The following is a 71,069-nucleotide window of genomic DNA, read 5'->3' as shown; positions in this document are numbered from 1 at the left end:
TGCATCTATTTTAGGTCTGGTTCATTACACAAGATACTGCAGGTGTCTCTTGTACTTTCTGCTGAAAAAACATTGAGTAACTGCTTTAGACCTTGCACTCACCAGCAGTTTTGCTACAACAGAACTAAGGGCAGCCAGTGAAGTGTTTCTTGGTCGTCTATGCTTGTAGCTGCCATAAGTTTTGACACCCCATGGTAGGTGAAGATGTAGCACAGAGCTCATGCGGGAAGACAGGTAGACTAACATACAGCAGCACTGGTAGGTCAGGTTTCATGGAGACGTTCCTGGTGAGTACTAAGGTCACCAGGTTTTATTTTTAGTGTCTCCATCTCTCCAAATTAAAAAAGAAACTCTTGAGCTGGGCTCCACCATTCTTCAAACATGAGATTAGCTTTACAGTCACATGCTTTTTTTTTAAACTTGTTTTCACATGTCTCAGTTTTTGATGTATGTTTACTTCAAGCTTTCAAGCTATTGTAAACAAACTCGAGGACTAAGAACTTTGATCATTATAGAAAACCAAGATTCCTCTGCCTTCCCTTGGTTCCAGCAACGAGGGGCTTACTGTGTCATGACATATTTGATCGACAGGATGATAGGAGCTGCCAGCGTTATTTTGATGGTTTGAGTTGTTTATGGAGTATTTTGTTTCTTTCCTAATGAGGAGTCTCCAAGAACAGGCAGAGAAAGTCTGTACTGCTGGAGTGATGGGATCCAGGTTTTATTGTGCCTACAACAGTGACATTCTGTATGAAATGGTGTGTTGTCTAGTGACAAGTATAGAGTCTTCACTGCTTATGGGTTTGCTACAGTGTGTTGGCTTAAAAAAACAAACACAAAATACCTTAAATCCTTTACTACGGAAGCACCTGTATTATGTGATAGGTTTCTTTCTCCAGTATAGGTGTATTTAGAAATAACTAAAAGTCTGTTTAAAACTGCCTTGAGCTGTTCTTTAAGTTAATTATCACTTCTTTTGGTGCTATGAATGGCTGTTCAATGACACTGTCAGCAAGTGGAATGAACCAAATTACTTTAATTATGGAGTAATTGCACAGAGTGATGGTAATTAAATCTTGATCAGTTTAAGTGAGTGAATTAATTGCTCCAACTTGGAATGCACACTGCAGCAAGAGGAGTTGTTTTGTAGTTTAATTAACACCAGCCACTAAATTCTTATCATATCTAAAAGGCAGACAATTAATGAGTTTGATTCTGCTCTCACCTTGATAGCAACTAAGACAGAATGCATGCTGAGAAAGGTAGCTGTGGTAGCAAAATGACAGAAAACTTAATATTCCTGTCAGTTGTGGAGATATATTAGTTGCACTCTCTGCTTTGCCTTCCAGTGAAATGTGCAAATAGAAATATTTCCATATAATTATCTTTTGGCCCCATTTCATTTCAATATTCACAGATCTGCTGAAGAGGAGACATTTCCAAATTTGTTAATGTTTTAAACTTCAGCTGCCTGGGCTTTCAGGTGATTTTTAGCCTCTTCTTCCCATCATATTGTCCAGCCTGCTGTTCCTGGTAGCACCTATGCTTGGTAAAAGAGCTTATGGCTAACTCCTTCCCAATGTCATGTGCAAACGAGTTGCTACAATTCTGTTGTGTGATGAGTGCACAGACTGCTCCCTCTATTGCTAGCCAAAAACTTAATGAAATGTCCACCTACCTCTGTACCATCTGACACCCTTACAAAATCACCTCATCTCATGAGTAATGTGTTTGCTTCTCCTCTTTTCCCTTCTAGCATCGTAGGGGCAAATGGGCAAGACCTTCCCAATGAGAAAGTTAAGTCAAAGAGTCGGGTTGTGAAAGGTGGGAGAACACTGGTGTCTTGTGGAAAAGGGTTTGACACCACCAGGGGAGCCATGGAGAACACCAAGTGTCCTGTCCCTCCTGAGAAATGCAAGAACTGGAGGGGAACACAGTCATGGAAGGAGAACAACATGGTGAAGACTCTTAGGCAGGCTCTGAAGGATGGAGAGAAAAGGGCGAATTGGCCCCTGGGTCAGCACAGTGCTGGGAACACTGCAATACTCCCTAGGTGCTGAAGTGCAGCGTTGGAAGAGAGCAGATGCTGTGCCCACGGGCTGTTTCTTTGGAGCGGATCTGCTGAGTCTTCCACTCAGAGACCTCAGGGCTGGTGAACTTGCTGTCTGGAGAGGCCAGTGCAATTCCTGTCTCCAAAATAACCACTGCAGGCTTGGTGGGGTGGCAGCAGCTTAACCAGGCTCGTTATTTACAAGGCCTGGCCCTGACATGTTCATGATCCACTAGACAAGGTGTTAACATGCGTATGCCCCGGCACAACGGCATGCAAGTCCTGCTCGGTCAGTACAAAGCTTACATGGTTTGTGACTTTCCCTTCACAAAGTGGTCAAAACAAAGATGTATTACATTGCACTCACCTCCTTAGCCTCCACATTGCCCAGGGCATCGGGTCAGCCTGCCCTCGGCAGAGGCATCTCCCTTCCTCCCCTTCCCTTGGGCTCTGTTTGTCCTGTATCCACTGCCTTGGCCTTGTTAGCATGTTCTTGTATAGAAGGTTCATCTATTGGTCACAGTTTGCATCAGGCCTACTCTAATTAATGCTTTAGCTAAGTTGTGACGGGATTATACACATTAATCAATGCTCCAGGAAGGCCTACACATGGCGGTCACAGTCTTTCAATCAGTGTATTTGGTGAGAGTGACACTAACCTGAATCTCATTCTCCAAGAAGGCCTTTGGCTGGTATTCTTGTATTTGGGTCCAGAAATCCACTCCAGCCCTCAGGCAAGCCACGCAAGCAGCCGGCTGGGGTTTGCTTTGAAGGTCCTTAGAGCCATGCTTAGCTCTTCTGTTGCTGAGTCCCTACTGCTTGTGCCACTGCCAGAGGTGGAGAAGCTCTCTGCAGGAACAGAAGCCAGCAACCATCCCTGGGTCCGCTCAGTCGCCTTCTTTTCTCAGGCCTTTCCCAGAAACAGCCAGGAAACCAAACTGAACCAGATGGCAAGCAAAGAAAGGCTAAAGAGATGCTAACTAAGGAATTCTGGAGCTGGTGCTTGAGCAAGAGGGTGATATTTCAATGAACTTACGTACACTGCTAGTTCCAGTCCTCGCTGCAATGAAACCATATTTTAATTAGTTTTTCTTTATGGCTTGTAAATTAAAATGCATGTTAATTTAATTGCTACAGGCTGCTTGAGTATATAGATAGCGCTACATATCTAAGCATTTTGGCTTGTGTTCTGGCCTATCCTAATCTAATTTCCACGTTCATCGATGCTGCTCATGCTTCCCACAGTGACTCCTGGCTGATCTGCCTGGCCCTCTGCCAGCTCTGGGTACCCACCCAGTGCAGGTGCCATCCTTTTTGTGACTCCACTGAGATTTGGCTACTGAGAAATGCTGTTGTGGGTTACAAGGTCTGTTTCTGGCCCTTCTGAAACTGCAAGATGCTGCCCGCTCCCTCCTGTGCCCCTGGCTGCCCAGAAGCAACACTTTGTTTTACCAGTCATTATTTAACCCTCTATTTCTTTTCCAGGCTGCTTAAATGTAAAGAAGAAGGGAGTTCCCCCAGCAGATGATGTGGCCACAGGTTCAACAGAGCATATTTTAGCCGATGTCATGGAGGAGAGATGAGGGGGGGAACATTATTTGAATGATACCAAATAATGCAGTTGATTTAAAGGTGCTTTTAAAAAATAAAACATCTGTTATGAACACCTGTCTGATCCACACACACACACAGAGGCACAGACACAGACACACAGACACACAGACACACACACAATTACGTCTTTCCCAGCTGACAAGGTGAGGTGCTAATTCATTCCGCAGAGAAACTGGGGGACGTGTGATCCAGAGTTGCCACCTGTGAGTTCATCGCTGTCCTCTCTTGTTTTTATCTCACAGAGGTGTTTCCCCCTCACTAGTGCACTGCTAATGGGTACTGACAGATGTGTCGGAGCGGCAATGGCCACAGCTGCAGTGCAATGGTTTAAGTCACACCCAGATTCAAGAGGGTTTGAATTACTTAACTGGAAATTGCACTCGTGAAGTCACTGAATTTAGTTTTGGCCAAATGCGGTAACCTTTTAAACATGGAAAAAGCATGTGTCAGCGTGAGTCAAGCTGTTTGGCCTGACTGATATCAAGTGATTTTTATTGCTGAAAGACTTAGAGATATATTGGCAACAGCATCTAGCACCTTCTATTTAGTTTCTTTTTCTTATTGCTTTTCTTCACAACTTTTAGGGCTAATGAATTTTCTCTTATTCACCAGCAATATTTTGCCCAGTTGGCAATGTCAGACAAGCTATTGCCCCTTCATGAGCTCTGATTTGTGTTTTCTTTTCAACTAGCGTTAAGAGCCGGAACAGCTGCTGACCTCCTACCGCTGAAACATTGGTCTGCCCAAGGTGAGCTCCTCCTCTTCACTCATGGTCTTTCCCCAGGGGATTTCTCAGAGGTGCCACAGCAGCTGTCATGCCAACAGACTGCCTCACATCGCTCCTTCCCCATGACATTAATGAGTAGGTGGCAAGGCCCGCACTTCCCTGTTGGGCTGATAGGACTGAGGAGCTGTGCCCTGGAGACAGCAGACGGGAAAGATCCATGTCATTGCAATGTCAGGTTTGTCAACACTGATAAATTGCTCCCCAGCCGTCACCCACTGGGCAGAGTGGGTGCTCCGCGCAAGGCATGCACAAGGTGGCTTCACTTCCATATCTCTGCTGTGTGCACATGGCATGATCTCTACTGAAACCTGTGGGCTTGCTCTTGCTCCTTTTTAAATCAAGTTTTGACCTTGGTTGCATTTCCCCACTTTCCCACTTCCGCACTCAGCTGCATATCTCCCTGCTGGATCCAAGCTGCACGAGGCATAGTTGCAAGAGCTGAGCACTCGTTCCTTGCTGAGTGATATCCTCACTGATCTGAATTGCTGTCAGCTCATGACATGACGCGATCTCTTGGGAAAGAAAGAAAGAAAGAATTTGCTGAATTAGACATATTTTTCCATCCATTTGTAAGATTTCATGGAGTGAATTCAAATTCATGGCTTCTGTGACTGCCATGACAAAACTGTAGCCTTAAAGATGGCCAATGAATTCCCTTTTGCAGGGATTTTTGATCCCCTGAGGTGTGATCAGCTCCTGTTAAAGACAGAAGCCACATAAGGGGTTTAGACAGCAGCCTCCCTCCCTTTCTTTACTGCCTCCTCAGTACCACATCTCTCCGTGGCTGCCCTCTGAGCGGAGACAGAAAATACAGACTCAGGAACCAAGTTCTATTTGTTTCAAAGTGTTGTCTTATTGATTGCTTTACTGTAATAACATGGCCACATGCTGGCTGGGACTTATGATGTAACATCATAACTATTTTTTTTTTCATTCTTTTTTCTTCCTTTTTTAGTGACTTTGCTCATGAACTGTATAGCCTTGCAGGTGAACAGTATTTGATAGGGTTAAATGTGTCAGAAAACAGTCCTGTCCTGAGGGTATCTGAAAGTAAAAAGAAACTGAAATCGTTGACTGAAAGGTCATGCCATTTGATTTTGGTGGTACTTGACTAGTTGGCCAAAGACTCATAGCAGCCCATGGTTGCTGGGGTGCAAGCAGCACTGCTCTCCCTAGGCCTTCTGCATTGCTCTCGGGGGAGCCAGTGCTCCCCACTGCCTAGGCACTGGCACAGAGACAAGCATGACCCTAAGTGACTTGTAGTGACAGTGCAAGGATTTGAACACTTGTCTTCGCAGGCTTCTCGATGATCCAGCCTTCCTCCAGGGGCCTAACTATAAGGGACTACACGTGAATTGTGCTAATCCCATGCAGCCGTAGAGAGCTTTTCTTTCATTTGCTGAATGTATGAAATCCATATGTCATCAATCTCATTTTGGTGGCTGTAGCCTGTTTATGAAGCTTAAAGCTCTGGCATGTAGCTGGGAACACAAGGGCCAGCTCCCAGAGCCTGGCAGCACAAGCTCCTACCTCCTGCTGTGCTCGCTGCACCTCTTGTCTCCCTGCCTTGGCAGCTGACAACCCCTCCAGCCACTGTTATTTTCATTTTAGGGGAACCAAATAGTCCTGTTTTAAATAGGTCGCTGGTAGAGCAGCTCAGTAGAAGAGCTAGCGGCATGTGTTTGAGGGAAGATGAGGTAGAGCTGGACAGCTGGCTGCATGCCTTCCCTCCAAGGAAGAGCCGTCACCCCAGCTCTGTGGTCCAAGGCCTTGATTCGGAGTCGTCTGCCAGCCCCCGAAACCCCCAGTTAAGGAATTAAATGAGCTGCAATTGGGTCAGTCACCTGGTCTTTGCTGACTTCAGATAGTTGAGTGGCTGCTTGCAAATGACGTTTCAGCCAAACTTGCAGGTCCTGTGCAAAATCAGCCCTTCCTGGACATTGTCTTTGCTTCTGCATCTGGCTCTGGCTTTCCAAATTGTTCTCCAGTGGCCGGGCAAAGGAAGAGGGAGAATGGGATCACCTCTGGAAACGATGCATCCTGCCACGGTGGGAATGAGAAGAATACCTGGGGCTGAGGAGGCCCGGAGGTTGGCAAGCAGGAGGCTGGCAGAGTCTGAGCGTAATGGAGAGATGACAAACTCACTTGTGAGGACGAGGGTGCCAAGAACGCTGCCCCACGGCCCCTGCTGCCAAACCGTCCCTCAGACCTGGCACGCGCTGGGCAAGAAGCAGATGTAGGAGGTAGCCTTGAGGGAGAAGGGGAATGTCGCCACTTAGAGAGATGTGTGAGAAGGAAGAAAGGGAATGAAAAACAGAAACCGCACATTCAGGATGGGGGGACAATTCACCCAGGGTCAGAGCCCTTCTCCCTTTATCTTTGGGAGATTTGGGTAGCTTACTTTATTTTAGTCCCTTATGACACATTTACATAAAGCTGCTTTGGGCTGAGTGCTTCTTAGTGCTGGTCTCTGTTCTATTTAAACATAAATGTTTTAAAGTGCACAGATAGGCCTTTAATAGCAAAAATTGCATGTGAATTCATTTATTTCTTGTTTACCCATACAGCTCTAGCCAACACTTATCAACAGATTAACTTTCACTAAACTTTCTATGTAATATGCTAAAAAAAAACCCTCTTGAAGTACAGATTCTATTAGTTCATGACCTTATGTTTTAAGAGGAAGAAAGTAGCTTTACACTCCATGAAATGTGTTAATGCATGGATAGAAGTCCTCTTATCCTCCTGCTTACATTAGGTCCAATCAGGAGAATGGCTTATGTTTTTAATAATCTGACATTAGTACTAAAAGTAATATTTAAAGCATTAGTCTCCGTAACTAGTACAGTGTGTTCAGAGCTTTTTCTTTGTGTGTGTGTGTGTGCACATGGGGGCATTAAAACATATGTTTATGAAACAATGCATTAGCCCAAACTGCCCAAATATATGGGGATAAATTGGGGCAGCAGATTATTGCTGACATCACTTTTTCAGTTAGTGGCAGAGGGAAGATTTGATGGCCATTTTAAAACTGATTATGGAGGGTAGGGATTAGAGGCTGTTAGAAACAGGAGGTCTTATTCTCCTTCCAGTTAGGCTGGCGTTGGCCTCCTGGAGCTCTGCTGACTTCCAGGAGTGGATGTTGCTTTATGGAGTAGAATAAGGCTGATGCCAATGGGTGGTGGCACTGGTCATATATAGAGATCACCTGAAGGACACCTGTTACGTATGGGGCTGGACCACCTCCCTGTCTCAGTCCATCAGAAACATTGCATGGAACAGGGCAAGAAACCTGGAGTCCTCTTCCCGAAAAACAGGAGATGTTTTACCAGAAAGCGAAGCGTTGCACTGTTCCAGTTTCTCATTGAGAAATGTGTTCTAGAAGAATTAACTCTGTCCTTTCTTCATGTTGTGACGTGCCTGCTGCTGTGGGGCTGGTTCATTGTAGCAGGGGTATGGGAACCCGTTTCAGTGAAACGCAGAGCACCTTTAATTCTCCCTGATGGTGTGGGGCCAAATATCATAAGGGAGGTTGGTCTGGGAATGGGGGTATCCCAGCGGGTTAATGATGAACCCTGCTGGCCTGGACTTTCTTTGAGCCTGTTCATTACCGCCTCCGTCTCCACGCACAGTTCAGTGGTGTATATTTTAGTCATGGGGAGTTATCTCTAGCCCTAATATTCCCTACAGGATCTAGAAAAGACAAAAGGGAGCTGGAAGAGAAGCAGGGAATGTAGAGGGGAGGAAGTGATGTGTGTGGCCATCATCAGTGCACTGAGAAGCCAACTAGAAACCTCTAGAGCTTTGAGAGGAGATTCTACACTTTGTGCTCAGAAAATGGTGCTCTTTATCTAAGACCTGTCACAGTCCATCCCTTAGAGACAGAAGAGGCCTCCGATGCCTACAGCGGTGTGTTCCTATGGAGAAAGGGTTTGGCAGAAAGGACTAAATTAGATCTTTGAGTCTGGGAAGGATGAACCAGAAGGCTAGCAGCTGGTTGGCTATGGGGAGGGGAAGCCCAGCTAGGTAGGTGGTGGGGAGTTTTTTTTGTGAAATAATGAGGAAGTATCATGGAAGAGGACTGTGTCATGAAACACTGAGGAAGATCTGTCCCATTCTGCAATTGGGTTTTCATACTAGAATGTCTCATCGCTCTCCAGCAAATACAGAAACACAGTAAGCCCCAGCTCCTTCTGCCTTCACCAAGGGAGAATAATTAATTTCCTCTGGCCTCTGCTTGCTCCCTCCCCGAGAGGAGATGTTAACACTGTGGCAGATTTGGCAGAGGAGATGAGCCACAGCCTGCTCTTTAAGGAGGAAAATCCAGCCTTGATTGCAAGGCTACCAGCGGCACAATGAATCCACTGCAGCTCCAGGCAAATCCTTCCAGTGTTTAATTACCTTTGCTCAGGGCTGCTCACCTTATTTCTAGGTGTAGTTTATCTAATTGCAGCTTTTAGCACTTCAAGCTCATTATGCCTTTGTTTGCTAAAATAATCAGCGTTCCACTGTCAGAAATCTGCTCCTCATGTGGTACTTAAAGACCATGGTCAAGTTACCGCCTACCCTTCTCTCTGGTAAGCTAAGTAGATTGCTAAATGTAACTGTGAAGTGTGTTTTTTTTTTGTTTTTTTGGTTTTTTTTTTGCACCCCTACTGGTGCTTAAAGCAATTTTTAGAACTTGCCTATGTTTTAACAAGTCTTCTTGGGAAGTCTAACCTGAGCCTAATATTTCAGAAATGGTCCTGCTGATGCTGTATGCAGATGTAATCCCATACCCGCGCTCGCTGGGGAACGATGCACTCGTTTGCAGGATACTGAGGCCAAAATGTTTTGTCTTTTATTCTTCCACTAGAGAGAGAACACCCTCATTTATTCTCAAATGCACCTTTCACTCCTGAATCTCTTCAAGAACAACCTTCCCAAATTGCAGCGAGTCTCTGGCTGTTCCTGTACCAGTGGCAAACAACGCTATCTTTGCAACATATGTGCAGTAACTGCTGTTTCACAGCAGAAGGGAAATCCACAAGCTATCCAGCCGCCGCACCTGTCTGCTTGGACTGAATTCCACTAGTCTTGTTTGCTCACTGGAGTTAAGCAGGTCCTGGGATGGGAGACCAGCTGGGAAATCCAGCTACTGCAGGCACAAACAACTGAGTCTGGGGCGGAGATGGGCAGCCGTTTCTGTTTGACCACAACCGATGGAATTTGGCAGTACGTGGTCCGGACTCTTTATTTTAATTCCAACCTGTCCACGACAGGAGAAATTCAAGGGAGCCAAAGGAGGTGGGAGATAGGTTATCCCCCACCTCCCAATCTGGACTTCTGACATATCTCGTCTGGCGTGTCGGAGTAACACGCCAGTTCAAGGCAGCTACCCCGGGGTCTGCAGGCTGTTCTGCCTTCCTCCATGTCTGCTATGTCCTTTTACAAAACCGAGGGGCTGTCTGAACAGTGTCTCTTCTGTCTCTCCTGCCAGAGATCTGATTTTTGCCAAAGTAGGTCAAGAAAGTGCTAGGTGCAGGATGGGTTATGGAAGCTTTATGGTGCTTAGCAGAGAGCTACCATCCCCAGAAGTGCTGCAGAGCTGGGCCTCTCCCGAGAAGGTGAAAGATATGGCTCTGCAGATGCCTCCATCCTGCCCTTGATATCTCCCCAGAGATAACACGAGTGATTTCTTAACCAAAAGGCATTTGCTGATGAAAAAGTTAACTTCTGCGATAGACAGTTCTGCCACAGCGGAACAGATACATCCAAATATTGTTGACAATAAGCTCCTTCTGTTTCCAGAAAATAATGTCAATTCACCGTTAAAGTCATAACCTGAAGATTTTAATTAATATGTACAAAAGTTAAATGCATTTTTAAAGGTTTTTCTTGCAGTTTTTCTCATGTTTTTTCTAGTCAGTCAGCTGCAGTGGGGAAAAAAACAGCCTAGACAAGCTGATAACTATATTCGTGAACAACCAGTGGATTTTATATTGCCTTCTGCAAAAGATTTGTTTGGGGAGGTCAAGTTGCATGGCGTTGTCTCATATTTTTGAGTGAAAAAAACCCACAAGGTTCCTTTAAGGCGGAAAAATGAGTGTAATTATCTCATATATTGCAGAATGATCTGTGCTGATTAAGCTGTTGCTCATAATGCTTACCAAGTCACCAACCGGCAACACCTTTGACCCCAGTAGTAATGATAGCACAGAGTGGTTGGACCAGCTTGGATCATGACGCACCCACTTGGTCATTCTTCATTCTAATTTTGTGTGCAAATGTACACACAGCAGACCCTGACAGAAAATACCTCATTCCTTTGCAATAGGCTTTGGTTCCTCTGTATTTCCTTTTACAGTGTAAGTTTGGACAGATTTGTGGAAGGCAGGAGATTTTGTTTGTGGATAAATCTTTTGTAGGATTTCCTTTAAAGGCCTTAATGGCATCAAAAAACAGCAAGAGACAAATTCTGCTCTATGTTACATTGAATCTAGAGTAAATCAGCTGAAGCCAGCAAGTGACGCTGGATTTATCCCAGTGTAAGCAAGAGTAGAGTTCAGTCCCTAGCACTTACTTATTTTCTGCACCAGCAGTTCTCATCTTTGAAAAATGAGATTCATTTTGGCTTGAGAAGAGTCTGAAAATACCAGGCCACAAAAAGCAGAAGAGGTGAAGTCTGAGGCTTGTAAATTATAAGTGGTGGCAATGTAAGGTTCATTAGCATAAAAGCAGACTTTGTAGTGACTAATGGGTTGCGTACAACTGTAGTCACCCTCTCCTGGGCTCTCAGATGCAAGAGCGGGGAGGGGGAGGCTGTAGAAGCTGTTCCCTTTCAATTAATATAACATGAAATTTTTGCAGGTCTCAGAAACTGAGCTACCTACAGACAATCCAAAATGTTTTCTGTTTTTATCCACACTTGAAATAACAGTTCTAAGAAACTAATCTAATCTTCTGCAAAGATCGTGGTCTCCTGCTTATTGTTAAATGTTGTTTTGATGTGATTGCCAACGCTTACTTGGAGATGGAGAAGAGCCTTTGCACTGTGCTCAGGATGCTCAGGTCAAGATTGCTCTACCTCAAATCCAAGAAAAGGCAGTGCCATACTGGAAGTTTTCTGTCATGATGGGACCAGTCCACCTCTCCCAGTTCCCTCGCTGGAAAGCCTCATTCACATGACAATTTCCTAGGGCTCTGCCGCCGTCCCCCCCTTTCACTAGCACAGTCTGCAGCCTTTCATATCAGTCACTTCAACAGCCGCCAGCATCTTTGTCAGCACTCTTTGATTATGAAAGTGTTCCCTGATTTATTTTCAAATCATCATCCATCCTAGGCATGGAATGAGGCATGACTCTGCGGAAAAAAATAACAAAACCTGACCACAAGTATGACAAAGGTTGTTATAACACTCATGCCCGAGAAGGACAAATTGAAGTTGTGTAAGCATTTGTGCCAGCCTTTCCTAACTCTTGGGAGCCTGACATACAGGTGCGTCCCTCTGCTTTGGCCCCAGCAGGAAAAGCTCTGACAGTGTCTGTGGGGGAGCTCTAGGTTGTATTTGAACTTTGGCCCATACTCCAGCTCACCTCATGGCCATGCTATGGTATCACCAGCTCATGCTCAGGTTTCAGCTTAAAGCAAGCCTTGAGGCATGCCAGGAGAGAGAACCTGGGCTTGGGTTATGTTTTAACGTGTACTCAACTGTGCCTTTACTTGTGATGCAGAGAGCCTGGGCAAAGTGTGCTAGCTTAGTCTTTTGCTCTGTGGGCCATGGGCCTTTGTGGTGATGTCCCGCAGCTCCCGTGCAGCAGATAAATTGAATTTGGGGTCCTTCCTGCATCATCTTCCACAGGGCAGCTGGCATTTTCAGCTAGCTTGAACATGGACTGCTCACACAATGCTGTGGCCGCAAGGATGCCAAGCCACTGGCGACGCGAATTGGAAAAGTAGGTCTGGGTATATGCCTGGCTCTGCCTGTATTTAAGGCTTCTCATTGCCTTCCTATTAGGAGGCATATGCCTGCCAAAGGGATGAGAACCTCCTCTCTGTGGAGCACTCTTATGAGGAAAAGAAGGGTGTCCTTGGCTGAAGTGTATCCTAGATCACCTTTTCTCCTGTTGTAATACACTACCTGCTGTTGATCAGCATCTTCCGTGGAAACACATGTTAATTCTGGCCGTATAGCAACTCATCACCATCCCGGACAGGAACCTTGCCTTAGCAGAACAGCTTGGAGAAGAAAAGATTCCTACTATAATCTTACCACAGACTCATAATGACTTTGTGGAAGAACACAGAATTTTGAGCTGTCTCTGGAGCTCCATCAGTTTCCAACTAGATAAAAGAAAACTCATAGTAGCAATAGCAGCATCACAGATTTGTTCACTGCAAATACACAGTGAAGATATGGCAGGCTCGGGCAGAGAAAGGTATGACAGACACACCAGTAAACCCAAGTAAGGAGAATGATTTGGGGGAGAGTGCAATTCTTGTCCTCTTGACACTCATCTTTTGTACACAGTGTCAACATGTGGACCAGGTACCACTAAATCCTGTACTATCCCTCACCTTCTTGTGAGGGCACATGTGATCAACTGTATCTTTGCATAAGAGGAAATCTATCTTTGTAGTGAAATAGGGCTTGCTGGAAAAGTACTGTCTATGTCTACGCTGAACATAATGTAAAGTTCCTTGAGCATGACCCTCAGCTGGTACAAACTGATCACAGTTTAGCAGACATGAATGAAGCAGAGAGGACTGGATGTGCTGTGAAAAATTCTTACCTATGTGGGTTATCTGATGAGTTTTACTGGAACTGGGCACATATAATTGAAGTAAGGAGAGTTTGGCCGACTGGAGATCCCTGAAGTGTTAGGTACCGTCTGCTATTGCAGGTCTTTAGCTACATGCTGAGTCTGCGCACATCTCAAGCCATGCTGCTGAGTTTGGAGGTCAAGGCACAAGATGGCAATTGATGTCTAACACATGTAATTGAAAAGAAGGATGAAAACTATTTAAATGTGTTTCGTAGTGGGAAAAGGTGTTGTCAGTGTTCTTCTCTTCCTGAAAATAATAATCACAGAATAATTCAGTGGTTTGGGGACAAAGGGAATGGGGCCCTCATGTGGTGCATCAGTTGCATTCTTGAGAAGATAGTCTCTGGACTGCTTTTGTGCCTTTGTGGAGTCACTGTGCAGATCAGACATCAGATCTGAGTCTACCAATAAAGCTTGTGGACAAATAAATAGTATAAGTGTAGGGAAATCAGGTGTGAAAACACAGAGCTGATTGTCAGAGTTCTGGGAAAACCAGCTGAGACAAATGGGATCTATGACTGCTCAGTGTGTCAGAAAATCAGCTGAAAGATTGCTAAGAACTGTGGCTAGCAGGCATTTGTTTTCTTTTGCAAGATAATAAAGCATGTTTTGTAAAGTTGCAAAATCATGGAAAACAAGATCTGCATGGGGAAATGAGTTTAGTCTCTTTTTTTTATCTTGGGAAGAAAATGAAACCGATTTTTGAAATAAGGAGCAAGCTGTCCTGTGAGTGGTGGAACCAACAGTCTGGTTTCCCTTGGATTTGAACCCCTCAATTCTCCCAGCCCTTCAACCACAACAACCCCAGGATCCCTTCCCTATGCCAAACAAAAGACAGCATGATGCTATCATCTACGCTGTGCAGATTGTCTGGCCAGCCAGCTGCTGCCAAGCAGACCAGGTAACAGCCGAGTTCCTCCTTCCTCCCAATGGGAATACTGATTTGGGTATCTCACCTCTGCCCAGCTGCTGCTTTGCATGAACTGTCCATGAATAAAATAACATCTGGGAGACCTTTGCCTCTCTTTTGGATTTGATTTAATTGGGCATGGGTTCAAAATTCACTGGTGAGTGTCACACATACACTGGACGTACAGTGTAATCGCCTGAAGCTTCTTTCTTTAGGTGGCCAAAGTGAATATAATGAGCCGTGGCCCTGTTGGGTGGATGAGTATATCGGCTCTTAGCAATCTGTTCTGAGGAAGAACGTGGCTATATTTATGCTATTTTGAAAAAGCAGTTCCTAGCTCAGGCATAAAGGCAGTGCACGCCATCTTTTGCTTGACATCTCCACATCTCACAAACATCCTGGGTGCAAGTGCTCGGCAGTGTATCAACCCATGCAGTGTATCCAGGCACATGGGTCCCCACATGCTTGGGTGACTGGCCACATCTAAACCTGTTCTTGGCCCACCAGCCTGGGCCAATTCCACAGCCAGATTAGATGCAGCCAGAGTCCACTGACTTCATAAATGCTGAACACGTGTGCTTGCTCAGGTGTGCGGGACGGGGTCCTGGGACAGCCCTATGCATGGGGATGGAGGGATGCTTGCTGGAGCAAGGGTACTAGTTCATTCACTTGGAAGTACTCTCTGCACCATGTCTAGATACTTAAGCCATTCTGTAGTAGACGCGCAATTTGAGCCTAGTATTCTCCTCCCCTTCAGAAAAAGAAGCAAAAAAAATGCAGGTTATTGAAGCCACTTAAAAAAAAAAAAAAAACTATGGTAATCTTCCTCTTCATGCTTTGCAAGCAGGCATATATCATCAGTGAAAATACTGCCAAACTTCTTGTTTAAATATAGAAATGGTGCTTATTTGTATTGTTAATGTTTCCCATAAGCACCTGCTTTTATTATATAAGGATATTTACGATTAAGACCGGGACTGGCTACTTTGGTATTAAAATTCTGCACCAGTCCCCTGCTGACAATATCGAAGCTTTGCTAAATGTGTATACATGTAAGTTCATTAAATGGATGCTGACTGTTGTTACACAAGTACAGCAGATGAGTGCTTTCTGTATTAACCTTATCACCTGATGGGCAAAAGAAAAGGTTTAAATAAAGCTTAGGACTAATTGAACAGTATTTCAGAATTTTCTTATGTAAAACTGGTTCTGGTCTATTGTTTTTATTTATTTGCAATAACTGTGCTCATTCAAGTTTGTAATGACACTGCCATGGGTGAACAGAATTTGCTTTAAGTATTATTCTCCTTTTTCCTATCTCCTGCCTCCTTTAAACTGTGTTTCTCAGGAGTAAAACTGCAACAGAGTCTGCTAAAAAGACAACTCTCTAAGTACACAGCCATTTTTGGAGATATGTTCTCAAGCTGTGTTTTTAAATTACTTTAAAAGTTCTTGTTTATTTTCTCTGCCTGCCTTGGGTATTTCCTTGCAGGCTGCGAGTGGAGTACGAGCAGCGCTCTCTTCCAACGCGAGATAGGAGAGAATTAGCCTCCCATTAGAAGGTGGGAGGCGTCTCATTATCAACACACAGCACTCAGACTGCACAAACCAGAAGCACTTTCTTTGCCTACTTACCACTAGAGTATGCTCTCGTGCTACAAGTTCCAGGGTTTTTTTAATAAATCAACGTGTGTAGCACAAGGCCACGTTTCCAAAGCTTTTCACTTGCCCTAGTGCTTTTTCAGGAGCACAGCTTTTTTACTGCTGTTGGGCTCATCCTCCAGGCTTTGCCAAAACCAGGAGGGTTGGTGTGAATTGCTCTGTAGCGAGGTGAGTTTAACTTGGGCTTGGACAACTCTCTGCTTTCAGTACATCAATGAAAACAGTTAAAAATATCTACCTGGCTCACACCCTTGATAAATACAGAAAGAGAGTTTACTTGTACTTCTTGTCTCAGTCAGCCCTCTGGTTTATGTTTGGGGAAGAAAGGGAAGTCAGATCTCACGAACTGAAAGATTTCTGCTTGCAGAAGAAAAATGCACTCTGCAAAGTGTTTGTGCCAACATAAAGTGTGTCTGTAATCCTGGCCTTTGAAAGGGTAGTAGTTATTCAATAAGATAAAGGCTGCTGTGAACCTGCCCTACCATATTAGAGCAAAGTACTTTGTCACTGGCACCCTAAAAGTTCCAGTTTCTGCAAGACAAAGATATAAAACAACTTGCAGGACAATTAAAGAATAGTTTGTCCTTACCATATTATTACCAGTTATTGTTCCACATTTTGATATTCGCGTTTAAATTGCTACCTCCCCCATCAATATAATTGTAATCAGTTACTGTTAACATTGTCTTTGGATGCCTTTTCCAAGTTAAATACAAAGAAAGAAAAATGCTGCAAAGAAAAAAGCCACGCTTCGGATAAAGAGCCTCGCCACCAGCCTGCATTCATAAACAGACTGTGCACTTTGCTGCTAAAATTACATTTTAGCAGCCCCAACGGGTGCAGGAACAATGACCCCTCTCATTACCATAGTGACAATGGCTGGCTGAGGATTGCAACATATCTTTTTCTTCTCCCTGATGAACCTCAGCCAATAACATTCGAAACCTGCCAACAAGTTGAGTATATTGAAGCTCACTTGGTCACCACAGAGCCAAGCAGTTGCCTTCTGGATGGAAGGCAGCCATTTGGGCCCAGCCATTATTCAGCCAGCGTTTATACCCAGAAATACCAGTTTCTTCTAGCAACCTGATTAACTTCTGAGTGGGTCACAACTGCAGTTTCTTTTGCTGCAGCTAGACTGCATAAAGAAACCTTCCCTAAATTCCCTTAATACCTTTCTCAGTTTCAGTTCATGCCCCTTTTTCTTTTTTTTTTTTGTGCCGGTTATGTTTCAAAAGGGTCCTGCAGCATCAGCTTCTCCATTCCTCAGAATCTGATATGCCATTTTTCAGTCATGTCAACCCTTAATCCTGCTCTTTTTTTAATAAATGCAAACCTAATTTTCTAACGTTTCCACTTAGATCTAATCCATAAGGCTGTTTATTATCCCAGTTACCCTCTTCTATACCTTTTTCATTTGTATTCAAAAGCCTCTCTTTAATCTGTCTCAATTCTCTAGGTATGGCCTCGCTGGTCTTTTGTACAATCCCAAAATGATTTCTATGGATGTGTTTTAGTCTTCTATCGATAGGTCTCAGGATTCTATTTGCGTTCTTTAACTACTCCCTCAGCACGAATGGGTGTTTTTAATATTCTATACACTGTCACCTTCAATCCTTTCCCTCATCAGTGTTTCATGTCTCCTCATTCAGGGTGTAAATCTTTATTATTTGTATATAATGCCACCTTTGTACTTCAAGATTTACTTTAAGTAAGATGTTTAAAACAAAGCAACGTGCATTGCAGCCTTTGCCATCAGGCTTTGGGTTGCATCCCCTCACACCAGCAGAACCCAAATTTTCCTCTTCTCCAGATCTACATCAGTTTAAGAAGCAAAAGAGGAGCCATTCGCTTCAGTCTGCAGTTGCGAGCGGTACATATGACAAATTGAGCAATATGTGGCGTTCAGAGTGTAATGTTTAAAATTCAGTGGTTAAAGTTCAGTGTTTAATGAGTGGCGGGTGCTCTTGCGCATGCTGCTTGAGAGTCTGCCTTCAGATTAAAGGAATCATAAAAGCTGGCCTGAAACTGGTTTGAGGAAAGAAGACAAGACAGAAAGGAGAAAGAAGGAATGAAAAGGGAAGGATGGGGGGGTTTGCAAGAGGAAAAACAAGCCTGGGGCATGGGCACAGAATCTGAGCTTCGAAGCATTTCTGAAAAATAGGAGAAAATGTGCTTAGATTGGGGAAGGAGATTGAAGAGCAGTGATGCTGGTATGGCGGTTGGGACAAAGAGGTCCAGGCCTGAGGTTCTGGCCCAGAAGTGTGACTGTTCTTGTCCAAGAAACCACGACACAGTTCGACCCAAATTGTGGGGCGCAAGCTGGACACCGGTGGGACACGTCTTCCCTTGGACACTGGTGGGACATGTCTCGCCCTAAGGGCGCAGGCGGAGGCTGGACACCAGTGGGGCATGTCTCCCCTTGGATACCAGCAGGACATGTCTCCCCCCAGGGTGCGGTCAGAGGCTGGACACTGGTGGGACATGTCTCCCCTTGGACACCAGTGGGACACATCTCACCCTGAGGGCACAGGTGAAGGATGGACACCGGTGGGACACGTCTCCCCCAGGGTGCGGGCAGAGACTGGACACCAGTGGGACACGTCTTCCCCGGACAGTGGTGGGACATGTCTCGCCTTGAGGGTGCGAATGGAGATCAGACACCACTGGGACATGTCTCGCCCCGAGGCCACCTGTGGGGAGGGAAGTGTTGGGGCAGCCCAGGCCGGGGTAGGTTGGTCTCCCAGCTGGTTCAAAGCCTGCCGCGGGTGAGGAGGATGAGCTGGGAACCGCTCTGGTGTGGGCAGCTGCCCGCGCTGGGGCAGGCGGCCTCACGCCGCCATGTCAGAGGCCGCCCCCCAGCAGCCCCTTCCCCGCCGCCCCCCCCCCCGCTTCTCCGCAATGGTTTCACCCGCCCCCTCCCCCGTGCGGTGGTCTCGCCCTCCTGCACTACCGCTCCTCACCGCAGGGGGCGCGGGAGCCCCCGGAATGTACCAACTCTTCCCGGCGGGGGGGGGGGGAGGGGGGCGCAGGGCGGACGGCGCCGCTAGCTCGCCCCGCCGGGGCGGCAGCCGCCGCCGTTTCTTTACACTTCTGTCTCTGAGGGCGGCCGCTGCCGGGAGGCGGCTCGGGGGGAGCGGGAAGCGGCGGCGGGGCGGGGCGGCGCCCCCCGCGGGGCGGCGGGGTGGTGCGGCCCGGCCGCCGCACGCGGAAGGAGCGGGCGCACATGGGGGCCGCGGCCGGGGCCGGGGCGGGCGGCGCCGCCGGGGCGCTCGGTGCTGCCGTGGCGGCCCTGTACGCGGCCACGCTGCCGCCCGCCCTGCCCGGCGGGGACGCGGGTAACGTACCCAGCGCCGCCGGCCCGCCCGCGGCGGGGCCTCCCTGGGCGAAGGGGCGGGCGGCGCCGGCCGGGGGGGGCGGCCCGGGGGGCGGGCGCAGGGGGCAGCCCGTAGGGGGGCAGCCCATAGGGGCGGTCGCCCCATAGGGGCACCACCCCGTAAGGACACCACCTTGTGGGGCTGGGGGCGTGGGGGTCGTCTCATCAGGGCGGTCGCCCCGTAGGGGCACCCACTCCATAGGGGCACCACCTTATGGGGGCATGGGGGTCACCCCATAGGGGCGCCCACCCCATAGGGGGACTCGCTCCATGGCGGTGGGGGCATAGGGGTCACCCCATAGGGACACCCGCCCCATAAGGACACCACCTTGTGGGGGTGGGGACATGGGGGTCACCCTATAGAGGCGGTCGCCCCCTGGGGCACTCACCCCATTGGGGGTGGTGCATAGAGGTCACCTCATCAGGGTTGTCACCCCATAGGGGCACTTGCCCCATAGGGACTGGTACATCGTGGTCGTCCCATAGAGGCTTATGCCCCATAGGGGCTGGTGTATCCCAGTTACGCCATAGGGCTGCTCACCCCATAGAGGCCGGTGCATCGCAGTCACCCCAGGGAGGTGCTTGCCCCCTAGGGGCTTGTTCATTATAGGTGCTTTGTGGTCACCCCACTGGGGTGGTCACCCCATAGGGTCGGTGCAGCGTGGTCATCCCACCAGGGTTGTTGCGTTGCGGTTGTCCCATAGGGTCGCTGAGCCCGCCGGGGTTGTGCTTCGTAGTGTGCTGGGATCAGTGGTTGGTGCGTTGTGGCCACCCTACGCGGATGGTCACCCCGTTGTGGTGGGTGCATAATGGTCACCCCATGGGGCAGGAGCACCCGTGGGGGCTCTGCGCTGTGGTCACCCTGTTAGGGTTGTGCATGCCATCGCGGTGGCACGTGGTGCCCCCGGTGCACTCTGCAGCGTGGGGCAGAGCCGGTCCTTGCCCTGTGGCGGCCCTGGGGAGGTGCCTGGAGGGGTGGGGATGGTCCCTCCAGGCATTTGAAGGGCGAGGGCTGCTCGGCTCAGTGCGTGCACAGGGAGGTTCAGACTGGTATCAGGAGACGCTCTTTCACCGCGAGGGCAGTCGCGTGTTGGAGCGGGTTTCCCAGCGTCGTTGTGCAGTCTCCGTCCTTGGAGGTTTTCTAGTCCAGCCTGGACCCTGAGCAACCTGGTGTGACCAGAGCTGAGCCTGCCTTGAGCAGGAGTTGGACTAGAGATGTTCTGAGGTCCCTTCCCACCCCAATGATCCTGCAACCCAATGAAAATTGAGTTGAATCCAGGCCAAATCTGTGCAAACCAGCTCTGACCCTGCACGTTTTGGGGCGAGCAAGCAGGGAGGGAGCTGGGGGCGCCTTAGGCTGCCAGGGGATCATCCCTGCTAGCTCGTGGATGGACCATGCCGTCACAGGGCTCTCCTTTGCCACGGTTGGGATGCCTTATTTGAAAAGTGATTTTTTTGTTCAGATCCGATCCTCTCTGTCACACCCCAAATCATTCTGGTTCCTTAAGGTACCAGGCTTTATAGTAAATAGTACTTGAGCCTTTCAGCGAGGGATCTAGAAAGAGGCCTTGAGGGCAGCCTGTGGCATCAGAGGGCCAGATGTGCCATCATGCCAGATGTGGCATCATGAAATGTGTTTCCTTGGGCCCGTGCTTTCTTCGGCGCATGTAGCTACAGCCGACACAGCAGTAGGATTTATGGATTTGTCTTTCTGAAAGTGCAGCTTGCTGACAGTGACATACGAACTATCTGCTGCTTTGTTTTTTGTTCTGCTGATCGGACGGGAAAAAAAATTCACCTGTTTGGCGCCTTTGTGGTTTTGCTGTTTTAGCCTGGTCTTGCTTAAATTTCTTGCTTTTTGTAGCATGTGTGTAGCTGTGATTCGGGGACAGGAGGGCTGGTATTTTTTCAGGTGATGCTTTGATTTATTTTTTCTCATGGATTAAGTACCCAGATGTACTTTTTCTTTCTCATCTTTCAAAAGAGTGTTGAATGGGTCCGACTGTGCCACCTGACCATCTCCAGTTTTAGATCTAAGATGCACGTAAAATTCCTTGTTAATGAATGGGCTTTTAGTGGATACATATATTACAGCTTGTGGTGAACACAAGCGTGTGTGTGTGTGTATGTATGCACACATATTGTAACTACATTTCTTTAAAATTTTGCTTTTAGTTTTTGTTTAGAGTTAGGTGAAAGACAGTGTTACCTGGTAGATTTAGGGTGCTTTTTGTATTGGGCAGCATGTATTTAACATAGCTCTTCACATACAAACGTAAAATTGAGTAGTGATTCAAGTGAGGATTATTTGATTTAAAGGTAGTAGAAAGCAGCTCTTGATTTCATTACACAAAACTCCTCCTAGTTATTTGGCTCTCAGAGTGTTCGTTTTGGCCTGCAGATAGACCCTCATGCAACTTTGTGTTATTCATTTTTAGTATACCCACATTTGTAGGCTTCAGCCTAGATCAGAGGGACCCTGTTTGCTAGTCAGAGCTGCCAAATATTAAAATAATTTATTTTTAAATCCCCTCTGCAAAGAACTTACATCCCACACTCTAGACAAGACATGCAAATACGCCCCTTGCTAGGCTGGCTGGGGTGCTGCCTCGTGGCTTTTGCTTCTACTCCAAAGTTTATAAAGGGCTCTCTTTGCTTATTCTGCTTTTATTAGTAAATATGTGATGATCAATATATTTTCAGTTGTTATCATTTTGTCTTCTAAAGTACTCCCTGATGGGAAGTGAACGTCTACTAGTGTGCATGGTGCCTTTGCTCAGATCTGTTAGTTCTGTGATAAGCTTCTGGAACCTGGTTTTTAGTTGTATTTGAGCTTGATTTTTGCCTCTGGGATGCAAATAACCATTATAAACATAACAAAGTAGGATACAGTTTCTCCTGATTAGATGATAAATTGACACTGGGATTCGTTCTTTGCTTAGTGTGAATTATCCCACTAGATACAGTCAGTAGCCAAACGACAAAAGCCGCACAGAACCAGCCAAACAGGGTTTGGTCCATTTTCCTTGGGTTATTGCATCCATTTTATCCCCTTTTTTGGGTTGGGGAGAGGGAAGAATTGCTTTTACCCTAATTTCCTAAGGCATCAAGGCACCTCCCAGCACAGCATGTGTGTGTACAGAAATGCACATACAGTATGCATCAGTCCTCTGTTAATAACTTCTGACAGAGGTATCAAAGTTACTGAATACTTGCCTCCTGAAAACAGGGGACTGTTTTCCCTGTTTTTGTTTTCCCCCTCCTTTGTTTTAGAGAGAGACCCTGTTAGTGGCCAGATTGAGGGACAAGCCTGCTAGTTCACATTTTAATAGGATTCAAGAAATCCACGTCACTGTATTACGTAAGAGGAGTCACTTGTTGCCTCTAAGCCCAATCTTTTGCTAGGTGTCTGTATAGACATCGCCCCGGGTGCTGGCTGCTGCCTCTCCAAAGTGGGTTAAAAAAGCTCTACTCCGTTCAGCCAAACAAGGTAGCTGGGAGGGGAGATAGTCTGCACCTTTCGGGGAGCTTCTTGGTGCACCCCTGTCTTCAAGCTTTGGACTGACCGTGCTGGGAAGGTGCTGAAATTGTGAATCACTCGTCATGGCCTCATACCTTGGTTTGGATGCTGGACATGATGCAGGTGGGAAGTGGCTCAGATATGAAGACAGCAAAGGCTGTGGAGGAGCAGCCATCAGAGGTGGTCCTGAAAAGCGAATTTGGCAAAGGCAAGTTGTGTTGATGGTTAACCATCAGCTGGTGTCTTTGATATGCTTGTAGAGGAATTAGAAAGGGACTTTTGAAATTAGGCTCTGGTTGAGGTGAGATGTAAGACAGAGGGGTAGCGCTTCCATGTGTTTTGTGTCGGTTGGTGTCGGAGATGCAGAAGTGCCCATGGGTACTAGTGAGGACACCCCACCAATGTGGAGATGTTGCCTGAGATGTTCTCTGCAGAATATCCCCTGGCTGGTCTGGTCCTGCTTGTGCCTCATGGCCTCACATCCCTTGTTTTTTTGGATTTTCTTCCAAGTCTCTGCTACCTGAATTGCTTGTGTTTACTGGAGCTTCACCAAGACAGGCTTGTCCCAGCTGTTTTCTCTTTCTCCTTGTGCTTGTCCCAGCCCGCTGTCCCAGAGGAGCACCGAGGTATTTCAGTTGTGGTTTGGAAAGTGTCAGGCCTGCTGTGTACGTGGTGCACAGCCCAGTCTGTGTGTGCTGGGGACAACTGGGTTTTCAGAGTCCGGCGGCACTTGGTGGAAGTGAGTTGGGGGTTGCAGCAGGATTATAGTTCCTCCTCAGGAGGAAGATGACCAACTTTAATGGAAAAATAGATTTCTGTAGAGCCAGATTTGAAAATCAATGTAGATGTTCTTCTGAACCCTCCAAAACCAGGATATGTCCTGGCAAAAACTGAAATGACCTCAGAGAACACAATTCAGTATATTTTCAAGGTCTTCAGCCAAGCTGTTCTCACTCCCTGGTGCACGTAAAGATACTTGCCTGGGTCCCAGAAGCTGCCGTGCCATCTTGTTGTGATAAGACTTTTGGGGTTGTTCACCTCATTGCTCACAGACTCAATAGCCCACGTGTAGCACCATGGTAATTCAACCATATCACCTCCTGTTGGTGAGCCAGCCTGGTTGGAGGTAGCGGAAAGGTCTCTGCGCAGCATTGCCCGGGGCACTTAACTTGCCTATGCTTGGGCGTATATCTGAAAGTTACTCCATCAAAATCACCAAAGATATTTGTGTGAGTAAAGAGGTGCTTAAGGATTTGCTGTATCTGCTTTCAGGCACAGAGCCTGTTATTTTTTTAAGCTCTCTGTATATTTTTGTTTCTGAAGTTTGCAGTAATCCAAAAATGTAAAAGGCAATAGATATTTTCATTGGCAGCTTTCACATGTTACTTAGTGTTATAATAAAGAAATGAGAGAATGAATTTCAGAGCTAATTTGAAAACATCCACACATGTTAAAACAGCTTAAAAAGGGATCAAATAAACTCAAGTTCAAAAAAAAAAATTCTTTCTGATGTTTCAGACGTCAGCTCCCAGCCTTGCTGGGGATAAGTCCGTTTTCAGCCATGTTAGGCCTGCTGCCTGAACACCTTTTTTTGGGGAATCAAGTTGGACAGTCAGAAATGTATTTACACAAGGATTGCGCAGAGATAAACTCTTCAATTTGAGTCTGTGTCTGAAGACACCCCGGATTGTTTTCTTTCACGGGAGGTATATTGAAATCAATTTTTGACAAAACGTTGATGCTGCGTTCTTCCAGCGTAAGTTTTGTTGTGTGATATAATGCTCAGCACTTAAATAGCCTGTATAAAGTTTCTAGGGAAAGAGGCTAAGCAGCTGTTGATTTACCCAAGGGGACAGGAGGGTGCAAAAGCAGAGTCCCGATAGCGCCCCAGCTCCCTGTCCTGGGTAGAGACCTGTAGAGCCTCCGTCTCTGCTAACCCGAGGGCTGGGCCAGCCCTTTTCCTTCCACGTTACACACTCCCTTTCGTTTGTCCGGTGGAAGACGATGGGCCTGCAGCCTGGGAAGTGATTTAGGAGGTTTTGTTATTTCTTTCCTTAATTCTTCCTGGGCAAAGCTGGGCTGTTTTGCTTTCAAAGCCTGGCAATGGCACGCACGGGGCACCTCTTTTTTTTTTCTCCCCAGCTTTCTGGTTGGTTTGTGTGTGCATCTCTTTGATGTTGTTCTTGCCCATGGTATGGATCGATATCATAGCAGTATGTATTAACCTGATAGGGCATAATCTTTCGAGTCAGTACTAGGCATTTTAGACTCACATATTTCTCTGTCCAAGAAGGACTTAGCTGAGTCCGTGGCCGTGTCTCGCACATGAGACTGTGGTGCCCTGGCTGGGCCGGGGGGAAACGTTGCCGGAGCCCCGAGCCCGTCTTTACCTGCTGTTCATCTGACGCTTTGGGCTCTGGGTAATTCACCTTGCTTAGCAACTGCACAGAAGAGCAGTTGCCAGCACGCTGGGAAAGTCCCTGGAAGCCTAATTTAGGGTTTCCGTTATTAGCGTGACCTTTTGCTGCCTGCAGGGTAATTAGCCGTTCGGCTCCCGGTAGCTCCACCTGCCCGAGCGCGATGCCTTGCAGGTATTTGCATCTTCCTGACAACGAACCCGAGGGTATTTGCTAGGATAAACCGAGGATGCACCAGGAAGACGGTAGGCACGTTCCCAAAGCCTGCCTTGCCGCCGTCCCAAGGCGCGGGCTGGGATTATGGCGTTCCCCAAATGGCGAACTTCGGGGCTTGCGCTGCGCTTTTCACAGTGCCCCGGCTTTGTTACGGAGCACAGACCTCCGAGGAGCCGCTGCGTGCCGGGGTCCCTCGTCCCTCGCTGGCAACGCAGACGCCCCCGAGTCCCTGCGGGGACACAGCGGCTCTCGAAGGAGCAGAGGGGAAACTGCGGTGCCTGCGAAATCAGGAGCAAAACTCGCCTCGGCGTCGTCGGGGCCGGGACTTCCAGCCCCACGTGCTGCTTTTAGCATGCGTGGAAGAGGTTAAACCTGGCTCCGTTAAGCGAGGTGAAGCGTATGTCCTCAGGAGAGTGCTCTGGGCAGGGGAAAATGCCGAGTGCCTCCGAGTTGTTCCTGCCTGCGCGGAATTGAGCTGCGCGTCCTCCTGGCTTCGCGGTGCTTTGGAAATGTCGGAACTGCTGCGAAGTAAACGAGCAAACTTGGGACGGACTCATTTCCAGTTGCATCGACTATTTTTTTGGCAAACTTGCAATAGGTTGAAACTTTCTTAAGGTAGAATAGCAATAAAAATAACCAGTGTTTGCAAGCACAGTAAAACCCACGTCTGAAAGGCTTTTATGCAGAAAGCCCAAGGGCTGTCCCTTGGGCTTCTCGCGTGCTCTAGATGATAGCTGTAATTGTACAGCAGTAACGAACAGCAATTATAGGTTGACCTGCATCTTCCTTTTAAAATATGTTGCTTACCGTAACTGCCAAGATTTAAAGTTAACCGTGCCATTTTTATGATCGTTAGCCCTTATGTTGGATGGTAATGAAGTAATAACGTGCAGAAATAAAATGCTGTTTATTTACCATTTAAAGCAACGATGCCCTTTGTTCTGTGTCTTTACTGTGTAATGATGGGGCAAAGATACCTCAGCCTCGGCACTCCAGAAATTAGCAATAACTAGGCTGTGCGGTAGAAAGATTGGATCGCTCAATTTGAGGGGGAGAAGTAAAAGAAAGGGTGGGGGGGACTCTCTTCTAGCATGGCAGAGGTAGCAAATGCTGCAAGGTGTCTCAGATCCTTTCTGTTCTGGGTAGTGACCGAATACCAGCCATAATTTTTAATTTAGTCGCTCCTTTGTTGTGCCCATCATCCTTTAATATATTTGTGCGTATTGAATATATTTTATATAGGCAGTTCAGTAGCATTGCAAAATGCTTCAATGTAAAGTGCTCTAAAAATGCCAAGTATTATGCTAACAGGAATCTTTTTGTGGCAGTTATTCATCCTGGCATAAAATACAAATGAAATGCAAAATCTAAATGGTATTACATAATGAGAACAGCATTTGAATGTAGTATCCGCTGCCAGGTAAAGGAGTTACTTTTGAAGCAGATGTTGCAAGAATTCCTCTTGCATCGGGGAATAGCTACGTTCCCAGATACATGGTTGTACATTTGCATGCACAATGATTATTTTTACCCTGTTTAAAAATATAAAGCCGTGTTTTTTAATGAGACACAACCAGGTTGTTAAGAGACAATGCAGTGTAAGCTCTCCCGGCTCTAATGCTTGAAAGTTATTGAATCAAGCATTCTGGGTTTTAAATTAAAAATACACACACACAAACATGCGTGCGCACGCACACACACACACACACACACACAGAGGCAATAACGCCTGTAACTGGACTGTTTCAGCCCATTCTTTAACAGAGCTTACCTATACCTTCACTTATCTGTTCGTAAAAGTCTTGTGAAAACATACAAAAGATATTTTGTGCAATGACATCAGAGGGAGAAAATATTCTTAGAAAATTTCATGCTGTTAAATCTCTACAGATTTACAGTTTTATCCAGTCAAATTAATGCAAAACCCCAATGCAAGCATTTGGATTTTGAAAACTTTGGAGGAGTGTCATTTCCTAATAGTAATTATTGGTTTTACATTATTTTTTCACAGGGGAGCTGATCACAGCCGCATATGAGCTTGGAGTAAGTATTAGTTTTATTGTTTAATCAATGCTCTCATTAACAGTTTTAGGAATTAAGGAAGTTTAATTAAGCATGGAGTAAAGTAGATTAATTTATTTTCAAACCACAGTTTTTACTAACTTATAAGTACAGCATGCGACAATTTACTTCAAGTTTTAAATCCAATTAAACTAAATTATAAAGCAAAGGCTTTACTGTATATACAGTAGCTGGCTTATTATCAACCCAAATTTTGTATAAGCTGGGGAGAATAAAATAAATCGGGTTAACAATTTTAATAAGTTTTATTATTTAATAAACTTTATTGTGGTGCATGATCCCTTTAGGCAAGACCTTAGGACTGACAGCGTGGTGGTAATCCGATAGCAGTGTGGTCTTTCAACTTGCTAACCAATAAAATAGTTCAGAATCTGCTTTTTAAAAACAGCCTTTTGAATGACCCTAATATACTGTGAACCCAAACAACAAGCAGTTTAAGGACCGATAATGAAACGTGTCACCTCTTTTCTCAGCGATTCATTATTACGGGCGATGTGTGTAGCCAAATCCACTAAAGAAAATATTTGCTAAGTTAAAATTGGCACCAAACGATTGTTGCAGCAAAGCCGCTGCTCAAAGACCCCCGTTACCGGCGCTAGACCCCGGCGCGCGGGAGCAAGCTAATAGGAGAGCTCGCTCCGGGCTCCGGCGCCGTCGGCGTTTGCTTGCGGCTGTACGGCGACTTTACGAGCGCGTATCGATCTGTCCGTAGGTCGCCCACCCTCCCGGCTACCCTTTGTTCACGCTGCTGGCCAAACTGGTAATTGGGCTCTTCCCCTTCGGGTCCGCTGCGTACCGAGTAAATCTGCTCTGCGGCTTGTTGGGAGCAGCTGCAGCGTCTTTGCTTTTTTGCACAGTTTTCAGGTAAAGTCATTGTCGGTGTTTTCTTCTTGTCATGATTCTGCTACGGCGCTTGGGGCATTTCTTAGAGCACCCTCTGTTCCCCCTCCGGCCTCTTAACTCGTGTTTTCCCCCTATGTTTCGAGCTGTAATTAGTTCCTCTGATTAAACTAACAGTAGTTTAATCTGAATTTGACCTTCTTTCCTGCACAAAAGGTTTTATCCTTTTTTTAATAATTATAATAACAATAATAAAAAGCGCACCCTTTGCCTTACAAAGACGTGACAGGTTGTTCGGTCTCATTATCACAACTCACTGATCAGTTTAACTAACCAGAACTAATGAAGTTTGTCATTATATAAAGATGCAGATGGTCTGTTTAAATTAACAAGATGAGCTTCACCTATCGGCAAACCGTGAACTTAATTTAATTGCTCCTCTTCGAGGGGGCGGATGGGCAGTTGCCTGCCCGTGGTACCTGCTCTCTTCGCCTCCCCTTGCAATTTCCCTGCTTGCCAGTGCTGCAGCAAAAATCAGCCTGCGACCAAATACTTGCAGACAGGGCGATATGAACAGCACAGATCAATATTGGCCGCTTCCACCTATATCGCTGGGTTGCGGCTTTTCCCCCGGCGTAGGTGTGCGCTTCTGCGGGAGACCTGCCGGAACCCATCCGTTTTATCCAGACCTCTAACCCTGCAAAAAAGGAAACAATCAGAGTTGCACGTGGTTTGGGATTTTGTTAACCCTCGTTGTCTTTGATGTGGAAGTTTCTTCTGCTCTTAACCTTAGCCTGACCCATATTTGAGAGGATTATCGCAACCGATACAAACAATTTCTAATGTGCTTTTACAGGGAAAATAGGGCACGTTGCTAGACTGAAAACGTTAGTGAAATCTGAAATTATATCAGAATTGTTGGGTCTTTGAACGGAGGGACAAAATGTGGCGCTTTATAACTGAGATTATTTTGTCAAAGCAGTTTTCTTCAACCAGTTGGTAGAGCTACTTTACCCCTCGGGTAAAGCTTCCCTGGGACCGTGTGCAACCTAGAAATAAAAGCAGGAATAAACAATGGGCCAGATCCTGTTCAGCCCGAGAGCCCTGACCTCTCCTAAACTTCTGGGGAGTGAGAAATGCCCAAGGCTCCACAGGATTTGTCTGTCCCGACGATCTTCCCCTATTAAAGAGGAATTGCTGTTTGACTGTGTAACATCATGCACGTAACAGTGGATCTTAATGCCTGTTTTGTACTGAACTCCAAAGCGTGTATGCAAACATCCTGAAATTGCTTGAGCAATTCCTAAATATTTTTACAGACTAATGCATTTAAAGCAATTGCTTTTACTGTTTGATATGTGTAATTAAGTCAGTGTCTTTTAACTTAGTATTCTGTATACTAAAGCATATTTTGGAGTATTGGAAGTAGTGTTGCCCTCTCATGTCCACTGCCAACTGCAGTGTCAGAGCACAATTTATTTTGATTATATTAAAAACTCCCAAAAGGAGTTGTTAAATGTTTGTGAGTACTGGGTTTTGAATTTTTTCTTTAGTTGTAGTTATTCTTACACTTACAGTTGTTGTGAAGGTCTGTCCAGATTTTTAGTTTTAACTCAAACGTGACAATTCCTTACATGCACATTTTGTGTATATGAAATCATGTGAAATTCTTCTTAGCTTTAGAGAAACTGGAAGAAGTGCAATAGGAAAATGACAAGCTAAGTTTGGGAATTTTTTACACCTCTAGAGGTTTATGTTTTTTTGTTGTTTAACTGGATTTGGAAGATAAAGGTTCTGTCAAATTTAAAATGTGCGTGAAAGAATAGAAAACATAGAAATGAGAGATGATAGAGACTATTAAGACTTACAAAAATAATTTCATAGATATAATGCACTGACTGAGTCGATTATTAAGACTAGCAGTGATTGATTTTTTTTTAAATGAATTGTAAGGTATTATGGGTCAGTTATATTTACAAATTACGACGCCATGCTTTTCCTTTTAAACACCTTAAAATTGTTTTTTTTTTAAAGGAAGTCATTTAGCAAAAAAGCTTTTTCTTTCTTTTGCTCTGTACTTTAAAAAAATCTTTCTGGAAGTATTTGCTTATTGGCATCGCGGGCTTGAAAGCCTGCAATATTAGACGGCACCGTGTTTTGTTTTTAACCAGCATTCCAGAGCCTCGCAGAGGATCTCCACCAGCCTATCCCACCCGTCCGTATTTTTTGCCTCTTAATTAAAATTTAGCGGACGAAGCGACCCCCCGAAAGCCCTGCGGCGCCCGAGGTAAAAATAAGCGACGGCTCGTTCCGCCCTGAGCGAGCTGGCAGCGTTAGTATGAAAATACGTCGGTGTTAGGAGCACACGTAGTGGGTGAAGTCCCGCTCGCGCGGGAGCGGCGCGGTTCGAGCGGCCGATCGCTCGCTCCCGTGCCGAACAAAAGGCGCCCTTCGGAAGGAGGAGGCCATCTCTATGGCGATGGGACTCGCGGCGCCCCATCGATCGGGTGGAAGAAGACATTATACCATGTCAGCTGGGCTGTTACGATTCCATTTGGCGCGTGACCCGCACTTAACCTCGAACACCTTTCTTCTGGCAGCGCACACCCGCCGGCCGGGCGCGTTTGCTGTTTGCCGTCACCGCCCGGCAGGGGAGCAGGGGGGTCGGTGCGTTTTCCAGCCCGTGCATACAGTAAATATATATTCCTTGGGCGGATTTAGCCTTTTGTCGGGCGTTTGTTTAAGAGCCGTTTCCCAAGTTTATTCATCCACGGGCCGGGACAATTTGTTTTGCTGCGTAACGAGGGAGTTTTGATTCCCTCGATAGCGGCGTTTGTGCCGCTCTAGGGGGACGTTGCAGCGCGTGCGGGATTAGGATCGACTTGCGTTCAGTACGTTCATGCTTTAAACAGATCCCTCCTCTCCCAGGTAATCGGTTGCAGGATGCTCTGTGTAGTCACTGCTGGGATCGATGGAAAGAAACCCCTGCCCCCTTTTTTTTTAAAACACGGATTTTGCATCTTAAAGTTCTGTTGAACCGTGTTCATGCAAAAAGCTCTTTTGTCAGTAATCCAGACCATCACTGAATAAGCATTTTACTCTGTTGAATTAGTTGTCAAATATGTTTTTCCCCTCCACGCAGTCTTAATAAATTGCTTGTAATTATCGTAAAATGGCATTCACGAAGAGTTTTCTTAGACTGCTTATAACTGATGCAAATAATTCATCTTTGCTTTGGAAGACAGAGGAACTGCATTATGTTTTTAGGATGCAGAGAGTGCGACTATATGATTGTGTCTTTAAACAAATATTTATTTGTTGTAGTGTGGGAGGCAAAGCATAGCAAGTTTACAAAGTAAACCAATTATGTTCTTATAATATGATTGCCAAAGTTCTGCACAGATGATGCATTCTTTGCATTTTCTGTTGCAAAGAGAAATTGTATGCTTTTCTTTGCTTTAAGTGCATTTTTTGCCAGGGTATACCTTTCATAGTTTGAGTGTTTTGCTATACGTGCATAGCTAGCTTATTGCAGGTGCAGTAGTATAGCAGAAGGTATCATTTTATAAATACTTTTTGTAAGTTTTTGGCAGCTTTATTTTGAGTGTGTTGTGCACGGACTATTGAAGGGGCAAGATATGCATTAAATCGAGCAGTTCACATCTCTTCAGCTGGTGCTCTAGGTATTGTGTCAAGTTTTAGACTAATAGATATATATGGTTGTTCCCCCCACACCAATGTGCTGTGCAGGAAACTGTGGATGTAGATGGAAACTGGAGCCAAGTTTTCTCCCACTCGTAACAAAAAGGAGTGGTAGTAACATTTTATAATGAAATCATCGAGGTGTTTTGGAAGTGGCACTTCAATATATTGACTGATCTTTACTGCTCCAGTTATTTATGTCCTCGAGCTCTGTGGGGAAGAGTCCCTGTGAATCAAGCGTGCTGGAGCGTTAGGAAGATCTGCTACCTGGGTTGCACTCTCGAGAGCAAGCTCATGGTTCAAGGCAGGAGGCAGCGGAGGCAAAACCGAGCGTGAAGGTTGTGATTCGCTGGCCATCAGAATGTGTTGCTTCCATAAAACAACCCGGTGCTGGAAAAAGTTGTCTGTTCTGTGTGGCTGGTGAGGAAATGCTCCACGTCCCTCAGATGTACAGGTATGCAGTAGCAAAAGTAGTCACTGAACAGTTGACTTTTTCTTTTTGCAAGTCTGAAGAAGACTAGGTGTAAGAAAGAAGTGTTCCTGGCTTGTATGTTGAAGCAAAAGCACAGAAACTAAGCAGTTGCACATAGCGCAGGGAGCTAATGGTTAATTTAACACGTTGTCCCCACAGCGCAGTGAGCTGATGAAATTACACTTTAGAGTGCTTTACACGTTCGTGTTCTGATTCCGATGCTTTTCAGACAGATCAACTCAAGAGGATCTTTGCTGTGGGTAATGTAGGGATTTGGGGCAATTTTAAATGTTCCAAGAGCTAGATTACGGAAACGAGTGTTATGACTCCAAGGCAAGGGAGGAATACGTTACCCCAAGTGGAGAATATATTCTTTTCGATTGTTACACACTTGACCATTGCTCCGTTTGGCAAAGAACAGCAAATTAAAATACTGTGCTTTAGAGAGTAAGGAATCTTCTTATAGAGCATATTTGGATTTTCGAGATTACAGATTATTTTAGATTATTGCCATTGTAGCACAGTATGAAGATCTTCACAGTTTCAAAAGCAGCTATGCATAAGTAACAAGTAGTTACTAAGTTTTAGGAGGAAAAGAAGAATGGAAGGTACTCAAGCATTAATTTTCTTTTAGAAGAATATCTACTGTGACCTCTGGCTAATTGATCATATATATATATTTTCTCATACTCGTAATAAAATGGCATTGAGTTCAGTCTGTTTAAAGACATTAACAAATCTGTTCATTTGCATTTTTCTATAAAGTAGGCACATTAGGCTGAAATAGCTGTGCTTCATTTTGAAGAAAAAAAGCAGGGCAAAAACTCCTTTTTTTTTTTTAAAGACTGAAGAGTCTTTTCTGACAGCTAGTCAGAGTTAGAATTAGTTCAAGGAAATGTTAATAATGCACTGCCTGGCTTAATCCCTTTGATATCACCAGGTATCCTCCTGTTCATGGGTTAATTGCTTTAAAAGCGAAGGCAATATTCTGAGCGGTGGGCCGCTTCACCTTTTCACAGCTGTTACCATTGAGTGACAACTAAATCCCATGTGTAAGATGAGGAAGAGCTCAATCTCCAATTGGGAGAAAATTTATGTAAACCGCAATCCCTTCAGAATGTGCGGAAGTCATAGACTTTCTTGATTTACTCTGCTTTTCCCAGAAAGCTCTATTGTTCCCTTTCCTAAGTCCCATCAACCCTTTGTAGCGGAATATCACAGCGGCAGCAGATAGCTTGAAATATATAAATGCTATCATAGCTCTGATTAATAGCAGTGCTTATGAGTCAAGTCTGATAACGGAGCAGCTCTCCACTCAATTTCAGATACTGCTAATGGAATCTGTCTTCTCCAATTGTAATATGAGAAGGCCTAATTTGCTATGGAGCTTGGAGCTGTCACCGGTAGGGGATTGCGGGGTCAGATGGGAGCTGCCAGGTTTTTGCCCTGCAGCTTGTATCTCTCACTTTGAATAGCGCAGCCCCCTGCCTGCCAGTTAGCTGATAGGCCGCCGTGGGGTTTATGCCACTCCGTACAATAGCAGAGGGCTGCACAGGCTGACTTTATAATTGTGAAGCGAGCTCATTTTTCCACAGCTACTGTGCTGCATAATTTCTAATAAGTGGTTTTAACAAATGTCAGATTATGAAAAGTTTCTTCAATTACCAAAAAAAAAAAAAAAAAAAAACACCCCAACTTATAAAACATTGGAATTGCTAAAGCCGGTTCCTGCGGAGTTTTTGCCGCTGGAAGCAGGCACCGTTTGTTATGGTCGCCGTGATAAACGCCTACCTGCTTTCTAAAGGTTTTTTTTATTGTTAGTTTATGAATCAAATAATGTATCCTAACTACTGTACCTTTGCCGTTTACAAAGATGGGGAAAAAGAAGTTCGCTCGCTTTTTTAGTGGCTGAAAGTATAGTTTTTATAATTTGCCTCGTTGGAGAGGTGATAGTACAGAGAGTTTTTTAAGTGCTCAGCTGTATATGCATTTTATTAAACTTAGTGCTACTCATGAACTGCTCTAGTATAGCATGGTGTTGCATTTTTAATTTCCCAACTTTCTCGGAAAGTTGCCGTTGCAGACAGCGTGCTTCAGAGGCCCTTGTTGCGACGGGCCCTGGCAGCAGGAGAAGTTGAGCATCAGCCGGTGCCTCCGTGTCGGCTTGCTCTGCGAGGACATGCATGGAGCCAGGCACAGGCGCTCTGCATGGGCCTCCATCCGTCTGCCCCAACACCGGGTACATAGCTGTAGGCGTGGGGTTCCTGCAGTGGTGTTTTTCTTGGGGGTCTCCCAGTCCCCCCAGTTGCAGGGCTGGTGCCAACGGTGGTGCCATTAGTCTCATCCTTGCTAAAATAGTCTGTTGGAAACCACTCGTGTCAGGTCACCCTTAACGTCGCTGTAAATCCCGTTTACCATGGCGTATTGATACAACTGGGTTACATGCACTAATTTCAGGCTCAGCGCGTTCATGACAAGGTTTAGGATTTAATATTGCAACAGCTGCTTGGAGGCCGCAGCCTTGCCGCAAAGGTGGCGGGTTGCTCTGCCCATGGACGCCATTAGGAGAGGGCAGAAGGGCTCATGATGAAGAGCTTCGTTTTGGATGAGGTGAAGACCCATCGAGGTCCAGTTCTGCAGTCCCAGGTTGTCCCGCTTTTCAAAGGCCTCCTTTGGAGACAAGCTGAGCTAAGGGCTTATTCCAGAATCCAAACTCCTCTCGATTTGGGCAGAGAGGGGAAAATCCTGAGTGAAGCCATTCAGTCCTGAGAGCTTCTGCTCATGGTGTGCAGGATACCTCTTGCACAAACTGATGACATTCGCGGGCCCATATTTACCAAGGGGACAGGCAGAGACTTGATTTCAGGAATAAAGAGCCATGGTAGTTGTGTCCTTACTGGAAACTTCAGTCAAGCCCAGGGTTGCCGGGACATATGTGAGAGCATTGCTCTGCAGGGCCAAACTCCTCACTAGCTAAATACTCATTCTCCAATTCTGACTGTGCGCTTTTCAGCTTGGGTGTTGCTATAAGAAGAAGGAGGGTAAGTAGGTGGCTCTGGTCCTTGGCTGCATGTAAGGGTGTATCACGCAGAAGAGACCTTTGAGTCCCGTAGAGGGTGGGAAGGAAGCGCTGAGGGCCACTCTCCTACCTCCGCAGAGCTGTCGCTGGTCTGCTGGAATTGCTGAAGTTGTGTGATGTAAAAGTCCCCTTTTGAAGTGTGCAACTGCAGTCAGTTATGACAAAAGTGCCCATTTCTGTGCTCCTGCTCATTTGCTTGGTTTTTATTACCTTCTTTTCTTCTCCGTGTAGCACTGAAGGCTCATCCCGGGATCGGAGAACCAAGCCGTGCTCTTTTCTCCTTCCTCGTGTAGCGTCGGGAGCAGGTTCTGCAGGCAGGACTTAAGTGGCTATTCAAGTGAAGATCCTTGAGGAAGAATAGAAGCTAGTTTGCTATTCCCTGTAGTACCTGCGGAGGCTCTTCAGTGCTGAGAGCGGGAGAAATCGGCTTTTGTCCATTGAGTGGTTGTGACTAAGAGACTGTGTGGAAGAGGCATGCAAACCAAGAGGGCTTGGGTTTTTTGGATAATTATTATTGGTTTGGTCCTAACTTCATGTTTGATATTTTTTTTTACTTGTTTTTAAATATAATTCTTTTACTTTAGCACCAGTGCACATACACACTTAAAGTAAGTCTGGCAAAAGTTTTGTTGTTGAGTCTTCTAGGTCTCATTCTTTTTTAGCCTAGGACAAAAAAATTTTAATTTTTTTTCATAAATCAAATAAATGAACCCTGTTCTAAGTTAAATTTGAAATATTGAATCTTTAATGCGCTATTATAATCATACCATTAAATAAAATATAATTAAAATGATTGCTATGGAAAAACTAAGTCACAGCAGTGCAGAAGTAGAAGTTGTTGGTGATGACTCTGGAGTCAGAGCCTGTGGAAGTGTTAAGGGAACCATTGGCAGCAGGGTCATCTTCTGCAGGTGCAGAGAGAAACTGAAATGAAAAAAAATCAATCCATTAGTTGATTCAAAGCTGGAGTACTAGTGGAGAGTTTAAAAAGCAGGAGAACTTGTTTCTTCTTCCACTCTGAGTAAAAAACGTGAGACTGAGATCTGCTAGTTTTAAAGCTTTGGGGGAAACAGAGGGCAGAAATAATCAGTTTATTTCAGTAGATACAGATAAGTATTTGCAATGTTTAATACATCAGGTTCAAATATAAAGCATGTTTTGATTAGCTTACTTTTCTTCCTAATGAATTCACTGCACTTAAGATAGTTGTTTTTAACAAAAACATTTTAATTAAATTCCAGTTTCTATCCATATATAGGTTTAGACAAATCACTTAATAACTTTTTGCAAATTTTTAAATAGAAAATGTCAGCCATCATTTTCTAACATAAAGTGAAAATGATGATCAATTATTTAACTTTAATGTTATTTATTACTTAAATTCATATAGATGTACCTGTGGTTTTGGCTAGCAAAAAGGTGTATCAAACTTAGAATAAAGACTAAACTTAAAATTGCAAATTGACGTGTTTCAGTGATTGCCAACAAATAAGAAGCTAGAAATATAAATGCACAGCCATATAAAATACCTAATTTCAATCAGTTTTCTTGCCTGTTGATTTAACTCTTAATAAAAAGCTACAGCTAAAATATTCCAGATTAAAAAAAGTTTTTACTGCCTGCCTCCTTGGAGTTGAGGCCCAGCCACACATTTTTTACTCTTTGGTATCTGAAAAGGAAAACAAAATAATTATATATATCAGTTTTTTCCTTTTATATTTAGGCATGCCATGGGAAAATGTTGCTCACAAAGAACTTTGTAACCTCTTCTTTGATGACTGTTTCTGTCCCTTCTGAGTGTGTTTTAAGACACTAGGAATTTCTGCCCATGTTCAGAAGATTTTATTTAGTTGGTTGATAGGAAGGAACCTTGTCCCCTTTTTGTGTTTTTAAAAGGTACTCCGCATGTTCTGAGCAGGTCTTGCCCAAAACTAGTTATTTTGCAAAACCAAAAGTACAAGCTGTTCCCTTTGGCTTTTCCTCCATGCAAGATAAACAAGCCTGGAAGGCGAGTTTTATTCCAGCTCAGAGCTTCAATTCTTATCAAAGTGGGCCTGACAATGTTAGCTTTAATATCGCCAGGAGACTTTATGAAGACTTGCCCCCTGTTGTGTTGGCTGAAAATCTTTTCTTGTTTCAAAAACCGATTTCTGTGTTGCTGAGGCCATTCCAAAGGCAGTTTATTACTGCCTCTCAATGCTTTCTTCTAGGAGACCCAGGCTTCCTTTCCAAGAGATTTGCTTTACCTACCCCAAGCCCAGAATACCCTCCCAGGTAGACAGAGCCTTATGTGTTTTTTTTCCCCATCTTCTGCTCTTCGTAGCATCCCTCTTCCTTGGAGAGTCACTGGATGGTTGCTTTATGCCTACGCTGTGTTGACAGATGAACACAGGATGGTTATTACAGGCACCATGTCTTAATTGCTAGCAAACACTTGATCTTCTTGTTTCAGTCAGCTGTGTTTTATTATAATAATTGAAAAGATTTGGGGGTAATATGCTGGCTTTGGGTGAGCCCAAAACTACCCTCTTTTTTAGCTATCTTTCCCCACTCCCCAAAAGTGATGGAATAAAGCCCTTCTAGATGTTGCTTTTACATGAGGCCACTGGGGGATCCAGGTGGGAGTTGGTCTTTGTCATGCAAGGTGTTTAAAGAAAAGGTGTTTTCAGAAAAAAGCAACCATTTCCTTCACCTGACCCCAGTGTGTTTACTGCCAAATATAGATGGAGCAGTGTGGGTCTCCAGTCTGGATGGCAGAGGCCTGGGGCTGTATGCTTGTTTCTTGTCCGGCAAGGCTCCACTGTAAAATTATTAGCAATGCTTATGATAGATGCAGTGTTCGTTTCTGGTGTCAGGCTCTTGGCTTTTCTAAGGCGTGCGTCTAAGCACCATGAAAAAATCCCATCTTACATTCCACACAACGCATGAGTTCTTCGCTTTGTTCCTTCCCCTGTCTCAACGTTGGTAACTGAGTTGTTGCTGAGCTTTTGCTGTAGTTACAGGATGTCTCCTTTGCTTCTCATGTTCATCTTGTTGCACTATAACATACTGTGTCTTGACCACTAAAATACTGTCTGTGCCTGTAACTAAAGCAGCCATTTCCTTCTGGCTCCCTGGTGTCCTGCTTCCTCTGTCTGTCCTTACACAACACATTGTTGCTAACATCATCTTCAATTGTGAACAGCACTGTCCTACTTTGCAGAAGCTTTCATCCTGTCCTTCTCTACCAGTTTCAAGCTTCTTGTCCTCAGGTTCCGATCTCTGCCCTGTCTCTTTGATCGTTCCTTTCTTTCATTCTCTATTTCATTCTCATCTTCGTGCCTCTTCCATTCTTTCAGGTCTTTCTGCTGTATGTGACTGAATGCTTGCAAGTATCTTTTCCGCTTAAAAATTGTTCTTTGGTCCAGAATGTTGTCCGTGGCTGATTTGTGTTGTCTCTGTCTGAGTTGCTTTGTCACCTCCTCGGACACTGCCTGGTTTTATGGGGATGAACAGCCTCTTGGCACTAAGGCAACAGTGACACAGTGCAGTGCCACACTGTTTTAGAGAAGGGCTGTCAGATTACACAGGGCAATGGTGTGTGAAGACCGTCTTTTGAATCAAAATGAGCAGTATAACCACATTAGCTCAGCCTCTCAGCAGCTGTGATTTAGTTTAGACCCATCATCATGCTGATATAGCTATATTGCATTCATTTCTGTTGGACGTTCTGGTGCTACTTTGCACCACCAGCTGTTACACTGTGTAGACCTGCTTGATGTTTTTTCTGCCAGGTAGGTCTCACCCTCATCTGAGGATTCCTGTTCTCATCACTTCCTCTTCCCAGAGTATTTCCTTCTGAGTCACTAAACTTTTAAGTCCATCATTTCCATTGCTGGTAGCAAAGTCTGTGAAAAACTCTAGTTTTCATTTAGGTATCCAACTCCTTTTCCCAAAGCTACTATCTTGATGTTCTTCAAGAATGCAACACATTTCAGTTTAATTTTTATCATCCACTGTACTTGTAGGAACTGAGCGCTGCATGCACACAACGTGTTCATGAGTTAAGCTTAGCAGCCTCGCTTTTCCAAGAGTTTCACTTTGTGATAGGAGTTGTGAAAACAGAAAAGAATAATCAAGACTGAACTACACTTGCTTCTGGTAGAGTTACTGGAGAACCTGCCTCATTCCCACTTATTCAAAGTAGTGGTGACTTTTCTCAGGCAAGATGAGCTACTTTCCTTCCTCCAACACAGGTGAGGGGTCTCTGCTAGGGTCTCTGACACCCTGCTTTCCTAGCCAGCTATGATCTGAAGCAATGGCCCTGCTGCCATTTCCTGCTATTTTCTTTTAGGAGTAGGAACCACAACTTGTGTTAATTCCTGAAAACTCCCTCCATCTTTCCCTTTTCTATTGGAGTACTGCATCTTTCTACTGACTGAGAGGAGGAAAGCAAATTCTGAGTTCTCAAGGCCACTTTTTTGGGGGGGCTTGTTTTGGGTTTGGTTTTGGTTGGTTGGTTAGTTGTTGTTGTTTTTTTTTTTTGAATAGCAACAGGCTCTGTTCTGAAGAATTTCTGTCCAAATGCCCAGACCTGTGTTGAACTGTAGGAATGTTTATGCATCAGAAGAGACCTACAGAGTCCATTGCAGTGGTGAAACATTAGTGAGTGGAAGGGAGACATGAGGAAATCCTGAAGGACCATTGGTGTATTAATAGTCACTTTAATGACTGAATTTCTTAGACTCCTTTTCCAGTTCTGGTGGGGCAGACAGATACACCAGTATGAATCAAATCACCAGGGCTGTGTTGGAGTCACCCAGTGCCATCAGATTAAGCCTCGAAGCTGCCTGGATGCTATGGAAAGCACAACTCATCTTCAGCATAGGTGAATTTGTATGGCAAATGTCGATTCACGAACCCCATGTTGGTCTTGCAGCCATCGTGGCTGGAGCAGGCTTGAATAAGAGGGGAGGAATGGGACTAACTGAGGGAATCCATACTGCACATCTTACTGCCCATGACTGCAGACCGGGAGCTTCATGTTTAAACTAGGCCTTGCTACCCTGTGGACTTAGATAAGGATGTAACAGCTCATTTTATAGGCATGTTAGTGTTCACCACGAAGAAATAATCCTATGATCCAATTATTGTGTAGAAAGGTGTGAGTGACAGGACTGAGTTGGAGTGTTCTCTGTGGCAGGGTCAGGAACGGTCAGTCCAGCACACCCAGGCTTTTTAGCTGGCAACAGAAGATATTTCAAAGTTTGTCTGATTTTTTTTTTTTTGGAAAAGGTTCTGTATCCCCTTTCTTCAAAAGCTGATAGGATCCTTTGCAGGATCAGATTTGGTCTAAAACAGTTTTGGTCTAAAACAGTTGCACCTGGTGTCATTTGGGAATTTTCAAGCTTTTTTCTTCCCGTTGATCTACAAGATCCCTTCCTACAGTCTTGATGCTGAAGCACTGTGTCACCCTATTTCCTCGCTCTGTCACCAGGACTTCTGACTAATGCCCCTACAACGTCTTGATCTGCTCCGTCTACAAATAAAAAGTCACATATAGGCCTGTTTTTATTTATGACCCTATTTTACACTTAAAGTATCCTGTGCAGATTAAACTTGGTGTCAGCAACCCATAGCAGAGTTGTCTGCAAACATTAGGAGCAAAAAGCTGGGAACTTTCAAATCGAGGGAAACATCTCTGGGAGCCAAGTGGTTCCCAGTTACTTGCTCCCACTGGATTGTGAGTTTGGGGACTGGGAGCTGCTGCCTGTCAGAGAGACAACATACCCCTCATATAGTGATTGTCAGCATCATTTTGTGCCTTTGAAAAGGGAGCATTGCCCTGCTGTCATCTAGGTTTAGCCTTCAGGACTACAGGCACTGTAGCAAAGTCAAGCCTAATTCTGGGGAACTGGGCTATAAGTGGGGATGGTTCTTCAGTCAGCTGCATGTCTGGAAGAAATTGGAGTTGCTTGGGTACTACCGGAAGCAGGATTTGTTTATTTTAGTCCTCCTTGTGTACAACAACATCCTGCTGTGCTTTCTCAGGTCCTTTTTTGGCACCCATCCTGGGTTGCATGGTGATGCAGTATATTCTTTAACCGTCTTTGGATCTTTTCTGACAAGTCCCAGAGGGTAGGAGAGGTTGAGAATTGTTCTTCAGTGCAATAGTTTTGTGAATGATTTAAACTTTGCATTTAGGTTTCATTCCTGTCAGCAAATAATATCTGCTTGGATTTGGGTTGGACTTGAATATCTGAGAGTTGGTTACTTTTTGTCCAGTGTTAATCAACTGCCTTGCTTCTCACCCTCCAGCTATGTCTTGCAGCTGCACATCTGAAAACACTTTTCAAAGGAGGTTAATAAAAAAAAAAAAAAAAGTTAGTCCTGTTTTGTGGAAGGAGATAACTGGGGCAACAGCAATGGAGTGGCTAACCCCAGGCCACCCAACGTCTCAAGTGGCAGAATGGGGAACGGAGACCTTCTTCCCAAGTCTTTCTGCCATCCTCTCTTCCCCATGAATGCTGCCTCCTATTTTTTTAATGGACTGAAAATTCCAGTCCTGACTGCACAGGTCCTTCTCTAACATCTTCTGTGTTATGTTGGCTTTTCAGTGTGCTCGAGAGACTGAGGGAGCTTAGGTTGTTCCAGAGAAGTGGGAAAAAAAGATAAACAAGGAGAAGAGCCCTTTCTAGCGAGTGCTCTACCAGCTCCTCCCTTGTTTTTGTTCACAGGGGCTACAGGTTTTGTTTTCTTGGTCTTCATTTATCTCAAAGTTATGACTTGTGAAGAAGCCCATAAGCAAATCTTAGGTGGATACCCACTGCTTAGATTCCCTGATGGGCAATCCCAGCCAGGCTGAGTAACCTTGGGACTTCACTCTGATTGTGGTAGAGGATATAGTCAGTATTGAGGAGCAACTTAAACAGGTAGCTGGATGAACAGGTTGGTTAGCTTATAATAATTTTGTTTTAAACTTTCTTGGCAACACAAGTTATTTTTGAAAATGCAAAGTCTAAATGGAAATGTGTGTAATGGGGAGAGGCAGATCACACCTCAGACTAGAAAAATACCTGGGTCATAGTAAAGCCTGGTTTAGTCTCACAGCTTGGATGAATTTTTGGACAGGAGCCCTGACCATAGCCCCGGCTATTTATGTCTTTGAGTAAGACATGATTGTAGTTGTGGTACCCTATGTGGCATCTTTTCAAGGTGACTTCATGAGGTATAGGCCCCCCCAAACAGCCAAGTTTCAACAGAGTTCAAAGTAGAGAACTTGGGCTGCCCCTTAATGCAACGAGGGAGCCAGAGCCGCTATTGAAGACCCGATGTAATAGGCTTCTTGAGCTAAATCCCACCTTGTGGGCTCTCCACGCCTGCTGCAGCATCCAGCCGATTTGGGAGAGTGGCTCCGTGGAGAGCGTGCGCCGTAATCCAATCTGGGAGTCACAAAGGTGGCGATTACTGTAGCGGGGCCAAGCTTTGCCGGGGAGCTTGCAGACGTCCAAGCGCTGGGTGCTTCATGCCTCTTCCTCTGTGTCTTCTGCTTGTTGGAGCTGACCCCCGTTTTCTCTTCCCCTTGGCCTCGCTCCTAGCTCCAGCGGGCACATTTCCCTTCTGGGGCCCTCAGCGCTCCAATCCTCACCCACCCCCAAGAAACTAAAACCTCCTCTATGGGAAAGCTCTCCTAATGCTGTCCATCATGAATAGCTCTAATCCACTCTATTCAGTGTCTTGATGAATTAAGGTTGCACCGTTGCTCATATTTCCTCTAGCTGAGAGTATCCCGTTAAAAGCATGACTCTCTGGCTTGGTACACCATGACCCACTATGTCACTGCTCATCAGGGTTTCTGAACTGGCTTCAGTACTGGAAGTTTTCATAATGCTTGAAAGAAAAAGCCTGTCTGGCTCGCCGGCCATTTGGTATTGAGGGGCTGCGTTCAGCGGTTTGCAGATACACAGGATGGCTTCCTAATTGTAATTTTGTGTAAGGAAATTATTAAGAAGATATTAACCATATAATGTTTTGGAAGGGTGCTGGGTGGCAGTCATAATTTCTGCTGCTACAGTATGTTTAAAAAAAAAAAAGGACAATAAAGTAGGCTTTTTTGTTGGAAAAGAAGATTTCATGTTATCTGTGTTTGCAGGCTTTCTGGCTCATATGCTGGAGGAATCCTTGCTGCGGGGGTGTTTTCATTTTCTCGTCTAACATGGCAGTGGTCCATCGCAGCAGAGGTTTTTAGCTTAAACAATCTGTTTGTGGGGCTGCTTATGGCTCTCACCGCGCATTTTGAGGAGGCATCCACTGCGAAAGAGAGATCAAAGGTAAAACATCTCAAGCTAAGTGAATAGTTCTTTATTTTCTTTCAATTAGTTAGCATGCATCTGTTTAATTTCTTATTCACTTAGCATTAATTTGACTTTCTTTAAATAGGCAAGGTCAGATTTTGGGACTGTGTTCAGCACCTCTTCTCAGTGATGTTGATTCCTGGCCTGCCTGGGTTTTTGAAAGTGCTAAACCTTTAAAAATCTGTCCATGCTGTTTAAGAACTGAGTTGGGACTTTGTTGGGTGGGATTTTGTTGTTGTTTTACACACACACTCAGTGGAAAGAGGAAAACCAAAATCATTTTCATTTGAATGTTTTGGTGCAAAGTTTGGTTTCCTGCATCAGAGACTCAAAGTAAGCTGTGAGTGTTCAAGCTTTTGTTTTATGAACTGATCTATTTCCTGAGGGTAAACAGCTGCATCATACAGAAATCTTCATCTAGTTGGAAACCCAAGTGTCTACTGAAAAACAGAAAAGACCAAAATTTTCATCAGTTCTATGCAGTTCAATGCATAGTCTTTTAAAATTAAATGTGCCCCTAAAATAATGACATTATTAAATACAGAGACATTAAATTTCATGCTACCTTCTCTACTTTATAAAAAGACTGTGCATTCAAATGATATTTTGATTTTAGGATGCTCACTGATTGTGTTCTTTCTATTCCTGTTTGCCTGAACATCTGATCTCTTCTCTTGCAGACCTGCCTGCTGTTACTTCCATGAATTGTGTGAATAAAATGATTTTTGTAGGGCTACCCTAGAATTTCAGGAGTCCAAAGTGGTAGTTTACTCAGCTTACTGACTTCTCAAATAACATGTTTCATTGTTGGCTATAAATGGTTTCTTTTATCATTTGATTTTTTTCATTTTCTGATCAGTTCTGTCCCAAGATCCCTAATACTGAACTCCGCAAAGATGGAGTTGGGCATTTTCCAAGCTGCTTCCATGATTTATGTGGCCAGTCTCTGACGGCATTTTCAAAGGAGATTTTCAGAAGCAGTTAATGAGTTTGTTTCAGCTTTTTGGGTGTCCTGCTTCCCACACCTTGAAGAGGCCAGGTTTCAAAGAGCAAGTTCTCAACACTTGTCAGAAATCACGCCTTCTTGCAGACATCTTCAGGGGGGCGCTTAGAACTCATGAATACACTTGAAAAATTTGTCTGGTTGTCCCGAGTCCCGCAGGGCAGGTCTGAAGCCCACGAGTGTAGTCCTGAAATTACGGTGAATGTTTTGGTGGCAAAGCAGCATCCAATGTTGAATACCAGCCGGTCAATAAAAATTGCTGCATGATCCCCCTCATGCAGTCAAAGGCAGGTGCTTGCATCTCGCCCATCTTCTTTCCAATGACTGAAGGAAGCAGGGGGATGCTCTAATGAGAGTTAAAAATGCCCATCCTCCCAGGGGAGGGCTGGGGAGGTGAGGGCGGGTTGTTGGCTCCTGTCTGCCGACTCCTGTGGGACTCTGATGGCTTTTTGTCAGTGAGGGGCTGCCCTGGGACATGGGTAGAGCCTGGCTTTAGGGTGTAGCATGGATCAGATGGCTGGTGGTAGAGGAGGAGACAGGGAATTCAGAGGAGGGGTGGGGTCTGGTGGTGAAAGTGGCCCAGACCCAGGGTTTATATATGGTTTAGTTCTTATAGTAGCCTGGTCCTAGCCCACCTGAATGAAGAGGACTCAGCACTGGTATGGCTGGTGAAGGACTGGGGGCTGAGCAGAGCATATGGTAGTGTGGGGTGGAAAGAGGCTTTTGTTAGTGTCAGGCCATGTTACCAGTAATGAAACCGTGAATAATCTGGAATGGATACCAGAAATATTCTGCACCATGCTGCGTAGCCTGGGTACATTACCTGTTTTATCAGAAAACTCTTTTAGAGATGCTCTAAATAGAGTTTTTAGACTAGTGAGATCTGTTGCATGTAATTCCCTTTGCCTAGGAAGTTTGTGTAGCCTTGACTTTAGCCTTCTGTACCCGAGGAAGAGGAAAAAATCATGTTTGTTATTTAAAATGATGTCTCTGTACATAATAATGGCATTATTTTGGGGTATTATATCTGAAAAATTTGGAGCGACTACTTGGCAGTCTCCTCTTCCCAGCAGTACTGGATTCCTGTTCTCATGGTTCAGGTGGGGGATAGGGGCAGTGGTACCCCGGGGGCAGGCTAGGACAGCTCTAGGGGAAATTTCACATTTGGGAGAAAAGGTGGCAGGTTGTCTAACATGGGGGAGTCTGGAGACACTAGGAGTCTGCCCGGCATGTGGCAGGTCACTAAAGTGGTTGGCTCCCCATGACCTGTGCAGGTCCTTATATTGGTTGAGCCTAATTGCTGTGAATTTGAATTTGTAGACTACATCGTTACAGCATGATAATGCTACTTATGATCTCTGTGTACATTGAGAAATAGCCACTCAGCTGCTCAGCCTAACATTTCTTAAGTATGTTTTCTGTTAAACAAATAACATCTTTCTATAAATAGTCTAAAATAACTTGTGTTATCTGTGTTGCCATTGGCTAGTGCTCAGTGGTATACCTGCCTTTCTTCTGCAAGTGTGCTGTGGGCTGCGTTGAAGCTGTTTTGGTGTCTCGATGTTTCTGCAAACTCTAATCGTGAGTTCTTTTCCCTTCCTTCCAGATCTCCAAATTCGGTGCCTTTTGCTGCGGGCTAAGTTTGTGCAATCAGCACACGATAGTGCTTTATATTGTTTGTATTGTGCCTTGGGTTCTCGTCCGGCTTTTCAGAAAAATGGTAGGTATTTTAACTCTTGCTGATTCATGGCTCCTATAGCTTGTTTTAAAGCAGTTAGCAATTTTTCTTTCCGAGCACTTGTATCACTTTTATGTTGATGTATGAACAGTGACAGTTAATGGTCTGTCTAACCTAGTCAGTCATAATCCACTGAAGTTACAGTCCATCAGTCTGACATCAGAGCTGCAGATTACAATTTAGGGGCTTTGGAGCTGTCACTCACGTGAGCAGTCTGCGACCTGTCCGTTCATCCTGGCACGGGACTCTGGTCCCAGCTGTTTACAACGTACCGAGTATGCTGTCATGACACTGACAGAGCTAAAAACTGCTCCGTGTGTAGGAAACGAGCGTGTTCAGTGACCTACCACAAACTGGAAAATAGGTAAACACACAGAGGATTGTGCTGGTGAGAAGTCACAGGCGTGAGCAATCAGGGCTCTGCTTCCCCAGCTGACGGTGCAGGATTTCTCATGACTCTCCAGGTGAGTTTCTGTATGTTGATTCCCTCATGGTAGCGAATGAAAGCATCAGCTCTTACTGCACAGCATCGTGCACCTACTGAGGCTGTCAACAGTCGAAGACGCTGCCAGAATGAACAGCACAGCAAGAAAGGAGCCTTTTATCTCCCACCAGAGATCCTCTTCTTAGGATGTCCAGCTGGTGCTGAACTGTTGGGATCTTTTTAGACCTCTTTATTAAGCTTGGTCATTGGGTTACAAGGTGAAAACAGCCTCTTTGCACGTCTGGCTCACTAAGGTGCTGTGCTTCTGTCTGGATTAGGCTCCAAAGTCCCATTCACAGGTTGTACAATGCTCTTGTCTGCCGAAGTGACCTGCTGTAAGTCCCTCTGTCTAGCTGGCTGCAGATGTGCTGTAGGAACTCTAGTTTGTCCTGCAAAGGGCTGCTTACCTCGAAGACGCACATGCTCTGATGACTTTACGAGTGGCCCTGAGAAAGCTCCACCTCTCCTCTCTCTCTCCTTTGCTCCCTGAAGGTGACAGCAGTTCAGACTTCTGCTGTTTCAGTTCTGCTTCTATTTCTCCACCCTCAACCTGATAAATCAGCCATGCTTCTGGGCAACAGTACAGGTTATAATTAAGCCCAGGGTGAAGTGCATGAGCTACATTAGATGAGATGCAGCTCAGACAAGCTTGATCCAAAATCTTCCGGTCACCAAAACCCTTTTTGACTATGTATTTCATTTGACAACATGATGATGCACTTCTGCAATATATCTGTGCTCTTTAAATGGAGCCTTTTTTCAACCGGGGAGGCCCAGAGAGACTGCTGTGAGTTGCAGCAGAAGAGTGCTGTGCCGATGTAACGTTCCTTGGAAACACTTCGGATAGGCCAGTAGTGCCTGCTGCAGAAAGCCATCTAGTACGATGGATATTTGATTGAATGTGGTGCCTTTCAGTAAAAAACCCCCTGCCTTCCTCCTGAAGGAATTTCAGCCAACTTTATCAAGCTACCTTTTCTGCTTTGTAGGTTGTCACTTTGAATGGTGTGTCTTCCACATAACCCCAAACAGTAAAGGAAGTACTTTGATTGACAGGACAGTGGCTAATGATAAAGCAAGCGTGCACTATTCTAGGGTGGGATTTTCCAAAGCACTTAAAGGAGTTAGGCACAGAAGTCCCTTTGAAAGTCTTGTCTTCCTGACCCCTTAGGCAGTCTTGAAAATCCCACCCCAAAATTGGCCTATCCAATTTAGCCATTTAACCATCATGATAAAGTAAATGGCAAAACTGACTCCTGATGATGGTGATGATGTGTGTAGTTGTACTAGAGCAGCATTTTTTTTTGCCAGATGGAATACCAGCCAACTCCTAATCACTGCAAAGTGGGTTATCTCAGCCTTGCAGTGCTTCAGCCATCTATGCATGTCATGCCATGATTTAAATGTGAAAGATGCAATGAGTATGATACTCATGAGTCCTAGCTAATATTATTTGCTTCACTTAAATTTCACCCTGCCATGCAAAGGAGATCAGTTTGATGCAGTTTCCTGGTAATCCACAAAATCGTAAGGTTTAACATAGCATTTTGTAGGGACTTACTATAAATTGAGAGATCAGCTCTGTGTAAATATATTTGATGTTTTTTCTTTATCTGTTCTTGAAGTTCCAGCGTGATTAAGCTAAAATAAACATTGTTATGCAATATGACATATTTTGGTGCAGGAATTGTCCCTAGGCCATTTGTTGAAGTTGGGTTTATGCTTCTTGGCTGGTTTGCTGCCTTATCTCTATCTGCCGGCTTCATCCTACCTCAATCGAGCCCGTTGGACGTGGGGAGACCAGACGACTTTTCAAGGATTTTTGACCCATTTTCTCAGGGAAGAATATGGGACGTTCAATCTGGTAAATATGTGTCATTTTCTAACAGACTTTCTTCTGAAGTTATGCCGTAGCAGAACCTTTCTATTCATGATATTTAATGGCTTGCAGGGGAAGAAACTGAAAGCGTTGCTTCTTTAGCATTTATGATTTTGACCTACTGATCTGTCAGGTTTTCTGGGAGTAGATCAGATGGCTGGTAAACCACAGAAATCATTCTCTTTACCTTTATGGGATGAGTCGTATTATTTATTGGGAACTCTACAGGTGTTTCGTATTCATAATAACCCAAAGAGCAAGCTGTTCTAGAGAGAGGTGATAACATCAATTTCATATGTTTCTTTTTTTAAGATAAATGATTGTCCTTTTTTATTGTTTTAAACTCAGCTATTTTAAAAGGTCACAAGCAGTTTTTACTGTTTTACCTTAAAAAGAAATTCCTCTAACTCCTTGGTAATATTTTATTGAAATGAATGATAGGTTTGGGGGTCTCTGATCTGAATTATTCTGACTAGTCTGTGCTTTTGCAAATGGAGGGAGGTATTATGTGGCTGTTTGCTGAGCATAGGGTTTGCATCTGTCTTCTCCAGCCCTGATGTAGATTTTTGGCTTCCAGCCACCCAAGGCCCTTCTTTCCATCCCGCTTCAGAGAATTCAGTGCAGGGGGGTGGGAAATTGCACCATCAGGACAAAAAAAGAAAAAAAGTTTTACATATCATTTCATTCATCTGGATCAGCAGCCTTCACATCCTTGGAAATTACGTCCTGTGCATGGAGCAGCTGCATCCAGCCTTTGCTACCCAGCAAGCACGGTTGGCATTTCAATGCATGCTCTTACAGCCTTCTCCGAGAGCCGTGTACTGTAGTATCTGAGGCAAAAGATGTGATAATTCCTGCTGCTGGCACTTAATCTTTACAAAACTCCTAGAGAGATATGATCCACCCTCTGAAGGACTTCTGAGATTTCCCCTGTTGTCCTATTCCCAGCTGTCTTCTGAGAATTAGACTCCATTGGGCGGAACAATACCAAGGCATGCAAATCCTGTAACTCTTTTCTCCTTTAGATGTGGTGAATTCAAGTTGATGTTCAAGAGGCTTACGGATGGACTGCATGTAATTCTGCACCACAAATCATATTTACTTCCATATTCCCAAGAGGGATCCTCTGGAGTAGAGCTTGCGTGAAGTGGTAGCAATAAATGCAGCAAAATCCTGTGCAACATGCTCTAGGTGACCCTGCTTGAGCAGGGGGGGTTGGACTAGATGATTTCCAGAGGTCCCTTCCAACCTCAGCCATTCTGTGATTCTGTGAAAATCCGAATGTTTGGTCCTGATTCCAGTTAAGCTAATGCTCGAGCCCTGCCTGGATGGATAGACAGCCATTGAGTCTCAGAGAAGGCTCCGTTTTAAGGACAGGTCAGAAAACCAGAGAGAAGACTGGATGCTGGAGAGGACACTTCTCTCCCGAGATCCCTGCAGAGCTGGCCTGCTTCCTGGTGGAAGCACAAAGGTTGTGCAGCACTGTGACTCTGGCTTTATGGGTCGAACTGCCGAAGTCTCAACCTAGAGGCTGAGGGTCAACAAGCCCTTTTCTTGCAAGGGACACGTCTGGAGCCAGAAGCTGCCACAGCTGCCCTCAGGTGCCAGCAGGATGGAGCTTGTGCAAGAAGTAAAAACCTATGAGATGGAAGGCAAGAGGTAGTGGTGGCACGTAGTGGCCTGTGGGCTGGCTTTCCTTCCTTTTTAATTAACAATTTCATTTTTACTGAGATTCCTTCTAGACCTCCTGGGTCACCTTACCACGTATCTTTTCTCTGGTAGTCATGGCTTTTCCACCAAGCCCTTGCAAAGCTAGGGCCTCACCTCCACTGAGCATGTCTTGTTTCCCAGACTTGTACCATGGACTGTCTGTCTCTGCAGTGAAGAACGTCATGCATCCATGCAGCTCTGGCTCTGGGAAGGCAGAGAGGGCACAAGCGAGTCCGATTAGCATGCAGGAAGCCCATGTGCTCATCTCAGGCTGCTGGGAGAAGTCCCAGAAAATACTATGCCAATATAGCGGAGATCATAGCTAAACTGTACAGTATGTTTGGGTTGGAGGGAGATAATTTTGTAGTACCTGAAATAAGGTATTCTTAGTGTGTTCACTAAACCCTGCACACTTTTATGATTGAAGACAAGTACCTGGAAGAAAATCTTGCAGTGAAGGTTTGAGTAGAGTTTACTGGCTTTTTCATTTAAGCAATAACTGTTCCCTGTGGCAACTTTGTGGTACCACCTGGAGGGGTTGTGGAGGAGCCTCTTGTGCCCGGGACTCTGCAAACAGAATGAAAAGACTTTCTTTGCCCCAGTGATACGTCAATCAGCGTGTGGGTTTCTCATGGGTTTTCTTTCTTTTTAATCTAGGCCAAAGCAGAGACGGGATCCAGTATGAGAGAGATATTGGTGTGAGTAAAATCTTGATTGCACTTTCTAGTTGAGAGAAACCTGTCGCTACCCCTGTCGCTTTTCTCAAGGTAGCTCCTTTCCTGTAGTCACCTTGGCTTTTTTCAGAGCCAGGTGCCTGAGATGAGGGAGAAATGGGCCATGCATGTCCGGCACTGGGACAACATGCCCATGTCCAGCTGACTGGACTCTGTTGAAGTCAAAATGCTGGTTTTCCCCCTCCCCAGTGATCTTTCATTTAAAATTTTAAAGTTAAAAAATAGGTTTGTTCCCATTTCCAGTAGACTTAATCACAGCAGAATGGAATATGTTATGTTGTGCTTATGCTCTGCTTCTCTTGACGCTTTAATTTGGCACTGGGGCGATTTGGGGATGAAGCAGACATGCATTAATTTCTCCACAGTTTTCAGCTGACGCAGATGAAGTCTGAGCTCTCCCTTGCTGTCCTCACCCTGGCGCTCGTGGCCTGTTTAAGTGCAGCCCTGCCGTAAGTTGGAGGAGAATATTTGCTCCGATGTGCACTTCCTTACTGACTGAATGGTGATCTTTGGGGTGCTTTCTCTGCCTTATGCCAAAATAGATCTAGTCTAATTCCCAGTATTAAATGTGCTGGGGTAGCAGAGAGGTAGTTTTCAAGTGCATATAACTTTTGTCTCCTTTTTAATCATGCCACTAGAACATTATGTTGTTTTTTATAGGACAAAGCGGCAGAAGTGGCCCGTGATTTGGCTCTTCACTGGAATGCTCTGTGTTTATTCACTGTTCTTTGCTTGGAGGGCAAATTTGGATATTACAAAACCTCTGTTTTTGGGTGTGGTGAGTTTCATTCCAAAAATTGCTCTGGGGTGTTAGTTTTTGGAAGGAGCCTCTTTCTTGCTTAGTTGGCTACTGTTACCCCTGATAATCATGAGCAGGTGGTCATCTTAGTGCTGCCTAAGGGGCAAAAATACATCCAGATATTCTGTTTGCTTATAACTGGGGAAACAGAAATACGATCTCTGCGAATTTGGAAATGTGATTTGCGATTAAAATGTGATTAAAAGATATCCCCTGTCTGCTCCCCTTCTTTAATCTCTGCCTGCTGTTAAACTGTGAGCTTTTCAGCCCGGAGACCATCCTGTCCTGAAAAAGTGGACCCATGTCCTAAATAAATAAACATTAATGTCATGCCTGTCACTTGGATACATCCTCTGTGTACATTGTTTCTTAGGTGGAACGATTTTGGATGCAGAGCAACGCAGCAGTCGCTGTGCTAGCGGGTCTGGGACTGGCCTGGCTTATCTCTCTCGGAAACGCCGCGCTGGAGAACAGCCGGGCGCTGCCGTGTCTGGAGTGGCTTTCTGCTATCGCTCTTGTTACTTGTCAAGTTTGTGCCAATTACAGGTAACAGATACCCTGGGAGCGCGCAGTGCTGCGACTTCCCGGGTCTGCGGGGTGAAGTGCAGGCTGGACGCTATTTTAAACCCCTCCTTCTGCTTCTTGAGTTTCTGTCTTTGTCTCTAAAGGAAAAGGGCATTTTGGGGGCACGGGGCTTGGGGTTGCGGGACAGAGGGTTGTTCTTCCACTGGCAAAGCCAGCAGGAAGTGAAGGAGCTGAAGGCTCTAGGGAGGGGGACAGCAGGCTCCGAGGCAGGCTCCCGTATTCCCTCAGCCAGGACCAGAGTGGCCTCAGATTACATCTGTAAGCGGGTCTGATTGATACCCTTTCTTTGAGCCATGGAAAGAAGAGCCCTCTGATCCCATCTCTTCCACCCTCACTGGTATTTCCTGATCTCTTGATGGCACGAATCAAGGCTCCCATCTAAGCTTGGGAGGTCACAGCTTGCAGGAATGGAGTCTGCCCTACTCCCTTGTTTGGTTTCCCCAGTATCACCAAGGCTGTTTAAACCAGGGTATCTTATGGGTTGAAGGAAGAAAACCGTGTAGATATATAAACTTTTCATGAAAGAAAGCTATAAATCTGTACTTTAGTTCCTAAGGTTTACAGAATTCATTTGACCTGGACAGTCATCTTGTCTTTCCATTGCTTTGCTTTAGGTTTTCATGTGCCCTGGGATTTTTTTTCTTTATTTTTTCTATTTGAGGAACTAGATCTGTAGTGTAGGGCTTCTTTATCCCATAGCCACACTGAAGACTCTCCAGTGGTTTGGACAGAAATCAATCTAGTAGTAGGGATGCTCAGGTAGAGAGAGGTTTGCCAGCTGGTGAAGTATAGAGCTCACAGACTACTTACGCATGAATCCTTCCTTCATGCACACGCATCTTTTCGCAAAGGCCTGTCCATAGGTGCCCTGAGCCAGTCATGTAATGTCCTGTTCTTGGGTCTGTACCTGCCACCTGGAGTATGCACATACTGGGAAACACAGGCGTTGGTGAGCACGTGCACGCGTGCACACACACACACACACACACACACGATTGTGTAACAAAAAGGGTCTAATCTCAGGTAATGTAAATCTACCTCTATCTGATCATACAAAAACTTGGCTTTTTTAACGCATTATACTGGCACTTCCAGCTCCAACTAATAAGCTGGTAGGTTTAGCCCAAGAGAAAATCAGAATTGAGATGAAGGTGTGTAATGAGTGTGTATTTTGTCAAAATTAGTGGCTAATGTCTCTGTTGCTGTTTTTTGGGGAACTTCAGTCTAAATGCTTCATTTCTGTGCCTTGGTTTCTTGGCAATGGCAATGATGCTGTTCAGCAAGATCTGACCGGGGCAAAGGACTTGCTATATTTTCCTGTGGATGCTTATTGCATAAAATTGTTCTGAAGAAATTCAAAGCCATGCAAATATCAAATTTTAAGATACTGTTTTTCATCTATTCTCTTAAGTGCTTGTGATCAAAGCAGCAATTATGTTGTTGATAACTTTGCAAGAAATCTGCTGTCCTCGATGCCAACGGGTGCGGTGATCCTGCTAAGAGGAGACTTACCTGGGAATGCTCTTCGTTACGTTCATTACTGTGAAGGAATGAGGCCAGATATCACATTAGTGGACCAGGAGGTAGGTTCAAAAAGGGTTATTGAAAGAGGTAACAGACCGATTTAAAAATAGGAAGCAAAAGTTCATTTGTTCCCTTCTCTCCTCGAGGCTTTGTTGAAATAAAAATCATGATGCTGAAATAAAATTGGTTTGTAAATGGTCATGGGTAGTCCTCGGTCTGCTGGGAGAATCCAGGCTTGGAGATGGGGCACAGTGTGGAAGCCCCATTCAAACCCTCCAAAGCTTGTCCTTTCACTGCCACATCAGTGCTTGGACTTGGCTTTGCAACAAGGGTTTGTGTCCTATTGGCAAAACTGAAACCCACAGCCTCGTATTTAACCAAACCAAACCAAAGCCCCGTTGTGTCTCTTATATCAGCAGTAGGTGCTCCCTGTTTCCTTAGAGCTTTTCCCTCTTGAAGGGGAGGACTGTGTGCCTCTAGGCAGGAACCGCTGGTAATCTGATCTGGTGGTGTGATCCCGGACAGTTGCTAAAGCGGGAGGTGACCCTTAATGAACAAATAGAGTCGTTACTTGTGCAGAAACAGTTTGCTACGCTTCTGGATGTAAAATAGATGAAAACTTTGTTTCTTGTTTTAATTATGCTAATATTTTGGTGATAGATGATGACTTATGAGTGGTATTTACCAAAGCTGGCAAAGCATTTACCTGGCATTTATTTTCCTGGGAACCGGTGGAATCCTGTGGAAGGAGTATTACCTGATGGGACACTTGCTTTTAATCTCCATCGTTTCCTCAAAGTAAATAAACAGTAAGCATTTCTTTCATATGTAACAGCTTTCCTAAAATCTTCAACCTTTTTTCCTGAAATTCTTTATGGAACAGCTAGGTACTGCATCCAAAAGACCAATTTGCTCCACTGACTTCCTCCCTGGTGGTGAGATTATTTTTGCAATTAAAGTGAATATCTATGCAGAAGTAACTCCATCTGGATATACTGTTTTTTCTTGTTTGGAGATTGGTTTGGTTTTTAGAAAGGAAAACTAAGAAAGTGATTGGCAGAGAATATTTACTGATCTTTTTTTTCCTTTTGTTGACACATACATCTGAAAAAATGGAACGTTCCTGTGTACTCAGAATGACTATGGTTGGAGAGCAAATTGCTGCTGCTTCTCCTTCATGAACATTGTGGCCAACTTATTAGCATAGAGTGAATGTATTCCAGGAATAATCATCATATAAAAATAGCTTAGTAGGAGTGGAGAAAGGATTAGATTCTTGCATGAATAAGAATAGCATCTGCATTTAGACTAGCCAGGGTGAACCTTGCAAGTGTTGGTAGGCAGAAGAGCATTGCCAGGTGCAGGCAGGAAAAAACGGGCTTCTCGTTAGTGCTTCCGGCATGCTAGTGTGGTCCAACACAGGGGAGAGGACGTCTCCTCTCGTGGTGGCTCCTGTGTGGGCTGCGCTAGGTGTGCAGTGCCGGCTGGGGTCTTTGCTAGCAGCAGGAGAGCTGTCCTGTGGACTGACCTGGGAACATGCTCTTTCTGAGGTGAAATGCTCTGGGTGGGTATCTGCCACAGAAAATGTTTTGCTGCCTAAGACCTGTCCCGTTGCACCGATGCGGAGTGTACAGCTTGCTCTAGTATGCAGTGTCGCCCAAGGCCTGTGGCATGGCTTCACATTTGCTCTCTCTGTTTTTTTGGCAGTAAGGAAGTGTTTGTCTGCATAGGTCTTCATGAAGGGGACTCAACCTGGAGAAAGAGCTATTCGCTTTGGCCATGGGGTACCTGTGAAAAGTTGGTTCCTTCTGAAGTTGTCTTTGACCCAGGAGAGTGGATTCGTCTTACAAGAAATCTCTATAACTGGACTGAAGACTACGGAAGGTACAAGGCACAGACACAACTCTGTTCTTTTTTACTCATAATTCTTCTGCCAGCAGCATAACCACACCCACTGCAATGCTGCTGCACCTAACCTTTCTCCTCTGGGGCTGGTGGAACAGTGACTACTGCGGTTTGTGCAACTCTTTTGGCTTATCCAGTTCCGCTTATAGCATTGACATGACTGGACTGGGACTCTTAACACTCTTCTTGTCCACAAGTAGAGTGGTTGGTCCTTGTTTCTCTGAGCTTCACAGTCCTGATTCAGCAGGATGTTCTAGCACGTGTACTGGGGCTGATTCTGTTCCAGGGGACTTGGGGCCTTCACGAATACCATTGTATTCATTGGATTTGTGAACATGAATGAATACCTTGTTGAGTAAGGGTGTTTCTGAGGTACAGGTGCAAATGCTTAAGGGAATTGCAGCCAAATTTAAAATGACATAGCTCTTTTCTTTGAAAAATTAAGCATAAGCTGTAGTGATAGTTTTTTGTGTTTTAAAATATGTAATAAAAGAAATCTGCATGTGGTATTCTTGATAGTATTAAAAATAGAGAGGACATTTGTAGTCAAATATCAGGTCCAATTCTGATCTTAAAACTTGATCTGTTTTCCCTGTTGTCAGGGGCCAAAAAGACATTGAGGACATGGGACATCCAAAACTTTATATGTGATGAACTGAACTGGATGGATGGTAAAAAGCATCTCTCCCACTTGGAGAATAGCTGGGCTGCTGTGAGACACATAACATACCATAGACTGCTCCTATCCAGAAAGAAGAAGAAAGTTTTATGAGTGACTAAGGATCAGCTGAATTCCTTGCTGTCAGAGCCATAGGCTTCATGACAGACTTTTTTTCAGCCTGGGAGGTCTGTAGCTGCTAGAGTTGGAAGGGATGATTGTGCAACGGGTGAAATGCAGTGGCATGGATCCGGTGGCTGAATTTTGTTTTAATTCCTGTTTAGATTCAAGCCCTCTTCCTGGGAAGCTGTTGCGAATGAAGAGATGTGGCAAGCCAGGTGATGCTCCTTTGCTTCCCCTGCTTCCCCTCAACAGCTGATGAGCGATGCCAACTCACTGGCGTGGAATACACATCGAAATGGGCATTGATGGCGCATTGGTGTATTGGATATAAATGTGCCAAGCTTTAGAAGGAAAACATTGGCAGCATGAGACCAACAGTGCATTGCCTCTGGTAGATCCTTCTGGAAGGTGGTGGTTATTTTTAACTAATATGTTCTGCTCAGAGTGTCTTGAAGAAGCAGAGGGTAGTTTGGATATAGAGTGAGAAAATACATCATGGAAAGGAATTTGTTTTGCTGCAGACTTAAACAGCTTGTGTACTCTCCCATATGGTTAAAGAGATTAATGGACATGTTGAAGATGTGTGTGATCATATGATGTGACCTAGTCAGGCTAAGGAGTTGTTATAATGGATATTTTTCTTGTTTTCCTAGGATGAAAACAGCTTTCTTTATATTTGACCTTGCAGAAACTGCCAGTGTGACTGCAGAAACGAAATCACAACTTTACACATTTGCGTACACTGTAAGTCACATATTTTGGTTATGAATTCTCCCTGCAATCTCCATCCATTTTTTTAATTTCTCAGCTCCATAGAAATATCATGGTGTTTCCACATAGGTAGGTGGTCCTGTAATCTGCATTCTCCCTCGTTCATCCAAACCAGGAGCATAGAAGATTCAAAGAGATTTGTTCAGGGATTTTATTCATCCCTACTTGCCCTCTCGGTCACAGAGAATGCCAAAAGCTAACCAGTCAACACTCTGCTTTTGCTATAATTATGTTGTCTGTGTTGGGCTCCAAACCCATGCCAAGAGATTGCTTGTCCTGACGTCCCCTCTATGCACTTGTCCCCTCCGTCGTTATATAGTCATGCATCCGAGCCAGCAAGTGTAAAATCCAACAGTCTTCTCACTGCAGATTAATTCTGCTGCATTTCAAGCCAAAGAATGACATGCATAGGCTAGCGTAGGTATCTCTGGATATATCATACTGCCAGAGATGTCAACGGATGCACAAAATGATCAGTGAGTGTCAGCAGAGAGGAGGAATGTTTTATTCCCCAGCAAACCGTCAACAAATATTTTCCTTTAAATTCTTGCCGACTTTGCGGTGATTTTTGCTGTTCTGTTCAGCAAAGTTCACAGGCGCATGCCTGATGTTGAGCTTATGAATATTCCCTCTGAAGTCAACAGACTGCTTAAGTCCTGCAGAAGACATTCTGATCTCCTGAAATATTGAGTAAATGTCTTTCCAGGCACTGCAGTGAAATCTCTTTTCCCTCATCCGGTGTAACGTCTCTCTTGGGGAAGTGCATAATGTGCAGTGAGGTTATCTCGATCGTCTGTAATGTTTCATTTCCTAGAGCAGCTATTTGTTTAGAAACATTTTAGTCCCCTGTTGGGATTTGGATTCACACTATTGCGCACTGCATGGCAAACATGGAGTTTCAGAAATCTTCTGAGTCTGGATTTGGCTATCTAAATAACATCCGTCCTTTTAAAAACTATGGACAGTTTTGAAGTACCATTAAGATCTGTTTTTCTCCTCATTTAATTAACTTGTCCTTTTTTTTTTCCTTTTGTCCTTTAACAGTTGTACAAAGAAATTATCAACTCTCATCCAAAGTATCCAGTGAACTGGCACAAAAACTATGCAATAGCTTGTGAAAGGATGTTGCGTCTCCACCAGGTGGATGTGGATCCAGAAGCATTGCTCTCTGAAACTGTTAAACATTTCCTTCTGTACACTGAGAAAGCAGAGGACGATCCCCAGCGGCAGGATATTCTGCAGGCTGTAAAACACCTGAAGAAAGAGCTGCAGGTGCTGAGGAAAATGAAAAAAAAAGATCTGAAGCAGCAAGCTGTATAGAGCCTGTTTGACGTGCTTCCTGAAGCATCAAAATTTTGAAGTTGGGAGATAAAATTGAATTAGTCATTAATAATATGAGAATGGCTTTAAAAGGCGACAGAAATAACAGCAAAGAAGAAATCAAGTGTGATCGCCTTCATAGAATGTACTGTTGTTTGTTCTTTGATTGTCATTGCCAAATGAATATTTTGTAATGTTTTGTATGGGGAAAGTGCATCGCAAAATAAACTACTGGGTTTAAAAAAGAAGAGTTTTCTTTTAAAGAAAACCACTGAGCCTGTAATACTGTGAAGATTTTAATTTTGTTTACAAATGCAGCGTCCTTCATAGACGCAAAAAATGTATTTACGCTTTAAATGTTTCTTCTGTTACTGAGCAACAAGATCTTCTGCAGACATGTTCTTCAGGCTGTGCACTACCTGTGTGTTTTTACGGCCACGTGGCGGTGTGGTTAGGTAGGTTTCATCAGGTCAAGCGTGGCGTGCTGCTCTACCTGGCTGCACCTGTGCAGGGGACTGCTGCAGGCACAACCTGCCTGGGGACGGATGGAGTGACGCTGGCATGAGCTGGTAGGGTAAGCCCAAACCCAGCCCTTCCAGCCTTGCTTGCTTTGTGGGGAAGGTTATTTTCATTATGTTGCTGCAGTTAAGTTTATCCCAGCATAGAATACCGGTTTTCATATAGCAGGAAAGCAGCTTTCATTTTTCTTTGCAGACCACTGTGACGCCATGGGCAGTTGTGTGGCATCTCCTGGGCTGCATCAGTCTGGCAGAGAGGCCACGGTGCTGAGGTCCTGCGCTGGGGAAAGGAGAGCGGCTCAGTCAGTGGATTGCTTCCATGTGGCTCGTAGTGCCGATGCTCTTCTCCTTTGCCCTGTCTGGCAGGTACTGGAGATGTCAGAAGTGCAATTTTAGAACTTTTAGAATTTTTAGGGGACTTTAAAAAAAAACGGAGCATGAATCCATCCTGCTTTTCAATCCATCCTGAAGGCCAGGTGACTTGGTTCCCATGAGCTCCACTGCAAGATTCGACCCATTCCATTTTCAGAAAAAGTGACCTGAAATAACATGTCTGTCTTTCAGGATGTTTTGTTGATTGACATGGCCTTCAAAGGCTTAAAACGGACATCAAACTCTCCTTGGTATTATTAATGGCAATGTGTGATTGTCAGATTTTTCATACTTAGAGCTGTAGTTCCATGAGATCTCAGCCTGATTTTTTTGCAGGAGAAAAATTGCTGCCAATCCAGGATTTCATTTGGATTAGTATAATTTTCAGAGAAGAAAGAGGTACTTCTGTAAAGATCAAGTTATAGAGAAGCACCTCCTGGAAGGTTACCAGACGCTTGGAAGAGTGAAACACAATTTGTGCAGGAGTGAAAGGTGTGACACCTGCATGCTCTGTCACGTGAATGTCAGTCTGTGGTTTGAGTGCTGTGTCTGATCTCTGCTTTGCCCTCATCTGTGCAGATTTGGGCTCACTTGGTTATTAATCCTAATAGATCCCTTTAACAGTAGACCTGTATTCTTTTCTTGTCCCTTCTAAGTGCTAGTTTTCCCGCAATGACTTTCACTGAATGCTCTCTATATGAAAGTCAAGCTTCTGTCTAGGAATCTCTATCTCGGGGTTGCAAGAGAATCTTCTTTATTTTTCTCCCTCTCATTCTGATTTATTTTGCATAGTATGATTTCCAGAGCAGTTTCCCCCCTGGTCTTTTGTAAACAATTCTCAGACAAATAGCAGATGAGAAATGCGTAATAAAAGCTAAACCTACGGGTTCTGGGCTGTACAGCCCCAGAAGCAGAGGGGAGAGAATGAAGAGCGGTTCAGAGGTGTCATTTTAACTCTTTGTTTTGTAATCGGCTACATTTCAGGTTGACCGTGCCTCACTTGCATCTCTTCCATTTTGTCAATTCCTGTAGAAGTGTTTGTACAGAGCGCGAGAATATCATACATTCCTCCGTGGGGCTTTCTCATGGCTGGCTTTCTTCTCCCTTCTCAGAATCAGTCCTTCAGCCTAGCAGAAAAGCATTAGGAATCCAATTTTTGAATGCTTTTGTTACCTGCATTATTGAAAATCCATTCAAGCAAATATACTGAGCCAAGGGTTTTCTTTATCTTGATTAGATGCCCCTCCTTAGCTGTATAGTCTTGAAATAATTGGAAGCTTTTGTGGATTCCACTATCTACTTGGGAGAAAAGAGGGGCTGCACAAAAGTATCTAAGCCCGCAGTCTGCTTCAAGTAATGTATCATAATATATTGTAGTAAGTAGCAATGCAAACTAGGGAGGAATTTTCCCACAGACAAATGCATTCCCAGGTGTGAACAGCAGTGGAAACGTGATGCTTTTTAGGGGGTGAAAGCAGATATAGCTGGAATTGTTCCATTCACGCGCTCTACGTCCCGATGAATTGTGGATGTGTGTAATATGTGTGGGGGGGTGTGTGTTGCGTGTTTAGTTTGAAGATATCACTGATGCCAGATTGCAAAGGTGAAAATATTTAACAGAGGCGGAAGTTAACAAAATTCCTCTCGGTGAATCTGTTCAAATTAGATTTGCTGGTGCTTTTATACAAAGCAGTCGCATGGATGTTTCTAAGCCTGTTCACTGAAAGGCAGTGCTGAGGGATGCTGGCAGAAGTTTAATTTTTATCAGCTCCTCTTAGGTGGCACCCTTAAGTTTATCAAACAAGCAAAGCTGATTTGCTCTTCGTTAGTCTCAGTTGCATGAATTGGTTGCCAAGTAAACAGGATTTTGCATTTTCCTAATTACTTTCATATTTGTGTTTTACCTCTATTTGTTCTCTTGCAGAACTGGGCCTAATAATTAGTCAGACTCCTGCTGCCTAAACCTTAAAAAAAAAAAAAAAAAAAAAAAAGGAAAAAAAAGAGACTTCTGAGGGTGTTTTTTTTCTCCCTTATAAATTCATTTTTGTTACAAGCATCTTTTATACATATTACTAAAGGGAGTGCACTAAGAAATGCAAATAATAGTTCTTTATTTTATTATGACAGTTAATTAATAGCAACCTGTTTTAATGAATAAAGTCACTCAGAGTCCTTCAGCACTTCCTAAGTAGAGGCCAGAATCTGTAGGGATTCTTTTTTCCCCCCAATTGTATAGCTCCTAGACTCCGCGCACTATATAGGGCCTGTATAGAAATGCTCGCTAATGAAGAGGGAGGGCTAGGAACTTGTCTGCATTCAAAGATCACTGGTGAGTCATTCAGCGAGAAAAGGCCCCTTGCTAGGAATAGTCACAGTTCCGCGGCATTGTGCTAGCAAAAGGGTTTGATCAAAGGTCTCCTGCGGAGCTTGCATGGTTTCCTTTCAGCCGACGACCATAATTAAAACCACTAATTCTCTTTTAAAATGCTGCAGGATGCCATGTAGGCATCTGTCTGGAGTGTCCTTTGTGATGTCGGGAGCTGTTAAGGACCAGCGCCGAGGGCTTTTCAGCGACATGCCAGTCAGGAAGGTGATTCGACATAAGGGTGCCTCTGAAGGCTTGACAGGGCCTTGACTACACAATTCGAGCTGAATTTGCCCCTTGTCAGCTGCCAGTAAATAAATCTCAAAGGGGGAAAAGCTGAAGTTTCATTACCTGATCCCCGGGGCTTTGTTGGTTTTGGCATCACACAGGGGGAAGCCCTTGCCCCTTGGGTCTGGGGATCTGAAGATGTCCATTGGAGCCCGGAGCGGCGGGCAGGGTTCAGCGCGGGGCCGTTTGAAGACTGTCAATAGTTGTAACAGTTCAGCTGTTAGGAAGACAAATAAATGGAAGAGCCCATTAATCCCCTTTGGGTACTCGGTGCCTTTTGCCCTTTTATCACAGCCTTATTAGGTTCCTACTCATCTTGAACCGGGGAAAAATGAATTGAAGTCGTTGAGTGCTAATTGGCAAAGACTTTTAATCATGGGCCAAGAACTTTCACTGACTTGAAAGTAACTTCGCCACGGGGAGGATCAGCAAATTCTTGGTTTGCCATTAAAACAAAACCGAAAAATCCCGTTGGGATTCAATGCAGTGGTTAAAAAAAAAAAAATAGGCAACTGGTAGATTGTTGGGCTTGTCCTTCGTAAAGATGTTGGCAGCTTATACTTGCTGTTTAAAAGAGAATCACGGAGCCGCGCTCCGAATGGCGTGATCGGTCCTCAGACAGGGTTGAAATGTGCATGTCTCCAACGCATGTGTGTGCCTTACCCAAACCTGCTCGAGGGCCGGTCTTCCAGAGCCAGGGTGGGAGGTGTTTTGTAAGGTGGCAAAGTTGTTCGTGGCAATTTGCAACCGCTCGTGTGCTGAGCGGAGAGGTCCCGGGCTTTCCATATGCCTGGGGGCGATTCCTGCGATGGGAGGCTGCCTGAATTCATCCCCAGACTTGGCGAGAAATGATTTGTAGCCAGGATATATCTCAGTGTGGAGGTACTTGTGTGTTCTCATCTAAGTTGCTTTCTAACATTGATTTTGTTGACTGTCGCATTAATTTGTATGTATCTATTGCTCTCTGTCCCCACCTGTCCCTTCTGCACATGTTAAATAAAGAATAAAACTTCTGCCAGGTCCTAAGAGGCTTTCATGCTTGGTAAGTGAAAATCTCATGGTCCACCACGGCCCAAAAAACATCAGCTCATGGGTTTAGGGCTCTGAATCCTCTCGCTGTGTTTCCCAGCCTCGACGTTTGGGGAAGCCACCAAATGAGGCCCCCGCCTTCAGGCCAGCATTGCCCACCCGGATCCGCACGCGTGCCCGCTCGCAACACCGGCATGGCCCTCCGGCCCCCTGGCCGCGGCAGCCACAGTGCTCGCAGCCGACGAGACCTCCCCAGCGCCCGCATCCCGTTTCCAGGGGATGCCGGGAGCGCTGGAAGGACGAGGGCTTGGCACATCATTACGTGAGCAAACACGCGGCTAAAGCTGCTGCAGCGATCATGATATCAAATGAAGACATCATTGTCAGTACCCTCTAAAAGTCTGTTTAATTTGGATCTGCCTGACAAAGCTGAAGCGAGCGCTAGCCCCAGACCGGCCTTCCCCCTGCCAGGGCTCGGTAAACCGGGAGTTTCTGCAAGAAACGACTGGGCTTTTCGGCCACCGAGCACTCTTTGGCTTTCTCCTAGCTTTAACCGAGCCCCCTCAAGCAGGGTCGGCTTTTCTTTGGTGGCTCCGCTCGAAGCTGTGAGCATCAAAACGCCGTGGCCGTTGCACTGAGGAGGTCGGGCGTCTCACGGGGCTGCCGGTGCCGTTAAACCTGAGCTGGGGTGGCCTTGCTCTCCAGGAGGACCTTCCCATGTGCTGTGCCAGGGCGGTGTTCCCTCCACTAGCACGGCGTCCTTGTCCCTTCAGGGGACCTGCCACCTTCAGGGACTGGTTCAGCTTGCCGAGCTCCTGGGAAAAGCATGGAGAAGGGAATAGAGGAGCATTGCCTCTTCGGATGCTTTTGGGGCCTTTGTTTATTGCTCTTTTTTGTCTTGGACTTTGATTTAGCAGCAAAGCCACTTAAAAAATAAATGGCAAGTGAAGAATGTTGCTGCTTACAAAGCCTCCCCAGGGAGGATCTATCGCCTCTGTTTCAGGCCAGAAGAAGGGCTTGCGTGCCCAAATTGTCACCATTTTTTCATAAAATTTATCATTTTTCTCCAAAAAGAACAGCCTTACAGCCTCTTGATGCTGCTGTTATATTCAAACTTGACATTTCAATAAAGTCCTGTTCAAAAAGGGGCAAAAACAAGAAACGAGTATAAAGTGGAATAACTTTATTCGAATCGGTGGAGGTCTGCTCTGAGATAGTGGGCTGTAACCGCGATCTTGCTGATTCCATCTTTAACAAATCTGAGATTTTGCCTTTTGCCAGGTTGAACGAAACTGGCCCCCACATACTGGTCGTCAGGAAATTTGTGTTCGTAAATCCCAGCCGGTCCAAATCCTGCGTCCCCTCCATACAGCGAAGAGTGGCTTTTGCTTGTGGATGAGGAAGAGACGTGAAGGCATCAGGCTCCTTTGGGGCACACAAGCGCTGTCACCACTGGATAAAAAAAGAGGGAATAAGGTAGATCCTTACTGAAGAGAGGCTCCTCATAGGTGATTATCCCTTGTCAACCTTTGGGAAGGAAAAAGTAAAAATTTGCTACTTGATTTCAAGCTGTGGTTTGGAATCAAGAAAACTGGATTTTTAAAAAAAAAAATCTCCACAATCGTAGTTTCGATCCTTCAAATTAATTGAGCTAATTTAACCAGACCATGCCGTTCATGGATTTGATTGATGAGTGCAGTTTGCTTTTGCTAGGAAATAAAGTCCATTTTTACAGGTAAGACTGACCTGAATAATGGAATATAAATAATTCTGACTATAAATAAAAGGTGATCTTCCTCTTTTCCTTGTGAGGGCTGAGAAGGGAGGTTGGAGCCTACCTTGAAGGTTGTGTAGCTCGATGCCTGGACGAGCGGCCGGCGAGCAGGCAGGGCGTTTTGTCCTGCTGTCCTTGCAGTTGGACCTTTTCCGAAGGCGGCAGCACGTGGGTGACCTCCAATATCATTGCAAATACTGGGTTTTGTCTCTTCTTCAATTCAGTGGCATCATTTCTAACATTTTAATTCTTCTTGCCGTCCCCAGTGTTCACGGAGACTAGTTTTAAGGAACCCTAGCGACCCTGAAAAACCCTTTTTTCTCCCCAACAGGAGCTAGGCTTTTCCCATTTCCTTAATGTTTGCGGCTAGAAATGCAGTTTAAGCGGCATTATGCTAAGTAATTATTCTTACAGGATGTGAAATGAAACAAATTTTGCCCAGCGTGAAATTATTCCTGCCACGTATGGCGTTTGGTGGCAGATTTTTTAGTTTGGACCGTAAACAAGGCTCAGTGGCAACGAAACGACACGGGCGGGTGGGGGGGGAGGGAGGAAAACACTACCAAAGGTAAGTCCTTGTAGCAAAAATATTTTTTGGCTGGATCAAATATTAAACCTGCTACTACAAATTTCACGCTTTGCATTCCGAAAGCAGATGCCAAGTGATGATGCCAAAAATTAATTGGAAATAATATTGCTTGCCTTGTGTACTCTATCCAGCAGAGGGCACAACGGATAAAAGTAATGCGTGCGTTGCCGGCTTCGCGGCTGCTGATAAGGCTGTTTGTAATTGCTTCTGCAAAAATGTGTAGCAACATGCTTGTGTGCTTATTCACATTTTGGAATGGAGGGTTTCGATTCATAACTATTTCTCCCCCCGTCAGCACCTGGGAGGTTTTCACGTCTTGCCTGCTTTCTGGTTGCCAGTGAGAGGTGTCAAGTCGCTGGGTTTGGTCGTTGAGGTGCAGTGAACTGTTTCAGCGTCTGTGGGTTAGCTTGAATTAAAAAAGTGAAACTCATTGAGTGTTAATAGGGAAGCGATGCATCTTGTAGTACAGTTTTCTTCTGACATTGTTTTTGCATGGATTTTTGTGGGTGAATAAAAATGTTGTTATGGAGTGAATAAGCTAAAGGTTGGAGATAATACTAAGAAGGGGTGTATTGTCCCTTTTATTCAAGGCAAAACGTGAGTTGCTTATTTATATGTAACAAAATATGCAATAATTGGGAAGAAAAAGTTTCCCGTTGTAGTTTTGCGTACTATACCATACAGAATGGCTGATCTGTGCTTACATTAGGTGGGCAAGAGGTTAAGAAAAGACATAAAGAGTAACCCAAAATATCAAAAGAAAAAAAGCCACTACTTGTATCCAATGAATTATGCAATTAGCAAAACAGAAGAGGATGTTGATGCATAACATTGCTTTCACTAGTGCAAACTCTGTAGACACACTCCTTAAGTACAGTCCTTTGTATTCAGCATGCACTATCAACAGACATATAGTCCATAAATCATCTATCAAACTAGGGCATTTTTTTTCCATAAATGATACAGGTCATAAAAAACGTTAACGTGAGCTTCCTTTCTAAACCTTATTGGGAAAACCCGATACTTCAAATTATTACCACTGCCTCCAGCCCCCTTTGCACGATTACAGATGTGCAAGCGGGCAGGAAGGGTGGAAGGAGAGGGAAGTGGGCGCTATAACAAATGCACCACCGCAGTTCTCCTCAAAAGACTGAAAAATACATTATGCTCCGCTTCCTTCCAGTTTCACAATCCAGAAATAGGCGCTGCCTTGGAACAAGTCAACATTTGATGCAAACAGCCTTAGCGCGCAGTCCGTGCAAGAAGAAACTCTGGTGTCATGTTCTAGTCTCTCCCTATCTTGTTTCAGGGTTATTGTTTAAATCAACACTTTCCAACTGTGGAGGTTTTTAGCTGGAGGTTTTTCTGCTTGGTTGTTTGTTTTGGAGAGGAGGGGGTTGTAATTTTCCAATGTATGGGAGATAAATGAGATGTTTAAAGCGCCTCAGTGGAGTGGCATAAAAGCTGGGAAATCAGAGAGATTGTAAAGCTATGTTTGTTTTAGAAAAAAAATAAAATAAATCAAGCAAGAGCAGGTTAGAGCTGCTAATACTGAGCTGATTAAGAGCAGCAGTTACATAAAAAGCAGCTAGAGTCCATATTGTAAGTAAGTATTATTGCAGCTATGAGAAATGCAGCTCCAAAGCTTTTAAGGGTTGGTGTGGCTTGTTGTTTTTTTTTTAGTGAGTTAAGTGCTGATGAAAGGTATGGGATTGACAGCTTTGCAAACTCCGTGCTGCTGTTTAATCACATAACCCATGGTAGCGCCTAGAAGATCTGCAGGAGCAAGTCCTCTTGGCCCTCTGTTGGTTTTTAGGAACGTAGGAGAAGATCATTTGAGTCACCAAATTTGAGTCACCAGGCTGCTGTGGTCCAAAATCTACTTGGAGCTACAAGCAGAAAGCAGCCAAGACCTGCTGCAGTCTGAGGCTGTTTCATGATCGTTGTCTGGTTGGCAAGGTTGCTCCCCAGACCACCGCACGCTGCAAGACCCTTCCCACACCTTTTACCAAACTTCCCACTGTGGAGAAGTGGAAACCCACAACTGTAATGAGGTGGAGGAAGAGAGTGGGAAAGTGTACAGGTGTGGCTACTCTTCTGCTGTTGTAAGCCTTGGAGCTTGACTCCTAGTCCCGGCGCTTGAAGGCCTGGGCAGAGGATAACTCAGGACCTTCGACTTGGCTGAGGCGGGAACATGCCGAGGTCATCGCCGGTCCCTGCTCTCTGGCCTGGGCAGCACAGCTGGGAGCTCCCGGTGGCACGCTAGGGAAGAGGCCGTTCTTCTCCTCAGTCATGTGCAGGTGCTACTGTGGGTGTCCAGGCCCCACAGGCATCTGCACGCTGAAGGAGTCTTCATGGTCTTCATGGCCATGGTCTGAAGACCCACTGCCTCTTTGCAAACTGGGTCAGACCTGAGACCCCCCCCCAAAATTCGAGGCACAGGGCCTGAGGAGGAGGGGAGGCTGCCCTCTCTCGTTCCCTTGGTGGAGTTTCATCCAGCGTGCCGGGAATTTGCAGAAGTGCCGTCCATGTGAGCTGGCTGGCAGGTGGTCCCTTTCTCCTTTGGAGGGAGTGAAAGCTCTGGAGAATGATTGAGCCCATCGCAAATTCCCACTGGGAAATCTGGAAATTATTATTTTTTTTTACGTCCAAGTTGAAAACCCAAGGGTGTGGGAAGAAAGTCAGTATATATTAGACCAGGTCACCTTCTTTGTTGGGTTATTTGTACCTTTTGGTTCCCTCGTCTTCTTTTCTGTTAGTTCCCTTTTAAAATACAAACTGTCATTTCTCAAAATGAGAAGTTGCACATTTTGTTAAAAAAAAATGACACCCAGATTTTCAGACTTTCAGACTGCCCCATTTCTTTTGGCTGAAATGTCCTGAAATCAACTTGAATGCAGCAACAGTTTTGGTGTCTTAGGACTATTTTTGATTAAGCTTGTGGCTATTCGAAAATGTGTTACACGCCTTTATGCATCACTGCAAATAAGATTTGTGATCCTTGTTGGGGCAGGTAGATATTCTTCCCTGTCCTTTATTACTAGAGCAAAGAAATTCAAAAATATAAGCAGAACAACAATGAGTTTAATTGCGTCAGGGGCTTCTCCAGAGCCACAAGCACCATGCTGGGAGATGGTGGAGAAAATGAGGATTTTGCTAACATGGCTCATCTCCGTTCAGTCATTGCAAGCCCACGGTCCCCCAAAATGCCTTATTGTACATGTCTGCTGGGAAAACCCCCAGTGTCCTGAGCTACAAGGTGAAAACCCTTTTACAGTCTCCAGCCGTGTCCTGCTCGGGTTGGGAGGTGACTCTGTAAGGTCAACACATCGCTAAAACAGCAATTTTCATATCACTGCAGGTTTGCCTTGAATTTCCTGCTGCTGCCTCTGTTCCTACAGCTCTGTTGATGTCTCGTGGGAAATGGGTCAGTATCCTGCCCTGGCTCCTGGCTGCGTCTCCGTGGGTGGGAGCAGCAGGGCATGAAGGCACCTCTCCAAATCCACCCCCGCAGGAGCCCCTTTGCAGCTCGGCACCTTTTTCCCCGGCAGCCCAGGGGACATCTCATCCCTTGCCTCTCCTGGCAGGGCACCAAGCATAGGTTTCCCCGGCAGGTACCTCAGCATGTGATTTATCCCACCCTAAAGCAGCGATCGAGTGGAGGGCAGAGGAACCGTGCTGTCAAAGGGCCTCCTCCTCTCTGCCAGCGATGGAGGGAGTGCAGGTGTCAGCTCAGACGTGGCATCTGCAGTGTAGTAAATCCCACACAAGGTGGCAAACCCTTCTGCAGCTGCAATTTGCATTTTCCAGTCACTAACAAATAATACCATTTAACTCTCTTGGCATATAAAGTTATGAAATACTAGGCCTTATGCAGACTTACGTATAGACTAAATATTGAAATATCAAAACCCAGTGTTTTAGGGCTCAGCCATACTAGATATTCCACTCAAAGACAACATGCAGTATCAATTGGCAGCTGCCTAGAAGAAAAATTATGAATAGAGACAGCAGGAATAAGTTGCAATGGGCCAATTGAACTGTTTTTAAGAGAAGAAAATAAGCGCAATTACCTGTTTCTATGGGCCATATTCTCAACTGCTCTGTGCCACGAATAATCCTTGTACTAACTTTGCATGGGTTTAGCTGCTACACAGGGCAAAGAAGAAGCTCCCTCCCCATTATTTTGTTTCAGTGGCGGTGAGAAACTATATCTTCCTGTGCAAGGTGCTGCCTGAGTGTGGAAGAAAGTGCAGGGTGCCTGTCCCAAGAGTCACGACACGCAGCCGGAGCAGAGACCGGGCGGCAGGGAATAATGATGCACAAGGTGGGCACCGAGAGCCTGAGGGCTCAGACTGCACACGAGGAGCTGGGGACATGAAGCGCCTCTGCACGGCGCTGCCTGCCTGGCTGAGCAGCGACGGGCACAGGCAACAGCACAACTGGGCTCAAAATACCCAGGAGAAGCGAGTGCCGTGTCCTGGTTCACCCCAAAGTCTACGAACCAGAGGGGAAACCCTGGTGGGCAAAATCTCCTCCGGTTTCCTCCAGAGCTCACATTTTGCCAGGTGATGGGAAACATTTTTCACAATCACATGTTGTTCTCTGGGGGAGGTTGAGAAGGACTGACATAGCTTTAGCCTGTAGCAAATTCTTCACCTATCGCTGCAGATGGAAAGAGATGTCGGAGGACACAGGGGGTGTAGAGCAGAGCTTTGTGCCTGCACATGATTCCTGCCTGATGGGTGAATGTCACCCATGGTTACAGGGAAGAGAAGGTGTGAAGTGACGGAGGACACAGTTAGTCATGGCTCCCCAAATCCATGTACCTGAAGACCACCACGGGTCTCCCAAATGCATGCAGGGAACACAAATGAACGCAAGGACACGTCGCTTGGGGAGCTGCGCTGCCGTCCTCTGGAGTCGGACTTTGCAGCCAGTGCAGTGCCTGCATGGTTGTCCGCACAGTGCACACCCATGGCCCGGCCTCACTGCGACAGGCAGCACCTGCCATCACCCTCCTTCACCTCTTCAGTTTTC

At 45.1% G+C, this 71,069-nt stretch overlaps 1 protein-coding gene across 2 annotated transcripts; it reads left to right on the top strand.

Annotated features, from left to right (window-relative positions):
• Window positions 1-19,053: 19,053 nt before the first annotated feature.
• On the top strand, window positions 19,054-59,671 carry TMEM260 (transmembrane protein 260). 2 transcript variants are annotated; one of them, XM_067295128.1, is made up of 16 exons: window positions 19,054-19,165; window positions 27,368-27,399; window positions 28,151-28,302; window positions 43,663-43,840; window positions 46,474-46,587; window positions 48,771-48,950; window positions 51,333-51,373; window positions 51,775-51,858; window positions 52,070-52,187; window positions 52,582-52,754; window positions 54,205-54,376; window positions 54,978-55,126; window positions 56,025-56,201; window positions 57,165-57,218; window positions 57,657-57,747; window positions 58,819-59,671. In XM_067295128.1, exons 1-16 carry the CDS (start codon window positions 19,054-19,056, stop codon window positions 59,092-59,094), a joined length of 2,103 nt encoding a protein of 700 aa, XP_067151229.1. In that variant the 3' UTR covers window positions 59,095-59,671. The 2 variants fall into 2 exon arrangements, with proteins under 2 accessions (XP_067151229.1, XP_067151230.1); XM_067295129.1 differs by lacking the exon at window positions 28,151-28,302 and having other exon boundaries at window positions 19,115-19,165; window positions 58,819-59,487.
• The last annotated feature ends 11,398 nt before the right edge of the window (window positions 59,672-71,069 follow it).

The sequence above is a fragment of the Apteryx mantelli genome, chromosome 4 (genome assembly GCF_036417845.1).
Source record: "Apteryx mantelli isolate bAptMan1 chromosome 4, bAptMan1.hap1, whole genome shotgun sequence".
NCBI lineage: Eukaryota > Metazoa > Chordata > Aves > Apterygiformes > Apterygidae > Apteryx > Apteryx mantelli.
Note: the sequence above shows the minus strand (reverse complement) of the source record. Positions and strands in the feature narration are given on the sequence as shown.

What these genes read in the sequence shown, in the direction of transcription:
- TMEM260 (XM_067295128.1), top strand. Translation starts at nt 19,054, where the DNA reads ATGGGGGCCGCGGCCGGGGCCGGGGCGGGCGGCGCCGCCGGGGCGCTC. An exon ending in CTTTTTTGCACAGTTTTCAG is followed by an intron (nt 28,303 to 43,662) that starts GTAAAGTCATTG and finishes CTGTGTTTGCAG; the next exon opens with GCTTTCTGGCTCATATGCTG. An exon ending in AGTATGAGAGAGATATTGGT is followed by an intron (nt 51,374 to 51,774) that starts GTGAGTAAAATC and finishes ATTTCTCCACAG; the next exon opens with TTTTCAGCTGACGCAGATGA.